We start from the raw sequence: 72,089 nt of genomic DNA, 5'->3' as shown, positions 1-72,089 counted from the left end.
TAATAAAGACCAAAAAAATGGTCATTTTTGAAATTATAAGCATTAGCAGGTTATTAGAAACTGAAATCAAACAGTTTTCAACTCAAAACTTTATTCTAGGTGATGTTACATTTTCACATAGGACCCCTTGTTCGAAAGGAGCTTCTGAACTCTCTCGTCCATTGAATTTGTCAGGTTTTGGATGGTTTCTGCTTCAGTTGTTTTGCATGAGGACAGAATACCCTCCCAGAGCTGTTGCTTAGATGTGAACTGCCTCCCGCCATCATAGACACTCCTTTTGATGATGCTCCAGAGGTTCTGAATAGGGTAGAGGTCAGGGGAGCATGGGGGTCACACCATAAGTTTGTCCGCTTTTATGCCCATATCAGCCAGAGATGCAGATGTTTTATGTGCAGCATGAGATGGTGCATTATCATGCAAAAAAATGATCTTGCTGTGAAATACACGGTTCTTCTTCTTGAATCATGGCAGGAAGTGCTGTTTGAGAAAATCCACATACATTATGGAGTTCATCTTTAGCGCCTTCAGGGATCCTAAAGGGGCCGACAATCTCTCTCCCCATGATTCCAGCCCAAAACATTACTCCACCTCCTCCTTGTTGGCGCTGTAGCCATGTTTGCGTGGGGTGTCCATCAACCAGCCATCCTCCACTCCATCCATCTGGACCATCGAGCGCTGCACGGCACTCATCCGTGAACAAAACAGTTTTGAAATCAGTCTTCATGTAATGTTTGGCCTACTGGAGCCGTTTCTGCTTGTGTGAAGTGGATAGAGGAGGTCGACAGGATGGCGTATGCACAGCTGCAAACCTCTGAAGGACCCTGCATCTTGTTGTTTGGGGGACGTTGGAGGCACCAGCAGCTTCAAAAACTTGTCTGCTGCTATGACAAGGCTTTTTTGCCGCTGCTCTTTTAACCTGACGTAATTGCTTGTAGGAAAGAGTCCTCAATTTGCCCTTATCAGCACGCACACGTGTGTACTGTGAATCAGCTACATACTTCTTGATTGCCAAGACACTTCATCCTGATCATCGCACAATGTTGATTGTAGTCATGCCTTGACCTAAACACTCCACAATTTGTTGCTTCTCAGCAGCCGACACATCCTTTTTCTTTCCCATTTTGGCAGAAAATGTAGGCTGCTTAATAATGTGAGACAGCCTTCTTAAGTAGTCTTGCCTTTCATTGGACACACCTGCCAAACTAATTAGCACAGGTGTCTGCAATTGCTTACAGTGGTATAAAGAGACCTGACACACATCACCATCAATGAGTTTAACTGAAAAACAAACAAATTCATCCCTTATCACTCCTAAACACTTTTTGCATAATAATTTGGAACACAGTGTACATGTGCTTTTCCACAAAACACCAGTGGTTCACGTAGTGAATCTTACAGTTCTAACTTGCCAACCGTGGTCTGTATGGAGTTGTTCAATAAAGGGCCCAAAATTAAGATAACATAGATGGGAGAGGTCTCTATGAATAGGAATTCCTAAGTATTTGATACCCTGTGAGGGCCAGGCAAAGGGAAAGTTGGACTGGATGGAATCCTATATGGATTTGGGAAGGGAGACATCGAGGGCCTCAGACTTCGCTGCATTGATTTTAAAATTTGACCATGTAACAAAGTGATCTATTTCAGCCATAACAGCATGGATGGATATATATGATTGAGTGATATATACTAGGACATCATCAGCAAATAGAGAGCACTTGTACTCGGTGCCTCCCACCTCAATCCATCTAATATTGGGGTTATGGCGAATTGATGAGAGCAGGTGCTCCGTCACTAGGATGTATAAGAGAGGGGACAGAGAACATCCCTGCCTTGTCCCATTGGTGATTGTGAAAGGTGATGAAAATGTTCTGACGCGCCCCCTGGGCCTTGGGACACCCGGAGCCGGACCCTTTTTGGTGGATGCTGGTGGTTGTAGTCTCCGTGGCGGCGACCCGGTTCCGTGGCTCAGGGCGGTCAAACCAGTGGCGGAACTATTTATGTGGTTTTGATGTTTAAATGTCCGACTACGCCACCCGTGGATTGCGGTCAGAGTGAACCGCCGCTCCAGGGCAGACCGCTGAGGCTGGTGTTGTGGGTGCAGCAGAGCGTAGCATAACTCCCCACGGGAGGAGTATAGCCTCAGGGCAGTGTATGCGGAGGATGGGGGTGATGGTGCAGGGCAGCAGCAGTAACGACACGGAGTCAGTGATGCAGTCCAGGGCCTTTACTCACAGTTCTTATTATCCAGACCACGTCTGCAGGTAACGGCTGCCCACGTCGTACTGTGCTCACCAGGTGAGGGGCTCAGACAACTCCCAGATAACTTTGGAGCGCTTCACAGGACCCCCTTTGTGTGTCCTTTGTCTGGCCTTTCTTACCAACCCTTCTGTCCGGCTGCCTCGGGCCTCCTCTTGGTAAACTTGGCGCCAGTTTCCCTGACCCTAGCGGGTGTAGCGAGGGGCTGCGCCACATAAAATGTCACAGCCTCCGGTTTCTAGCTGAGGGTCGTTTCCTGCCTCCACTAGTTTCGGGGACCGGTCTCCCCCTTTGGCCTGACCCCTCCACGCAGGTGGATTCGGGCGTGCGGTGGCGACTCGCCCGTCCGCACCCCTGAGATCCCTTCATTCCTCGTTCCTGGAGCCTTCTTCGCTCCTCTTCCTTCCTTCTCCCTCTTCCAGGCCTGGGCCTCTGTTACTAGGCCCGCCTCCGGAGCAGAGCTCATGCAGAGCCCCTGCTCCCTGCCACTTCTGCTCAGACTTCTCTGCACTGAACTAAGATGGTGCCCACCTTTTATACTCCCTTCTCAATGCACCCAGGAACTGCTTCCTCCCTGCTCCTGCACTACAGCGTTCCCCTTCCTCAGTGTTCCCTCCCCCCACTCCAGCCAGGGACAGGGACTGTCGTGCCCATCTCAGGGGCATATTGGTCGCCCTGCCCCACGGCAATGTGGTGTAATGCATGCAGGTGTCGGGTCCTGATCCACACTCCATCCTTACCTGAGAGTGAGATATCACACCTCTGGGTGAGGTGCAATACCTCTGTAGCAACCGAGCCCTCAGGGTAATACAGTTCCATTTATCTTCAGCCTAGGTGACGTATTGCGATACAGGGCCGTGATTTTGGCTATAAAAGGGTCCCCTAGACTCCTACCCCAAGCTTTTTAAGAGAATCATATATGGCGTGCCAGGAGACTCTATGGAATGCTTTCTCAGCATCCAACGAGAGTATCTAATTACAAATTTTTTACTGCATCTAGCCCAGGAAATACTTTTTGCCTAGTAGCAGTGTCTGCTAGTCAGCGGATTATCCCGGCTGTTAAGCAAGCTACACCACCTGTAGTTTGGACACTTCATTTTTTCAAAGGAAATGCTTCGGGACCACGGGATACTCAGTGAAGAGCATCAGGAGGCACCCCAAGGCATAGGGGCTGGGACTGGCAGTAGGATGCCTTGCGGTGGACAGCCGAGCTCGATCCTTATAAAAGCTTTTTAACTGCAGCAGCTTTAGTGGACGCTACTGGAGCTGGAATTACGCGGCTGCTGGCATGAGACTTGCCCTCCAATAGATCCTTGTAAATGGATTTAAAGTGTATTCATTCAAATTAGAGAGACAATTTAAATTAAAAAGCTTAGAGCTGCCTCCACCACAGGGGGGCTCGCTCGACCCACCAGCGGACAGGCACCAGTATTGGGAGAGGGGGGCTGGCCGTCAGGGTTCACCGTGGCTCTGGCACAAACCCGGCGACACGGAGGTGGCACGGGCAGGAGCGGACTGAACGTGTCGGCTTCTCACTTTTTGGAATTTAGAAGGGCATGACATGCCTTTATCTGTGTCTCCCCCTCCTTTTACTCCTCCACCTCTTTTCTTTTCGCATGACTATATGTACTTGTCACTTTCCCATGTGTTAGTTGTGTCTTCAGAGCAGTTTGTCAGCTTTTGGACACCTTTGAAGGTGTTTTCTATGTGTTTCTATGTGTTTTTGTTTGCCTGCCATTGGTTTTAACGGTGTTCGAAGGTGTTCGACGAACAGTTCGGCGAACACACGGGTGTTCGACGAACCGAACCGAACTCGAACACTACGGGGTGGCTCAACACTAGTGATGAGCGAGTATGCTCTGTTAACCCTTTCCTGTCAGCGAGCATGCTCGGGTGCTTTCTGAGTATCTTCAGCGTGCTCAAGTGTTATGTTTCAGTCACTCCGTGCTCATGATTTGCGCCCGTTTGACAGCTTTAATACATGCGAGGAATGCTGTTTTGCGTGCTGAACACAGGCACCGGTATGCCAAACGTAAGAAGGTGGTTGACTCCATGAGATTGGCATGATATGATGTCTCATCTCTGTACTGCCTGTTTATTCCACAGCTGTCATCTTATGTGTCCTGCTGTCACCACAGTTGGAATGAAATCCCTCAACCGTCTATTGCGATTCCTCTGCTTGTCATTCTAAGTATAATATCCTGTCCGCGTGTTACCTCTGTAATGTAAGTATTCTAAAATTTTAATATATTATTGGATGGTTATAATGTTCCAGATACTTTTAAAACTTTTCCTCTCTCAACTAAGTACATGTTGGTAATTTTAATGATCGACTTCCAGCAACAAAGTTTGGAAAACAGCCAGACACGGAGCTGAACACCTGCTAGTTCTCTGTCCAATTAAGCTGCGGCTGATTCTCTATCTCCCGTCCCAACCTAAAACTGACAGCTGTATAGAGGAGAGCCGCGGCACAGCAACGTAGAGATGGGCAGGCTGCAGCTAGTCAGGGAACGCTCACTCCCAGGTGTGTTTTTATGAAGTTTTAAAACTCAAAGGAAAGGGCCAACTTATGTATAAACTAAACATTTACCGAGCCAAGTTCATTGTCTTCAGTCACAACTGAACGCACACAAAGCATGCCAAAAAGGCTTTCCCATGTACAAGTAATTTCTTCTCTATTCTTCAGATTTTTCCAACTTGGTTTAAATTAAATCTTGCAAAAAATAAAAAGTCTGCTTCATGAAGTAGCACTAGTATCTTGCTGGGAGGCTAGATCTAATCCAACCTGGGTGTTATTAACAGTTTTGTTGAGTTGACCTTTGGGAGCTCTGGCTTTCTCCTTCACTCCACAAACATACTGGCAGGTTAATGGACTCGTGATTAAACTGAACCTTCCCTGTGCGTAGCTCTCAGGAAATTAGATTGCAGGCTCCAGTTGGGCAGGGACAAGTGTGAACAAATAAATATTCTTGCTGCATAATATAAATTTGTGTCAATAATAATAATAGTAAAGTGAAAATCTCTCCAAAATTCAGCCTCTTTATCTAGACCAGGTGTTTGCAGCCTTTTTCGTATAGAGTGCTTATAAAAAAAAATAAGGCTCAAGGGTCCAATCATTTGCAGTTTTTTATTAAATCATTTTTATTTTTTGTCCTGCAGTATCTGTTGATGGCATTTGCGCATAATTCATCAAAATGGCAGACGTTGTTCATAAATTTTACACAAAATAATAAAATGCTCTTTTTTGGGGTGGGGGAATAACCATATTTTGCACATTTTGAAAGCAAAAAAGTCACAAAAATTGTGCAAAAATTTTTGCCTTACAAAAAAATGGGGAGACTGGAGTACATTTGTGCTAAATATTTGCAAATTGTTAAAAAGTCACAAATGATGAATTGACCCCACGCCCCCCGAGATGGCGAACATATAATAAAAAAACCAGGTTGATTATTAAGACTCCATAACTAGGCTGTGATTATGGGGCTCTTGAGATTGCATTTCTATGGATGTCTGTATTGACCAATACTCACACTAAAAACTTCATTAGACAGCTTGACTCGACTGTAGAGGAATGTATGAAGATTCCAGAAGAAGTTTATTCTCAGGCTGAATTTTTGTATTAAGCACAATAGTAACAGCAGAAGCTGCAGCAGGTAAAAAGACAATTCTGAACCAGGGATCTCTAAAGATGAATTTGGCAAGATGGCTGACAAACACTAACTGGAGGAGAAGGGAGGGTTTACTTGCATCATAATTGGGCTACAGAGAGAGAGAAGGGACAAACTTCTAAAAGGGGCAAACTGATTCCTTTGCAGTGTAATAACAACAATACAATGACAATACAATACTGTATGATTCCCAAGTCAAGGGACATGACACTAATTCACATACAGGGTGGTCCAAAAGTAGGTGGCCAGAAAATAATAACATTTATTTTGATTTATATATAAAATTATATTTACTAACACAAGCATAACATTGACAATTAAATTTTATTCTGAACAATAATACAAAAGCCCTTACATTTTATCAATGCAGGTGCTCAAACTGTTTTCCATTACAACTTGCGCAGCTTTGAAGTCTGCCTCTTACGCTTCGACAAACTTTTTTGCACAAGTCTCTTTGGGTATTAATTTCTTGAAATGCATCTCTTATGTAATTTTTCAAATCACTGACACTTTTTGGTTTTCTACTATAAACTTTGTCCTTGAGTACTCCCCAAAAGAAAAAATCCATTGGGGTCAAGTCTGGTGAACGTGCCGGCCAATCAAGTGGGCCTCTTCGGCCAATCCATTTATTAGGAAATATTTCATGAAGATACTCGCGGACTGCTCTTGAATAATGTGGAGGAGCCCCATCTTGTTGGAAATAAAGGTTATTTGAATTAGGCTGTTGCTGTAACTGGGAAACAACTTGATTCATTAGAATTTTGAGATACTTATCTCCTGTGACAGTTCCAAAACTTGAAATACCACCCCAAACATTGACACCAGGCTCATTTAGTTGTTGCTCTAATGTTAAATGCAGGTTCTCATTATACCAGTAAATAAAATTATGTCTGTTAATATGGTCGGATAATTTGAAAGAAGCTTCATCACTCCACATAATCACTTTACACCATGTTTGATAAATCTCCCCCTTCATAACCTTATTGTTACACTCGCGCCCGGACTGACTGGCGTGAGCTTGATTAGTGATCCCACTGGACCATGAACCGAGGAGTGCCTGGAGGGGCATGACTAAGTATCAACTCGGTCCGACCAATGTCACACGGTGGCTCAGTCGACTCCGTGAACCAGGGAGGAACCGAGCAGAGGGACCAGGTGCTACTCCAGGTCAGACCCCAGTCACAGTTGTTGACCCACACCGGGGAATGCAGGAACAGGCAGGTTAGGCTGGCATACAGACAGGTGGGTACTGGCTGGCACGTCTGGTATGAAGACAGGTGGGTATTGGCAGGCACGGCTGGTATGTAGACAGGAGGGGACTGGCAGGCACGGCTGGCATGCAGACAGGTGGGCACTGTCAGACACGGCTGGTATGCAGACAGGCGGGTACTGGCAAGTAGGAACGCAGGCAGGATAGGGACCAGTACAGACTGGGACACAGGAATGGAGCCGCAGGTGCAGTGGACAGCAGAGCACAGCGAAACCGCAGATGCGTTGAACAAGCAGAGCAGAGCGAAACCGCCGGTGTGGTGAACAAGCAGAGCAGAACCGCCGGAGTGGTGAACAAGCAGAGCAGGGCAAAACCGCAGATGTGGTGAACAAGCAAAGCGGAGCAAAACCGCAGGTGCGGTGAACAAGCAGAGCGGAGCAAAACAGCAGGTGCGGTGAACAAGCAGAGCGCAGCAAAACCGCAGGTGCGGTGAACAAGCAGAGCGGAGCAAAAAAGCAGGTGCAGAGAACAAGCAGAGCGGAGCAATACCGCAGGGGCGGCGAACAAGCAGAGCGGAGCAAAACCGCAGGTGCGGCGAACAAGCAGAGCGGAGCAAAACCGCCAGTGCAGCGAACAAGCAGAGCGGAGCAAAACCGCCGGTGTGGTGAACAAGCAGAGCGGAGCAAAACCGCTGGTGCGGTGAACAAGCAGAGCGGAGCAAAACCACCGTTGCGGTGAACAAGCAGAGTGGAGCAAAATCGCAGGTGCAGCGAACAAGCAGAGCGGAGCAATACTGCATGGGCGGCGAACAAGCAGAGCGGAGCAAAACTGCAGGTGCGGCGAACAAGCAGAGCGGAGCAAAACCGCCGGTGCGGCGAACAAGCAGAGCGGAGCAAAACCGCCGGTGTGGTGAACAAGCAGAGCGGAGCAAAACCGCTGGTGCGGTGAACAAGCAGAGCGGAGCAAAACCACCGTTGCGGTGAACAAGCAGAGTGGAGCAAAATCGCAGGTGCAGCGAACAAGCAGAGCGGAGCAATACTGCATGGGCGGCGAACAAGCAGAGCGGAGCAAAACTGCAGGTGCGGCGAACAAGGAGAGCGGAGCAAAACCGCCGGTGCGGCGAACAAGCAGAGCGGAGCAAAACCGCTGGTGCGGTGAACAAGCAGAGCGAAGCTAAACCGCCGGTGCGGTGAACAAGCAGAGCGGAGCAAAACCGCCGGTGCGGTGAACAAGCAGAGCGGAGCAAAACCGCCGGTGCGGTGAACAAGCAGAGCGGAGCAAAACCGCCGGTGTGGTGAACAAGCAGAGCAGAGGGGAACCGCAGGTGCGGTGAACAAGCAGAGCGGAACCGCAGGTGCGGTGAACAAGCAGATCGGAACCGCAGGTGAGGTCAACAAGCAGAGCAGAGCGGGGTGAACAAGCAGAGCAGAGTGGAACCGCGGGTGCGGTGAACAAGCAGAGCAGAACAGAGCAGAAGGTGCAGGCAGACAAGACTGGGCTCTGTTCACATGGAACAGACTGGAAAATACTGGAAGAAGGTTAGAACACAGGAGGTAGATACGAAGGAAGGGAAAGGGGACAAGCAGAACCAGATACACACAAGGTACTTACAATGAAGTAGCGAGTGGACACAAAACTCACAAACAGAAGTACAGAGACAATGAGTTGGAGTTAGGTGCAGGTTCAGACACTACAGGAAAAGGGAAGGTTCGGACATAGAGACAAACAGGCAACGGGCTAGGACACTGTTCAGACAGGAACTGAACCGGGAACAAGATACAGGAATGAGCCTGGGTACTCAGCCCCCAGGGTGACGGAAACAGACTAGAGTCAGGACAGGACCTGGCAACTCACAGTTGCACAGAACACACTGTAAGAAAGTGTTGCTCAGGCACCTCCTACTGGGTGGAGGGGGATTAAGTATCCAGTGACTCGCAGCAATAGGCTGGGGAAGCATTAGGACTGGGCACACTGTAGCTTTAAGAATCAGGAAGCAACAGCGCCGACGCCCTAAGCCAGCAGACAAGAGACATACAAACAGCAGGTACTGTTGCAAAGTGTGCAGCCTGGCCTGATAGGTAAGATTGCGGTCTTGCATGGTGGGAGATGGTAAGCCATGCAAGCACGCCGCCAGGGATGTTACACTTATTACACTTTCTGTCCACCTACTTTTGGACCACCCTGTATATAGTTTTTTAAAAAAGGAGCAAAATGAAAAAGAGTTTGGCACAAATCAAAAACAAACTTAAAACGTCATAAACTAGTCAGAAAACAGGTGCAGATGCAATAATAAATTGGGGCCGAAGTTCTCCGTGCACCATGCGATTTGAAAGTCATATAAAACAAACTCTTTATGGGATTTACATATTACAATATTGTGCCAATGACTACTTGTGTTGCTGATATGTTGCCATCTATTTGGTGGCTGTTTTAGACTTTTCTTTTTAACTTATATAAAACACTTGCTAGGTACATACCTTAGCTTCCATTATTAAACTTATTTAAGCATTGTGCATGTTGCCATCATAGCACTACTACACAGCCTGTTGGTACTGCCAAGATCTGCCAACCAGTCACTGGGCCATGGCTACAGGCTAAACCTTCAAATTTGTGGCCACCCATGGGTGAGTATGATTTTCACCACAAAGTCAGCTGGACAATGGGTATTTTAAAACCATGACAGTCCGACTGCCATTGCAGCTCACTGGCTCACCTGCAGTATAACTAATAGGTTTGTAATTTTATGAGCTTGCCACACAATGCGCTAAACAAACATCCCGGCTAAGCTCTGTTCTAGACCATATTTGCTGTTGCACATTTTCAGTTCCATCATATACTATATAATTACTGTATGTATATTGGCTTCCTTCTTTGAGAGACCCACCTCACTACAACACTGTTTCACAATGTAATTTTCAGTGTTTGTCTCAAAATGGTTTCATTTTTAATGAAGGGTTGGGTTGTGGTGGGGTAAGATGTGCAGAATTCATTAAGATGTGCATTCTACTTAATGAATTGGAGCATGGTCTCAGTGGTGTGTGCCTCTTCAGAAATGCTATTTCAATCAAGAGCTGGAGTAACATTTCTGGCATAGGTTAATGGGGTAACCTTGTATTCATTCAATGGTCAGCCGCCTCCACGCCCTGCTCCACCCATTCTCCACCAATTGCCAGTCCCTAGCATGAAAATAACAAAAAATGCTAAGATTTTGTTCAAAAATGTTGCAAAATTTCAAAGTATTTTACACCAGAAAACTGGGGTAAACACTTTGATGAATCGGACCCATAGTGACCTATGCAAACCAATATGGTAGCAGCTTAATATATGTGCTGGTAGGAACGTAGTACCTTTACAGCCCATTTAAAATAACTTTTTCTTGCTCCATAACATTTTTTTTTTACAATCAGCTGAATATATAGTAGTATAAAATAATAAAAATTGACATCAGTGAGGTGAACACGTAACCACTGCAGCCAGTGTCAAGAAGGCACGTCTACACCGGATCAGTGGGTGAATTGTAGGGTGCAACTCCTTTGTATTTTTCTACCATACATGCTCTTTAATAATATCTTTACAACTGATTTAAGCTATAAATTGACTTTCTTTTAATTTGTGGAGAATATTTGTAATAATCTGTAATGGATTGATAGTTTCCCCATTTTATTTGTACATAGGAGGGGATATCTTTATTGTTAGAGACAGCAGAAGCCAGTTGTACAATGTACGTAATATTAGCAAATTGTGAACATATATCAATAGTTTATTCTTGGTTCAGTTTGGCAAACAATGTAATTTGGACATGACTGATATTCTGCACTTATATGTTGTCATGAATGAGCAATGTTTTTTTTCCAGATAAGGGATATTTCATATTCTTCTGCATATCAGCAGTAGGTTTTTAATACATTTTATTACTTTCCAAAACCCAGCATAATATTTGATGTTAAAGATATGATGTGAGCTCACCAGATATTTTTATGTTATCTTGTATTTTTATTAATACAGTTATATAAGGGCAAGAAAAATCATTCACTTCATGTAACAACAACCAGACACAGCAGATTTCCTACTGAAAAGAAATTACATTTCCAGAAACGATTAACAACTTATGGGAGATAAATACAATCATATCATACGCTGGTTCATTGTATACCTGCTAATAAGGTTATTTGTAGGAATAGATCATGGACGCATTACGATCAATGTGCCTTTTCACATTTTTTTATGGTCCGACTGCAACAGCAACAACAACAAAAAACAGAGACATATCTTCCTTTGATCTGTGTTATGCATCAAACTTGTGAATACAAATAAATGACCATGAGAAAAAAAATGATAGCGCAAAAATTTCCTCTGTGTGCTGTCTGTGTTCTACTATTTAAAGGGTAGGAGAAGCAAATTTTTTTCTTCATACAAGAAAAATATAGTTTGGGATTTATAATAGTGCAAACACTACTCCAAATGGATGAGGGACATCAAAGGGCACACACGTTCAGGGGATGAAGATCAAGTGAATAACCACAATGGAGTAGACTATAAAGCCACGGCCCCACTTTCAGGATTTGGTCAGTATTTTTTCTCAGGAGTGGGAGCAAAAACCAGGAGGGGGTGATAAATGCAGAATTGGTGACTTGTTTCTATTATAACTTTTCTCTGATTGTTCCTCACCAGGTTTTGGCTCCCACTCCTGAGAAAAAATACTGACCGAATACTGACCAAAAACTGATAGTGGGGCCGTGGCCTTACTGTGGTTACAACATTTATTGTCAGAATATGGGTATAGGTGTCTAATGGCAGTGTGTTTTGGAGCACTTAGGGCTCCCTCTCAAGCACTAGACTGAGCTTTGACACATTGGAAACAGTGGAATAGGGCACCTAACTACAGCGTCCCTCAAATCATAGACATATAATAGGCATAATAAATTATACAGATTGTAGTCAAATCCAATAAAAGTTCTTTATTGTTGTACCTCCAAAACACAATGCGTTTCGGTGCTCCAGAGTGACCTCTGTTTCAAATGGCAGAGTCATGGTAAAGCAGTGAATCTCTGGGGTTTAAACATCTGGAGGATAAAATAGCTCAATTTATAACCACTCTCACATAATTAAATGACAGTACTAGGTGATAAGGTGACATATAATGAAGCCCTGTGGGTGTGTGCTGGATTTTGGATAGAGTTGTCCTAGTGACCGGATGCTTAGCACAAAAGTTCCCTGTATATACCATTTAATAAACTAAGTAGAAAAACTGCACGGGTTGAGCTTCTGAATTGAAGTTGACACAGTGATCGCCTACTCACCCACCACTTCAGATGTATGATGTAAGTGCTGACATCAGGTAGTATAACCTAGGATACATAGATCCTCAGACAGGGAAAACATTTTGCAATGAAGCCCCTAAAAATTTAATGTGCAAGCAATTACCTTCATAATACACATGCTTAGTGAAAGGAAGTTCACCTGTGTGCAATCTAAGTGCCACATGTCTGTCAGTATATACACACCTTTTCTGAAATTCCACAGAGGCTGCAACACCATTAAGCAAGAGGCACCACTAACCAAACAACACCATAAAGCCCAAGAGATCTCCAAACAAGTCAGGGACAATCTTGTTGAGAAGTACATGTCAGAGTTGGGTTATAAAAAAATATCTCAATCTCTGATGATCCCCTGGAGCACTATCAAGTCCATTACCATCAAATGTAAAGAACATGGTACCACAATAAATCTGCCAAGAGAGGGCGACTCACAAAAACTCTTAGCTCAGGCAAGTAGGGCATTAATCAGAGAGGCAGTACAAAGGCAGAAGGTAACCCTGAAGGAGCTGAAGAGTTTCCAGACAGAGACTTTAGTTTCTGTCCATACGACCACAATAAGCCGTAGACTCCAAAGTGGTGGCCCTTATGGAAGAGTTGGTAGAAAAAAGTCTTTACTTAACACAAAAATTGTAAGGTGTGTTTTGAGTTTGCCAAAAGACATGTGGGAGACTTCCCAAATGTATGGAGTAAAAGTGCTGTGGACAGATGAGACCAAAATTTAACTTTTTGGAAACGCTATGTCTGGCGCCAAACCAACACAGCTCATCACCCCAATAGCACTATCCCCACAGTGAAACATAGTGGTGGCAGCATCATGCTGTGGGAATGTTTTTCGGCAGAAGGGACAGGGAAAATGGTTCAAGTTGAAAGGAAGATGGATGGTGCGAAATACAAGGATATTCTTGAGCAAAACCTGTTTCAGTCTGTCAGTGATTTGAGACTGGGACGGAGGTTCACCTTCCAACAAGACAATTACCCAAAGCATACTTCCAAATCAGTGGTTTGGCCTAGTCAAAGCCCAGACCTTAATCCAATTGAGAATCTGTGGTCAGACTTGAAGATAGCTGTTCACCAGAGGAAACCAGCTAACTTGAAGGAGCTGGAGCAGCTTTGCCTTGAAGAATGGGCAGAATCCCAGTGCCAAGATGTTGAAAGCTCATAGAGACGTATCCAAAGCGACTTGCAGCTGTAATTACCGCAAAAGGAGGCTCTACAAAGTACTGACTTTAGGGGGATGAATAGTTATGCACACTGAAGTTTTCAGTAATTTTGTCCTATTTCTTGTTTGCTTCACAATAAAAAGAAAACCAAATGTTCAGAGTTGTAGGCATGTTCTTTTCATGAACTGATGCAAAACCTCAAAAAAACTAGTGAAATTCCAGGTTGTTGCTATGAATCGTGGTTCTGTGCTCCAACCAGGTAATGGAGCTGGTCCGGTACGGCGCTAATCCAGTCGCAAGTGCCACCATTGTCCTGCCCCAGGAGGCCGAGTTACCACGCATGCAGGGAAATTGTTGCAATCTTGTGGAGCATTGAGTTCTGGTGTTGTGGGATGTACAGTACAGACCAAAAGTTTAGACACACCTTCTCATTTAAAGATTTTTCTGTATTTTCATGACTATGAAAATTGTACATTCACACTGAAGGCATCAAAACTATGAATTAACACATGTGGAATTATATACTTAACAAAAAAGTGTGAAACAACTGAAAATATGTCTTATATTCTAGGTTCTTCAAATTAGCCACCTTTTGCTTTGATGACTGCTTTGCACACTCTTGGCATTCTCTTGATGAGCTTCAAGAGGTAGTCACCGGAAATGGTCTTCCAACAATCTTGAAGGAGTTCCCAGAGATGTTTAGCACTTGTTGGCCCTTTTGCCTTCACTCTGCGGTCCAGCTCACCCCAAACCATCTTGATTGGGTTCAGGTCTGGTGACTGTGGAGGCCAGGTCATCTGGCGTAGCACCCTATCACTCTCCTTCTTAGTCAAATAGCCCTTACACAGGCTGGAGGCGTGTTTGGTGTCATTGTCCTGTTGAAAAATAAATGATGGTCCAACTAAACGCAAACCGGATGGAATAGCATACCGCTGCAAGATTCTGTGGTAGCCATGCTGGTTCAGTATGCCTTCAATTTTGAATAAATCCCCAACAGTGTCACCAGCAAAGCACCCCCACACCATCACACCTCCTCCTCCATGCTTCACGGTGGGAACCAGGCATGTAGAGTCCATCCGTTCACCTTTTCTGCGTCGCACAAAGACACGGTGGTTGAAACCAAAGATCTCAAATTTGGACTCATCAGACCAAAGCACATGTCCATTCCTTGTGTTCTTTAGCCCAAATAAGTCTCTTCTGCTTGTTGCCTGTCCTTAGCAGTGGTTTCCTAGCAGCTATTTTACCATGAAGGCCTGCTGCACAAAGTCTCCTCTTAACAGTTGTTGAAGAGATGTGTCTGCTGCTAGAACTCTGTGTGGCATTGACCTGGTCTCTAATCTGAGCTGCTGTTAACCTGCGATTTCTGAGGCTGGTGACTCGGATAAACTTATCCTCAGAAGCAGAGGTCACTCTTGGTATTCCTTTACTGGGGCAGTCCTCATGTGAGCCAGTTGCTTTGTAGCGCTTGATGGTTTTTGCAACTGCACTTGGGGACACTTTCAAAGTTTTCCCAATTTTTCGCACTGACTGACCTTCATTTCTTAAAGTAATGATGGCCACTCGTTTTTCTTTTCTTAGCTGCTTTTTTCTTGCCATAATACAAATTCTAACAGTCTATTCAGTAGGACTATCAGCTGTGTATCCACCAGACTTCTGCACAACACAACTGATGGTCCCAACCCCATTTATAAGGCAAGAAATCCCACTTATTAAATCTGACAGGGCACACCTGTGAAGTGAAAACCATTTCCGGTGACTACCTCTTGAAGCTCATCAAGAGAATGGCAAGAGTGTGCAAAGCAGTCATCAAAGCAAAAGGTGGCTACTTTGAAGAACCTAGAATATAAGACATATTTTCAGTTGTTTCACACTTTTTTGTTAAGTATATAATTCCACATGTGTTAATTCATAGTTTTGATGCCTTCAGTGTGAATGTACAATTTTCATAGTCATGAAAATACAGAAAAATCTTTAAATGAGAAGGTGTGTCCAAACTTTTGGTCTGTACTGTATGAGAACATGGGGCTCCGTGTTCCTCGTTGATTTCTCTGCCCAGGAAAGCTGGGACACTGTCTTCCCTGGTTGCCAAGCAACACAGCATGCTGTTTTGTTTGGCAATAAGTAATGGTGGGATTTTGTCCAGCCTGCTGTTGAAGATAGCAGGAAGTGGCTGTCTGGGGATGATTGGGAGGTAGTAAGCACCTGATTATTAGGCGGGCTATATAATCCTGCTCCCTGCTCATTCCTTTGCTGTTTATTGCAGTTTCCCACATGCTTGGTGGTTTGTGGTGTTAGCATTAGGTTTTGCTATTACAGCAGGGTTTTCTCATTTTCTCTTTGTGTTACGCTTTCTAGGGTTCCTGCAGAGGTACTCACCTGGTCCTAGACAGGGCACCAGCCGCGTTACCATACGCCAGCTGTCCGGTGACAGTGGGCCAGAGAAGGGCTCTGCCAAAGTCCCCCTTCCATTTAATGGGAGCTGGGTGAAGAGTATTCCCAGCCTTTAAGGGCTTGCCAAGCTGGGCAGCTTGTGTCAAGTGCATCTGTGGCTGCGCCTTTGCAGATTTGGTGCCAGTCTTTTTGAGTCCCTCTTTGAAGCACATAACAGTTGTGAGATAGCAAAACACAAAAAATGCCAAGGGGGTGAACACTTTTGCAAGCCACTGTATATATATATATATATATATATATATATATATATATATATATATATATATATACAGTGCCTACAAGTAGTATTCAAGCCCCTGCAGATTTAGCTGGTTGACACATGTTGAATTAACTTGGCATTGTGACATTTGTACTGTAGATGAGCCTGGAAGTGGGAAATACAAAAACAAAATTTGCTGCAGTGCTTTTTTTGTTTGTTTTTTTTTAAAACGTTAAAAGTTAATTCAGAGTGTCATTTATTATTCAACCCCTCAAACCACAAGAATTCTGTTTGGTCCCCCTAAAGTATTAAGAAGTAGTTCAGGCACCAAGAATAATGAGCTTCACATGTGTGGATTAAAGATCTCTTTTGCCAGCCTTTTCTGACTATTTAAGACCCTCCCCAAACTTGTGAACAGCACTCAGACATGGTCAACATGGGAAAGACAAAGGAGCATTCCAAGGCCATCAGAGACAAGATCGTGGAGGGTCACAAGGCTGGCAAGGGGTACAAAACCCTTTACAAGGAGTTGGGCCTACCTGTCTCCACTGTTGGGAGCATCATCCATAAGTGGAAGGCTTATGGAACTACTGTTAGCCTTCCACGGCCAGGACAGCCTTTGAAAGTGTCCTCCCGTGCCGAGGCCAGGCTTGTCCGAAGAGTCAAGGCTAACCCAAGGACAACAAGGAAGGAGCTCCGGGAAGATCTCATGGCAGTGGGGACATTGGTTTCAGTCAATACCATAAGTAACGTACTCCACCGCAATGGTCTCCGTTCCAGACGAGCCCGTAAGGTACCTTTACTTTCAAAGCGTCATGTCAAGGCTCGTCTACAGTTTGCTCATGATCACTTGGAGGACTCTGAGACAGACTGGTTCAAGGTTCTATGGTCTGATGAGACCAAGATCGGGATCTTTGGTGCCAACCACACACGTGACGTTTGGAGACTGGATGGCACTGCATACGACCCCAAGAATACCATCCCTACAGTCAAGCATGGTGGTGGCAGCATCATGCTGTGGGGCTGTTTCTCTGCCAAGGGGCCTGGCCATCTGGTCCGCATCCATGGGAAGATGGATAGCACAGCCTACCTGGAGATTTTGGCCAAGAACCTCCGCTCCTCCATCAAGGATCTTAAGATGGGTCGTAATTTCATCTTCCAACAAGACAACGACCCAAAGCACACAGCCAAGAAAACCAAGGCCTGGTTCAATAGGGAAAAAGTCAAGGTGTTGGAGTGGCCTAGTCAGTCTCCTGACCTTAACCCAATTGAAAACTTGTGGAAGGAGCTCAAGAATAAAGTCCACATGAGACACCCAAAGAACCTAGATAACTTGGAGAAGATCTGCATGGAGGAGTGGGCCAAGATAACTCCACAGACCTGTGCCGGCCTGATCAGGTCTTATAAAAGACGATTATTAGCTGTAATTGCAAACAAGGGTTATTCCACAAAATATTAAACATAGGGGTTGAATAATAATTGACCCACACTTTTATGTTTAAAATTTAATAAAATTCAACTGAGCAACATAACTTTTTGGTTTGTAAGATTTATGCTTCTGTTCATAAAACCTACTCTCGTTTGCAGTTTGAAGGCTCTAACTTATTTGCATCTTATCAAACCAGCTAAATCTGCAGGGGGTTGAATACTACTTGTAGGCACTGTATATATATATATATATATATATATATATGTATAAAGTATATATAAATAAATATGTATCCATATACAGCGGGTGAAATAAGTATTGAACACGTCACCAATTTTTTAAGTAAATATGGTGGTATTGACATGAAATTCTCATCAGATGTCAGTGACGCGCCCCTGGGCCTGTGTCGCGCTGCGTTGCGCACGCGGGAGCTTACCCGGAGCCGGATCTCTTGAGGGTTGTAGTCTCGTGGCGGTGATCCGGTCCGTGCCCAGGGAGTCAGACTAAGTGGCGCTGTATTAGCGGTAGATGTTGGACGACTACGCCACCCGTTGAGTACAGCTAAGGAGCTGCTGAGGCCGGTGGTAGGATTGTGCAGCGTGATAGTATAACCCCCAACGGGAGGGGTATGGCCTCAGGGCAGCCGACGTGGATGATGGGGGTAGCAGGAACCACTCGGAGACGGTACGGTGTAGTTCAGGGTCTTTACTGGTGACAAAGATAGACCCTCCTGGAGTACTGGCCAGCGATTGGGGCCTGGTCAGTCCTTGAGCAGATGGGATCTCCCCTGGCCAGGCGGAGTTGTAGGCCTCCCAAACTAACGATACTCTTCCGGCTACCTTGCTAGAGGCGGGTATAAGTAGCCCACGTCCCTGAGTGTACCGTGTGGTGCTCACCCGTATGGCCGGTGACTCGGGGCCTTCTAGTAGCTTCCGCTCCACGACGGCGGTGCTGGTCCCACACGTGTGACCGTGCCTTCAGGTTTCTGGGCCAGAGGACCTGCAATCCCCTGCCGGTCGGTTTCTGCTGCTGGATAGGAGTTAGTCCCCACAGCCTCGGACTCCGGGTCCGGTGATAACTTCTCAGTCAGGGCGAGCTCTGCAGCTGCCAGCCCCTGACTCCTTGTAGCACTGCTCCCACAGAGCTCCTGATGTTCTTTTCCTATATCTGCTTCTCTGTCTCTACTTCTTCTCTACTCACTAACCCTGCCTCAGCCCTAGGTTTATATAGGGGAAGTTCTTCCCCTCCCAGGACTGGGCAGGAGGTGTGGCATGCACAGGATCCCTGACCAAGAGACCTCCCACCTGCTCTCAGACATAACATTGCTGTTACTGTGGAAACCAGACCCCTGGGGTGCCACATTCCCCCCTAGTGAAATTTAGTACTCCGGGACTAAACATATTTTTAGAAAAACGTAACAAGGTATAAACAATAATAATACAATAAGAAAAACACATAAGGATGGTCACGGCGTGTCCGCAACCGGGTGCAGTTTTTGAAGAAAAGCAAGGTGTCCATTTCACCAAAACAGGGAGACGTAACCAGGTAGGGGTCTGTCCTGCCCCGAGTCCTTAACAGTCTTTAGTCCATTCCTAAGTTACGCTCCAACCAATTGTACAAGGATTCCCGGTAAATCCACCAAGGACTCCTAAAAATAACTAGAAACACATAATTATACACAAGCAACAAGGAAAACAGGTAACCATAAATAAAACAACTTATACACTTCAAATCCTCCAACGTGCGGGTAACTGGCCTCTAGTGGCCCTAGTGGACCTACGGAGCTGACTGTCTAGCCCTGAACTACAGGGTGTAGGAGCTGTCAAGGGTAAACTGGGCAGCTGTCTACCGGCTCTTTGACTCACTAGGGGTACGGCAGGCTCACTATAAGCAGAGGGTTGATCCTCCTGTTCTGCTTGTGTGGAGTCTTCTGCCTCCTGGACCGGCTGCTCTTCCAGCTCTACCTGTTGCTCCGTAGGCACTTGGGATGCTGGTTGGAGGAACGTGAGGACGGGTACCACAACTGCACCATTGACTTGAGTCCAGGACCGAGGGAAGTCTCCGAGCACAGTACTAACCATATCTTCCCTTTCCTCTACGGGTCGATGGTCTTCCTGTTCCTCTTCAGGGTTCCGTAGCTGTTCAGGACACTTCTTCAGGTGATCCTGGGATACAATGGCTATGGTCTCCCCTCCGTCTTTACTGATGGTACAGACTTTCGGGTTCTCGTGGCTTGAGGGCAGTACGGTGTACGGGTCCTTCTCCCACTGGTCGTCCAACTTGTGGAGCCGTCTTTTCCTCTTCAAGACCTGCTCTCCGGGTACCAGGGGAACAGCGGGAGCATACTGGTTGTAAGTTTTCTCTTGTCTTTCCCTAGCCTGACAGAGACTTCGCTCCACGCTCTCCTGTACTTTCCGGTACTGCTGCTGCCTCTCTGTGCCCCAGTCTGCTTCTGGTGAAGTGTCCTCGGGTGTCAGGACTCCCATTTCCAGGTCAACAGGTAACTTACCAGGTCTCGCCCTCATTAGGTAAGCCGGGGTACAGTTGGTGGAACCTACCGGGATGTGGTTGTATAGGTCCACTAGATCGGGCAGCTTCTCAGGCCACAGACTGCGTTCTTCCAGGGGCAACGTTTTCAGGAGATCCATTACCACCTGGATCATTTTCTCACAAAGTCCATTAGTTTGCGGATGATAGGGTGTCGTCCTTATCTTCCGGCAGCCATACAGATTGCAGAATTCCTGGAAGACCTCCGCTTCGAAGGCAGGTCCCTGGTCCGTCAGCACTTGGTCCGGGTACCCGTGTGGACGGCAGAAGTGCTGCTGGAAGGCTCTAGCTGCTGTTTGAGCCGTTAAGTCCTTAACGGGGACGACAACCAAGAACCGGGAGTAATGATCCACAATGGTTAACGCGTAGACGTAGCCACTTCTGCTTGGGGTCAGTTTTACATGATCCAAGGCTACCAGTTCCAACGGCTGCCGGGTGACGATGGACTGCAGGGGAGTCTTCTGGCTGGCACGGTCCTTCCTTCTTAGGTTGCACGGGCCACAGTCTCTGCACCACCTCTCGATGGTTCCCCTCATGCCTACCCAGTGGAACCGCCCGCGCAGCAGGAACTCCAGCTTCTTCCATCCGAAGTGTCCAGCCCCGTCGTGGTATGCCTCCATCACCACGGCTGCGTCTCTTCGTGGCACCACTACTTGCCAGATTAATTCATGAGTCCGGGAGTTAACCATTCGGCGGCACAACTTCCCCTTATAAAGGAACAGTCGACTCTTCTCAGCCCACAGTTGCTTGGCTTCCTCCGGAGCGTCTGGGTCCAGGCGAGCCTCTGGCCGAGTCAGCATCTCCTTCACCAGTCGGACGGCAGGGTCACTGTCTTGCGTTTCCGCCCAGTTGTAGTGAGGCAAGGGATTAAACGTAGCAGCTTGCTTACTCCTTACCCGGTGGGAATACTGGATAGTCCCATGACGGTGGAACGCGGGGAGTTCGACTTCTTCCAGTCCCTCTGGATCTTCTCCTACGTCCGGTAGGTTTGGCATCCTGGACAGGGCGTCCGCGTTGGTATTGGAGCGTCCTGCCCGGTATTTGATTGTGAACTCGTAGTTGGACAGACGGGCCATCCATCTCTGCTCTAGGGCACCGAGTCTTGCTGTGTCCAGGTGTGTCAACGGGTTGTTATCCGTGTACACGGTGAACCGGGAGGAAGCGAGGTAGTGCTTAAAGCGTTCGGTGACTGCCCACACCACTGCCAGGAACTCTAGCTTAAATGAGCTGTAATTCTCAGGGTTTCTCTCGGTGGGTCGCAGTTTTCGGCTGGCGTAAGCGATTACTCGTTCTTTCCCCTGCTGGATCTGGGACAGCACGGCTCCTAGCCCGATGTTACTTGCGTCGGTGTAGAGGATAAAGGGCTGGCTGTAATCAGGGTACGCCAGGATTTCATCCCCCGTGAGGGCCATCTTCAGCTGGCGGAAGGACTCTTCTTCTAACTTCTCCCATCTGAAGGGTGGCTTCTGGTTCTTGGCCTTCCGGGACTGGCCTATCAGGAGGTCCTGCATAGGAGCTGCCTTTTTGGTGAAACCGGGGATGAATCTGCGGTAATAGCCTACCAACCCGAGGAACTGCCGCACTTCCTTTACACTGGAGGGACTTGGCCATTCCTTAATTGCGGTGATCTTATCAGGGTCGGGAGCCACTCCATCAGCACTCACCACGTGTCCCAGGTACTGCACCTTTGGTTTCAGGAGGTGACACTTGGAGGGTTTCACCTTTAGGCCGTAGCTTGCCAGAGCTTCGAACACTTCCGCCAGGTGTTTCAGGTGGTCCTCATACGTCTTGGAATATACGATGACATCGTCCAGGTACAGCAGGACCGTCTCGAAGTTTCTGTGGCCCAGACAGCTCTCCATTAATCGTTGGAAGGTTCCTGGTGCGTTGCAGAGTCCGAACGGCATGCAGGTAAACTCGCTAAGTCCCATCGGGGTGGTGAATGCGGTCTTCTCCCGGTCCGCCTCTGCTACAGGAACCTGCCAGTACCCACTAGTGAGATCCAAGGTAGAGAAGAAGTTAGCAGATCTTAAAGCAGCCAAAGACTCCTCTATCCTTGGTAAGGGGTACGCATCCTTGTGTGTGATACGGTTGATTTTCCGGTAATCTACACACATCCTCATGGTGTTGTCTTTCTTTTTGACTAAGACTAGTGGAGCTGCCCAGGGGCTACAGCTATCCCTGATCACCCCAGCCTTCTTCATGTCTCTAAGCATCCCCTTGGCGTGTTGGTAATGTGCAGGGGGTACGGGTCGATACCTCTCTTTTATGGGAGGATGGTCTCCCGTGGGGATGTGGTGTTCTACCCCCTTGACTCGCCCGAAGTCTAACGGGTGTTTACTAAACACTCTCTCGTACTCTTGAACCACCCGATAGACTCCCTGTTTCTGGTGTGAGGGAGTGGAGTCAGTACCCAAATGTAGTTGCTGACACCAGTCCTCCATTGTTTTCTGAGAGCCGTTACCTTCCTCCGGGGAAGATGGAGGCAAGGGTTCTACGGACTTTAATGGAATCTTGATTGATGGTATACAATTTGGCTAGCGTGGCATACCGGGGCAGGTACACTTCCCTCTTCCCGATATTTATTATGCGAACGGGCACCCTCCCATGGCGTACATTGACCACCCCCCGTGCTGTCAAAATGGTGGGCCTACTGTCTGAGTAAACTGGTTCTACCATTGCCTGGTAATCTCTACCTCTCAGACCAATAGCTGCCCGGCACCAAATCATCATTTCACTTTTCGGGGGCATGGCAATAGGGAAAGGGTCACACATTCGCACGCTACCAATCTCACCACCGGAGAGTTCTAGCTGTTGCCGTCGCATCAGTGCCCGGATCTCTTTCTGGAGCACTCGCTGCTGGCCGGAGCTGGCGTTCTTGGCAACCTGCTGTAAAAGGAAAATCACCTCTGCAAGACAATTTTCAATTACATTAGTTCCTAGAGTTATCTTTGGGTGACTCTCGTGTTTGTCAATGTCTACAATGATCAGTCCCTGTGCTGCCAGTTCGACTCTACCGATTTTAATGGTCACCTCTTTAAATCCAATCTGTGGCACGGGCTGACCATTGCTGGCGATGATACTCAAGTCGTCGTCAGGGTAGCGGGTGATATCCGAGTCATTCCAGTACTGCTTGAAGAGCACGTACGGGATGGTGGTGACCTGTGACCCGGTGTCCAGTAGGGCACTCATAGGAATGCCATCCAGTACCACGGGTAAGACTGGACGTCCTCCCACATATTTGTCGCGCCAGTTCGATGGGCCTGGTGATCTTTTTCCTGGGGGTTGGCCCTCTACCCCAGGTTGTGCCAGTTTAAAGGACAGTACCTTGCCATATGTCCGGGTTGATTGCAGCGGCGGCAGATGGGTCGTCCGTCCTCGTTGTATCGGTCGCTGGGTCTTCCTCTGGCCGGTGGGGTCCTCCTTGGTCGACGCCACGGGATGTCCTCCGGTCCGGATGCCAGCTGGATCTTCCCTGGAGTGGAAACCTGTAAAGACTGCACAGTTCGGGTTAGCGCAGCAACGCTTTTAGCTAGCTCTTGGACCTGATGGTGCAGGTCTGGAGCCGGGTCATTGTTCAAAGCCTGTGCACCAGCTCCCACAGGCCCTGCCGACAAGGGCGCCGCCTCCTGGTGGTAAGTGGTAGTGGGGCGTCTGGGGGTCACAACGCCACCTGGTGCCGGTTCTCGAAGCACCCGGATGGCTCTGTCCTTGAACTGTGCAAATCCCAGATGAGGGTCCTGTAAGGCCATTGCCCGCAACTGGGTTCGGTGGGCATTGCAATATAAACCCTCTATAAATTGTTCAGTCAACAGCCTGTCCTCGTCTCCCACGCCGTCAGGGTCGGTCTGCTCAATGGCTCTCAGGGCCTCTTGTAGGTTCAGGGCATAGTCCCTTATACTCTCATGTGCCCGCTGTTTGCACCCGTAGAATCTAAGCTTGATCTCGGCTGAGGTGCGGGTATCAAAGGTGTCCCTCAGCCGGGTTAGTATCCCTGCGACAGTCCTCCCCCCAGGTGGCCAGGACTTTACCTCCCTTTGGGCTGCCCCGGTTAATTGGGCCACCAGGATGCTCACTTTTTGCTCCTCTGTGAGGGGGTACACCTGGAAGAGGCTATCCAGCTTTTCTCTAAAGTCATGCAGGGTATGTGACTCCCCTGAGTACTGGGGTAGCCAGGCTGCCCCCGGGATATAGGGCATGGTGAAAGGCATGACCGCAACAGCGGTGGCGCTGGCGGGGGTTGAAGCGGTGAAGCTCTCCTCCGTATCCGACATCCTTCTCCCCCCTAGTGGACCGTGGCCTACCTTGCGATGATCCTCTTCCGTAGGCCGCGGCTCCGCAGTGGATCGTCAGGGTTGAGGACCTTCCGTCGCGCTCCTGTGACGTCGGCGTCTGCTGGGCTCCTTCCAGGACCTTACGCAACGTCCGGACGTGAGGCGGGGCTTCAGTTCTCGCGCGCTTTCGGAGTCCACGCCCCTCTTCTTCCCGCGCGGCGTCCTCAAGATGGCGTCCAATGGCGGGAAAACTCCACGTATGGCGGGAAGAAGGCCGAAGATGGCGCCGGATGGCGGGAAAACTCCACCGATGGCGGGAAGGAAGCGGAAGATGGCGCCGGATGGCGGGAATCTTCACCACAGGTAAGTTTGAACAGTCTTTTTCAGGCACGCAGTACCCGGTGGTTGCAGGCACGAAATCCTGCCGACTACGCCAAAAGTTGACGCGCCCCTGGGCCTGTGTCGCGCTGCGTTGCGCACGCGGGAGCTTACCCGGAGCCGGATCTCTTGAGGGTTGTAGTCTCGTGGCGGTGATCCGGTCCGTGCCCAGGGAGTCAGACTAAGTGGCACTGTATTAGCGGTAGATGTTGGACGACTACGCCACCCGTTGAGTACAGCTAAGGAGCTGCTGCTGCAGGGCAGACCGCTGAGGCCGGTGGTAGGATTGTGCAGCTTGATAGTATAACCCCCAACGGGAGGGGTATGGCCTCAGGGCAGCCGACGTGGATGATGGGGGTAGCAGGAACCACTCGGAGACGGTACAGTGTAGTTCAGGGTCTTTACTGGTGACAAAGATAGACCCTCCCGGAGTACTGGCCAGCGATTGGGGCCTGGTCAGTCCTTGAGCAGATGGGACCTCCCCTGGCCAGGCGGAGTTGTAGGCCTCCCAAACTAACGATACTCTTCCGGCTACCTTGCTAGAGGCGGGTATAAGTAGCCCACGTCCCTGAGTGTACCGTGTGGTGCTCACCCGTATGGCCGGTGACTCGGGGCCTTCTAGTAGCTTCCGCTCCACGACGGCGGTGCTGGTCCCACACGTGTGACCGTGCCTTCGGGTTTCTGGGCCAGAGGACCTGCAATCCCCTGCCGGTCGGTTTCTGCTGCTGGATAGGAGTTAGTCCCCACAGCCTCGGACTCCGGGTCCGGTGATAACTTCTCAGTCAGGGCGAGCTCTGCAGCTGCCAGCCCCTGACTCCTTGTAGCACTGCTCCCACAGAGCTCCTGATGTTCTTTTCCTATATCTGCTTCTCTGTCTCTACTTCTTCTCTACTCACTAACCCTGCCTCAGCCCTAGGTTTATATAGGGGAAGTTCTTCCCCTCCCAGGACTGGGCAGGAGGTGTGGCCTTCACAGGATCCCTGACCAAGAGACCTCCCACCTGCTCTCAGACATAACATTGCTGTTACTGTGGAAACCAGACCCCTGGGGTGCCACATTAGTAACAACCCATCCAATCCACAAAGGCAAAGAAATCAAACCATAGATGTCCAGAAATTAAGTCATGTGTAATAATGAAAAATGACACAGTGAAAAAGTATTGAACATGCTTCCTGAAATTTATTTAATACCTTGTACAAAAGCCTTTGTTTGTGATGACATCTTCAAGATGCCTCCTATATGGAAAAACTAGTCGCATGTATTGCTCAAGTGTGATTTCGGCTCATTCTTCCACACACCCTTCAAATCCTGAAGATTCCGTGGGCTCCTTGTATGAACTCTGAGCTTCAGTTACTTCCATACATTTTCTATTGGATTCAGGTCAGGTGATTGGCTGGGCCATTCTAGCAGCTTTATTTTCTTTCTTTGAAACCAATTAAGAGTTTCCTTGGCTGTGTGTTTGGGTTCATTGTTTTGCTGAAATGTCCACCCTCGCTTCATCTTCATCATTCTGGTCGATGGAAGCAGACTTTTTATCAAGAATGTCTCCATACATTTGCCCATTCATCCTTCCTTCAATTACAGGAAGTTTGCCAGTGCCTTATGCTGAAAAACAGCCCCACACCATGATTTTCCCACCTCCACACTTCACTGTTGTTATGATGTTTTTGGAGTGATATGCAGCGCCTTTTGTCCTCCAAACATGGTGCGTATTATGGCATTCAAAGAGTGCAATTTTGTTATCATCTGACCAGCTTATATTTTCTAAGTATTTCATATTTGTGTCTAAATGTTGATCAGCAAACTTTAAATGTGCTTGTACATGCTTTTTGTTCAGTCTTGCATAGTGACCGTGGGTACAGGCCATTGAGGTTGAGTGCATTACTTACAGTTATTTGAAAAAGTCTGGGTGTTATGTTCTGCTACCAGAGCTAAGGAAAGAGAGGAGATCTGTCCCTACGATAGAACTCAGCTTAATCCCTACGATGTAACAGGGAACCTGATCCTGCGATCAGACCTGCTAAAGTCCTAAGCTAGTCTGTACGGAGACCTATAGATGTGGGGAGGGAATCCCTACAAGTACTAAGGACTGGGAGGAATATGGGACACCTCCTAACAGAAATAGTAGCAGACAGACGAACAAACAAAATATATACAACATAGAGGTCAGTAGACCAAGCAAACTAACAGAGTTAGATACAGAGCACAGGCTAGCTAGAAAGTAGATATACAATGAAGTCCAGCAAAGCCAGAAGGGCGGAGCAGGATTAAATAGGCCAACAAGGTCATGTGACCAGCAAAGGAAAAAAAAACCTAACAGCAAGGTTCTAACAGTACCCCCCCTTCTAAGAGGATCCTCCGGATCCCCTAGGACCAGGCTTATCAGGAAATCTCCTGTGAAACGCTCTGATAAGTCTGGACGCGGAAACATCATCTGACCTCACCCAAGAGTTATCCTCGGGTCCGAAACCTTTCCAGGCCACAAGATACTGCAAACTACCTCTATACCGTCTAGAGTCAAGGATGCGAGAAATTTCATATTCCCCGTCCTCCACCACCGGAGGAACAGAGGCAGAGGCGTCACCATCCGACACAACAGCTTTTTTTAACAGAGAGACATGAAAGACCGGATTAATTCTCCAGGAGGTAGGAACCTCCAACCTAACAGCAGATTGGTTGACAACCTGAAGCACCTTAAAGGGCCCTACAAACTTGGGACCCAATTTCTTAGAAGGAATCCTCAACCGCAGATTCCTAGAGGACAACCAAACCATGTCACCAACAGCGAACAAAACCTCCTGTCGTTTCCTATCAAAGTAGTCTTTAGATTTTCTGTTGGCCTCCTGAAGATTACCACGCACATCCGTCCAAACTCTTTCCAAATCACCGGAAAAATTCTCCTCCTCAGGCACGGCAGATCCCAACTTGGAGAACGACCCAAACGACGGATGTCTCCCAGAACAACAAAAAAAAGGCGAACAACCAGCAGAAGAAGATGTATGATTGTTCAGAGCAAATTCGGCAAGTGACAGAAACTCAGACCACCCCTCTTGATTGTCTGCCACAAAACAACGCAAGAACTGCTCAACATCCTGGTTTTTCCTTTCTGTCTGGCCATTAGATTCAGGATGATATCCGGACGAAAACGACAAATGAATTCCCAACCTGTCACAAAAGGCACGCCAAAAACGAGCCACGAACTGAGGACCCCTATCAGAAACAATGTCAGTAGGAACGCCATGAAGTCTGACAATTTCCTTGACAAAGGCCTTAGCGAGAGTTTTAGCGCAGGGCAGTTTGACGAAGGGAACCAAGTGACACATCTTGCTAAAACGGTCCACGACCACCCAGATGACAGTAAAACCCTCAGAGGGGGGAAGGTCAGTTATAAAGTCCATAGCCAAATGTGTCCAAGGAGCACTGGGGACCTCCAAAGGACAAAGCAACCCTGCAGCAGGAGTATGTGAGGACTTAGATCTAGCACATATAGTACATTGGCGCACCCACTTAATGACTTCCTTCTGCCATCCAGGCCACCAAAAACTGCGACCCACCAGTCTCTTGGTCTCAGAGATTCCGGGATGACCTGCCAACCGAGATTCGTGACACTCAACAAACAAATCTCTCCTAAAGGTCCCAGGCACAAACAACCTCCCATGAGGAGTGTTAGATGGGGCATTCTCCTGAGCTTTAAGAATCTCATCTTCCAAAACGGAGTCTAAAGCAGCTATCACAACTTCTTGTAAAATGTTTTCCTCTTTCTCAGCACCGACTATGGGAGAAAAACTGCGAGACAAGGCATCCGCCTTAACATTCTTAGTACCAGGGATGTAAGTAACGGAGAAATTAAACCGCGAGAAAAACAGTGCCCACCTAGCCTGACGGGCATTCAGGCGCTTGGCAGCATCAAGATATATCAGATTTTTATGATCCGTAAGAACCTGAACGGGAAATTCCGCACCTTCCAAGAAGTGGCGCCAGTGTTCAAATGCGAGTTTAATAGCCAATAATTCCCGATTACCAACATCGTAATTCAATTCAGTCTCCGAAAATTTTTTTGAAAAAAAGGCACAGGGATGTAATCCATCCCCGTTATCCTGAGACAATACTGCGCCAACCCCCACAGAGGAAGCATCAACCTCAACCAAAAACGGCCTAGTAACATCAGGCTGCATAAGGATGGGAGCAGAGGTGAACCTCTCCTTGAGATACACAAAAGCTTCAATGGCCTCAGAAGACCACTGAACCGCATCAGCACCTTTCCTGGTGAGATCAGTCAGAGGTTTGACAATACTAGAAAATTTTTTTATGAATTTTCTATAGTAATTGGCGAAACCCAAAAACCTCTGTATCAATTTCAAACCAATAGGCCTAGGCCATTCCTGCACAGCCTGAACCTTAACCGGATCCATCTCAAAACCTTTGCTGGAGATAATGTAGCCCAAAAAACTAATTCTCTGTACAGCGAACTCACATTTCTCCAGCTTAGCAAAAAGCGAATTGTCCATTAATAACTGTAATACCTCACGCACGCTCCGCCAATGAGACTCCAGATCTGGCGAATAAATCAAAATGTCATCCAAATACACAACCACATTTTTACCGATCAAAGGTCTAAGGATGTCATTAATCAGATTCTGAAAAAATGCAGGAGCATTAGTAAGACCAAAAGGCATAACCAGATTCTCAAAATGACCCACAGGAGTGTTAAAAGCAGTCTTCCATTCATCACCCTCCTTCATGCGCAACAGATTGTATGCCCCCTTAAGGTCAATTTTAGAGAACCACTTGGCCCCCAATAACTGGTTAAACAGATCAGGAATCAATGGCAGTGGGTAAGTATTGCGTACCGTAATTTTGTTAATCTCACGAAAATCCAGACAAGGACGTAAACCGCCGTTCTTTTTTTTTACAAAAAAAAATCCAACCGCCACAGGAGACTTAGAGGGCCTAATGTGACCGGCGGCCAAACTTGTCTGTATGTATTCCTCCAAAGCCTTCCTCTCAGGAATAGTAAGGTTAAATAAACGACTTTTAGGAAGAGTCGCTCCAGGGACAAATTCAATAGAACAATCATAGTCTCTATGGGGAGGCAAAACCTGCGATTCTTTCTCAGAAAAAACTCTCCAAAAATCCTGAATAGGAACAGGCAATTCTCCCCTATCCAAAGCTGCAATACGCCCGTTACAACACTTGTCATAACATTTATGGCTCCAGGATTTAATTTCACTGGTAGACCAATCCAGTACAGGATTGTGAAATTTTAACCAGGGCAAACCCAATATTACTGGAGAAGGCAAGTTATTCAACACTACCAAATCCAATTTCTCATGGTGAACACCATTAATAGTGAGAGGAAATTCACTGACCTTGAGAGTAATATTCTTCAAAGGGGAGCCATCCACAGAAACCACAGCAATGGGGGATGATAAAGGTTCAGGTTTTAAATTGAGTTTTTCCACGAATCCCCCATCAATTACATTCAGTGTAGACCCGCAATCAACAAACACCCGAAATTCCATTAATTTATCCTGAGCAATCGTGGAAGCAGCTAAAAATATACCCTTGGAATTTAAACAGGCAATACGGGCGTGACTGACCATTTTTTTTTCCTTCTTCATACGAAGCTCACAGCCTTTAATCAAATGACCAGATTTTCCGCAATAGAAACACAAGCCTTCCGAAAAACGACGGTCTTTTTCTTGAGAGCGAGGTGCCACCGATCCAATCTCCATCGGTTCACCACTGTTAGTACACACATTATCATAACCAGAAACTGACATAGCAGAGGATTTGCTCTCATTAACCCTAGCACGCAGTCTTCTATCCACCCGTATAGCTAATTGCATAGCCTGTTGCAAATCCTCAGGTGTAGGATAAGCAATTAGCAGGTCTTTAACCCTTTCACTGAGCCCAGCAAGAAATAGACTTTTCAGAGCAGAATCGTTCCACCCTGTTTGAGTCGACCAACGACGGAAATGAGTACAATATTTTTCAACATTACCTGATCCTTGTTTTAAACGTCTCAACTCAGTCTCAGCTGATGCGACACGGTCAGGATCATCATATAATAGTCCCAAAGCAGAAAAAAAACTATCCACTGATCTGAAGCATGAATCACTAGGTTGCAAAGAAAAGGCCCACTCCTGAGGCTCTTTGCGCAAAAGTGACATTATGAACCCTACGCGCTGGGATTCATCCCCAGAGGACTTAGGTCTCAAACGAAAATACAATAAGCAAGCATTTTTAAATGAAAAAAATTCTCGGTGTTCACCAAAAAATAAATCCGGCAAACATACCTTAGGCTCCAAGAAATGTGCTCCAGGACAGTTACTCACGTGCTGACGGAGCTCGGCCACCTCCAGAGAGAGTCCCTGCAGGCGATGAACCAAATCCTGAACCGACACCATGATGGAACAGAAAAATCTTTCCTTAGAGAATTTGCTGGCTGGACTTACTGTTATGTTCTGCTACCAGAGCTAAGGAAAGAGAGGAGATCTGTCCCTACGATAGAACTCAGCTTAATCCCTACGATGTAACAGGGGACCTGATCCTGCGATCAGACCTGCTAAAGTCCTAAGCTAGTCTGTACGGAGACCTATAGATGTGGGGAGGGAATCCCTACAAGTACTAAGGACTGGGAGGAATATGGGACACCTCCTAACAGAAATAGTAGCAGACAGACGAACAAACAAAATATATAGAACATAGAGGTCAGTAGACCAAGCAAACTAACAGAGTTAGATACAGAGCACAGGCTAGCTAGAAAGTAGATATACAATGAAGTCCAGCAAAGCCAGAAGGGCGGAGCAGGATTAAATAGGCCAACAAGGTCATGTGACCAGCAAAGGAAAAAAAAACCTAACAGCAAGGTTCTAACACTGGGCACCCCTATTAATCTTAAGCTTAATGTTTTCTTAAAATTGGTGTTTTTGCAACAGCTATTTCAGTTTGATATATGTAATAACTGTTGGACACAGTAATGTTTCTGCCTTGAAATGAGGTTTATTGTACTAATAGAAAATGTGCAATCTGCATTCAAACAAAATTTGACAGGTGCATAAGTATGGGCACCCTTATCATTTTCTTGTTTTAAATACTCCTACCTACTTTTTACTGACTTACTAAAGCACTTTTTTTTGTTTTGTAACCTCATTGAGATTTGAACTTCATAGCCAGGTGTATGCAATCATGAGAAAAGCTACTTAAAGTGGCCACTCGCAAGTTGTTCTCCTGTTTGAATCTCCTCTGAAGAGTGGCATCATGGGCTCCTCAAAACAACTGTCAAATGATCTGAAAACAAAGATTATTCAACATAGTTGTTCAGGGGAAGGATACAAAAAGCTGTCTCAGAGATTTAACCTGTCAGTTTCCACTGTGAGGAACATAGTAAGGAAATGGAAGAACACAGGGACAGTTCTTGTTAAGGCCAGAAGTGGCAGGCCAAGGAAAACATCAGAAAGGCAGAGAAGAACAATGGTGAGATCAGTCAAGGACAATCCTCAGACCACCTCCAGAGAGCTGCAGCATCAACTTGCTGCAGATGGTGTCTCTGTGCATAGGTCAACTATACAACGCACTTTGCACAAGGAGAAGCTGTATGGGAGAGTGATGCGAAAGAAGTCTTTTCTGCAAGCACGCCACAAACAGAGTCGGCTGAGGTATGCAAAAGCACATTTGGAGAAGCCAATTTCTTTTTGGAAGAAGGTCCTGTGGACTGATGAAACCAAGATTGAGTTGTTTGGTCATACAAAAAGGCGTTATGCATGGCGGCAAAAAAACACAGCATTCCAAGAAAAACACTTGCTACCCACAGTAAAATTTGGTGGAGGTTCCATCATGCTTTGGGGCTGTGTGGCTAATGCCGGCACCGGGAATCTTGTTAAAGTTGAGGCACGCATGGATTCCACTCCGTATCAGCAGATTCTTGACAATAATGTTCAAGAATCAGTGATAAAGTTGAAGTTACGCAGGGGATGGATCTTTCAGCAAGACAATGATCCAAAACACCGCTCCAAATCTACTCAGGCATTCATGGAGAGGAACAATTACAATGTTCTGGAATGGCCATACCAGTCCCCAGACCTGAATATCATTGAACATCTGTGGGATCATTTGAAGAGGGCTGTCCATGCTCGGCGACCATCAAACTTAACTGAACTGGAATTGTTTTGTAAAGAGGAATGGTCAAAAATACCTTCATCCAGGATCCAGGAACTCATTGAAAGCTACAGGAAGTGACTAGAGGCTGTTTTTTTTGCAAAAGGAGGATCTACTAAATATTAATGTCACTTTTCTGGTGAGGTGCCCATACTTATGCACCTGTCAAATTTAGTTTGAATGCAGATTGCACAATTTCTGTTAGTACAATAAACCTCATTTCAAGGCAGAAACATTACTGTGTCCAACAGTTATTACATATATCAAACTGAAATAGCTGTTGCAAAAACACCAATTTTTATAAAACATTAAGCTTAAGATTAATAGGGGTGCCCAAACTTTTTCATATAACTGTATAGTTTTTTTTTTAAACAATTGTACCTGCCGATTTCAGGTCTTTCTGTAGCTTTGCACAGGTGGTCCTTGGCTCTTGGACAACTCTTCTGATAATTCATTTCACTCCTCTGTCTGAAATCTTCCAGGGAGCACCTGGTCATGGCTGGTTTAGTGTGAAATGATGTTCTTGCCACTTCTGGATTATGGCCTCAACAGTGCTCATTGCTTCAGTAGTTTACAAATTCTTCTGTCAATGCCAGCAGTATGTTTTGCAGCAATAAGGTTGTGAAGGTACTAAGACAGCTCACTAGTTTTATCCATCATGAGATGTTTCTTGTGTGGCACCTTGGTAATGAGACACCTTTCTATAGGCCATCGGTTGAACCAGCTGATATTATTTTTCACTAAGTGGCAGGATTGCTTTCTAATTACTGATAGATTTCAGCTGGTGTCATGACTTTCCATGGCTTTTTGCACTTCTCTTTCTTCTTGTGTTCAATACTTTTTCCCTGTGTCATTTCTCATTATTACATATAACTTAATTTGTGGACATCTATGGTTTGATTTCTTTGCCTGTGTGGATTCGATACCTTGCTCCCGACATCTGGTGATGTGTTCAATTCTTATTTCACCCGATGCATATTGATATAAATAACTCAAAGTCTCCGATGGCTGAAGAATAAAATATGCAATATACAATGGAATCAAAAATGACTAATGGCAGGCAGAGTATCCTTATCAAACCATTTGAAATGGAAAACCACGTAAAGTGAAAGAACTTCAAAAATAATTTATAACCTAATGAACAGAAAATATTAAGGGCATAAATTATGTATAGCATATATGTGTTCAAGGTGCAGTTAAAAGATGCTCTCTAAACTCTCTAAATTGAGACCATGCGGAGCGAGGCAATCAGGCTTGAAGATCCAAAACATCTCGTGTCTCCGCAACGTCTCAAAGCGATTTCCTCTTGATTCTTTGATAAATTCTATAGATCTAATCGTAAATGCTAAGAAATCACATTTGTATACTTTTCAGGCATGTCTAGAGTCACTGTGTTTCAGAAACACATTAGAGCAATGTTTATTCATCCTAGCTCTTAAATACTGAGTGGTGTGCCCCACATATTGTATGTAAACCAAACCTGCAGTCCATCAAATAGATAACAAAGGAGGAAAAGGAATTATATAGTAACATAGGTTGAAAAAAGACCTAGGTCCATCAAGTTCAACCTCCCTCCCCCAATTGTACTTCCTTCACTAAGGCTATGTGCCCACGATGCAGAAATGAAGCAGAAAATTTCTGCAGCGTTTCTGCATGGTCTTGGCAGTCAATAACGCTTGCGGATTTTATACGCGTTTTTGACGCATTTTTACATGCGGATTTGACTTGCGTTTTTCAAGTCCATTGGGACCTCAAATCCACATGCAGAAACGCACAAATAATGGACATGCTGCGGACTTTTCCGCAGGGAAAATCCACAGCGGAAAATTCCGCAGCATGTGCACAGAACATGCAGATTTCCATTGGGGATCATGGGGCACGGATTACAAAAGCATTTTTAAAGCGTTTCTGCTGCTGAAATTTCGCATCAAAAATGCTTGAAAAACGCATAGTGGGCACGCAGCCTAACACTATACTAACTTACTAACTAACTGGGACTAGGCCTCACAAATGTATTATTAATATAACCATTTGTATTATTGCTGCACTACTACAGTTAAAAATGTACCTGTATAATTTTTTACTTAATTTTATATTTTGTATTACTCTTGTGATTCTAATAATGGTATTATTAAAATCCCTATGTCTAAATCTGTTGATCCAGAAGAAGGTAAAAACCCCAGGACATTAGCCAATTTGTGTCACAGGGGAAAAATTCCTTCTTGATCCCGAGAAGAATTGAGAATGGTCACCAAAAACTCATTGAAGGAACATAGCCCTAATGTCAAAAAACTCTTCTGTGTTATTGCTCTTGAATGTTTGTGCACAATGTGATATGTTCTGACAGCATTTGTATCCCAGGCCGTGTCTCACATCTAAATGACCCTTTGATCTGCAGTAATGATTGGGTATTGTCCACCACGTTTGGACCTGATAGTTGTCTAAGCTTGCTTAGGGCTATGATGTTTTAATTAGAGTTGCATCTGTGGTAAGTGATATGGGGCTTACTGGGAATATTAGCCATTAAGGCTAAGTGCCCACGATGCAGAAATGCTGCATATTTTTTCCGCTTCTCCCTGGCAGGAAAAACGCATGCGGATTTTACATGCGTTTTTCCTGCCAGGTAGAAGCGTTTGTCAAGCGTTTTTGCATGAGGGTTATCAAGCGCTTTTCCAAGCGATTTTAGCATCACTTGGAAAAGTGCTTGACAACTTGGTCACATTATATAAATCCATGCAACCGGCATGGATTTATATAGTGTGACCAAGTAATAGTTAAAAAAAGAATAAGAATGGTAAAAAATAAAAAATAAAGATTATACTTACCTTCTGATGGCCCTCGGTCTTTTCTCCCCTGCTTCCGGTCTCTTGCACTGCTCGCGGTGGTGTGAAAGGACTTTTCATGACGTCATTGAGTCATGTGACAGGTCATGCGACCGCCGAAGTCAGCGGTCGCGTGACCTGTCACATGACTAAATGATGTAATGGAAGGTCCTTTTAGACCATCGCGAGCTGCCCAACACACTGGAGGCATCTCTGAGGAGGCCGGGGGCCATCGGAAGGTAAGTATAATCTTTATTTTTTATTTTAAATTCTTTTTTTTACAGGTACTATGGTACCTGGGTCTGGAGGAGAGTCTCCTCTTCTCCAGACCAGGGTACCATCCGCACATTGAATCGCTTAATATCCGCATGTTCTCATGTAGTGATGCGGATATTAAGCGATTCAATGCAAGTCAATGGCAGCAATTACGCTGCATGTCCACAAAATTAATGGACATGCTGCGTATTTTTCCGCAACGATAATCCGCAGCGGAAATTTCCGCAGCATGTGCACAGCACATGCGGATTATCATTGGGGACCATGGGGCACTTATTACCAAGCGTTTTTTAAGCGTTTTCGCTGCGGAAATTTTGCTGCAAAAACGCTTGAAAAACGCATAGAGGGCACACAGCCTTACAGAGGATATGTCATCAAGATAGACCAAAGTTTATGAAGTATTCTTCAGATTTTTTTCATGGTTAACATTGTAGGTTGTGATATAATTTGTTTCAGAGACTTTTGAAGTCTTATTTCTTCTTGTTTTCTGAGACAGGCAATAATCCTGCCAGACGTTCTGCTCCATTTCTGGCTTCATCGATCACTCTGGTGGGGTAGCAGAAAGTTCTTTCTCAAGTTTCTGCTCTATGTTTCATAGTCTTCATCCTCTGTCCAGTTACATCTAATATGCTTGAACTGGCTGAAAGGAATATTAGATTTCCAACGTTTACAATATGCACTTTAAAAACAAGGTAACTGTGATGATTAAATAGAATAAAATCTATATACTCAATATGTGTAGAGGAAACTGCAAGTGAAAATGATAGTCCTGTGTCTTTATTGTTGAGTTGTGATATAAAGGCATCAGCATTTTCCATTGAATCATCTCAAAGCAAAATAAAATCATCAATGTAATGGCTCGTGCAGATGGCCATATAAGTTGGACAAGTGGTATCCGTGATTTTGGCAAATAGCACTTGTTCCCATGTAATTCTATGAGGTTGTGGACATGTCAAATTTTTCCTTGGACTATGTGGTCCGTAGAAAAAAATCTCAGCATGTACGATTTGTCTCCAAGAATCGGATGGCACTCGCCCATTCAAGTCAATGGGTCCATGAAACCATGAAAAAAAATCAAATTCCATTTTCACGGACTGACGGCACTGAGAAGGTAGAAAAACTATTTTTTTCCTCTCCACCACCGAGAAAATCAGGTCCCAATCTGATAAAACGCTGATCAGAATCTGATCAGCATAATCAGACTAATTTTCTCAGATGGAGAGAAAACGGTTGTCTGCACCTGCCCTTAGAAACACATCTTCTGACAATAAATTTGATGTAAGAGTCTTGCAATGGAAGTCAAGGACATGGCAGCACTTTTCTGAATTCTATATGCTGTGCCGTAGAGTTGTGCCTATCTATCATACAAGGGGAGCCTTGCATTTAAATGTTTTATCCACAGAAACATCATTTGCTGACATGTTAACCTTAAAAGGAATGTAAAAACGGATGCTTGGACCAAGAGTAAAGCACACTAGAAAAAAAACAGAATGAGGAAAAAATTGGATGCGTGAAATAGGCCCAAGCTGTAGTAGAGAAAAAAGTAATGTGGATGATTATCCTGGTGAACCATAGGCCTAGATATAACCTGGTATGGTCCATTGCAATGATTATTTCAGTTGACCCCGGCCAACATGTCTTATTGAGGCACTGGGGCATCTCTTCTGCTCTCTTCCGCTCTTCTCGTTCGTTCCTTCATTGCCTTTGCAGTTTCACCCTCTGCAAGAATTTCAAAATGACTGTCTTCACTTTTAAACTGTATTATCTTGTAGTTGCTTAACTTAAAATAAGATCTAATTTACTGTTTAAAACTATGTTCAATCCTCTGAATATTCTCTAATTCAGTTTACTGCTCTTAGCATCATTACAGCCGGTGTCATTATCATTACAGAACCCTATCCGGGGAGATTTTCCTCGGGGCTGGTTTAATCTGCCAGTTTGCAGGCTCCATGTTCCCATCTTGTGTATTCCATTAGCAGGTTCACTGCTGCTGGAAACGAATCACTTACAATGTACAACCTGTTAGAATTCCCCATTCCGTTCGGTGCCATATGCAGTTTCCTGTGCTTTTCTAAACTCACCAAATTGCTTTCTAATAGGCTTTAGCCAACTGCCTCACTTTGTGGGGTGTGCGGAATACTTTCCTAGATTTTTCATTTCTAGTCTAATTGAGAGCAGATCACATAGGCTAATAGAGATTCAGTTACAAGTGTGTCCTGTCCACAATTGGCTAGACAAAGGAATGTTACATTGTTTCCCCCAAATGTTCCATTTAATAGGACATTATATCCACTTCTATGCTTCAAAGAACCAAAGACAAAACTATTTAAATGTAAAACTTGTATAGATGATAGATGATTGTGAAAACAACAACCTGCTGAATAAAACATGGAGAAGATGAACGAGAATATGGGAGAATGTGGGTCTGATGTATACTTGATGGTGCGAGACAAAATCCTTGTATATTGGGAAGTACCATTAGGATTAACAATGGATTTTGTCATATTTTATTTGGCCATATTACCAAATACCAAGCTTATAATAAAGCCTTCAGTTCTAAATATGGCTTGATTATTTGGTGCTGGAAACCAGACAAATCTTTAAAGCGGATCCATCAACAGCTTTTGCAATACAAACTTCATAAATTATTAAATAGAGATCTCAGACCTGCCAGGACTGGTGTACTTATTTTGAAATTCAATGTAAGAATGCCTCTATAATCCTTTCTGAAAGTTTTCCAGATTGATACTATGTTGAGCATTTTATAACTCTAGATAAAACTAATTTGCTGTAAATATCAGGCAGAAAGAAATTTCAAAAAGGATTATACAGCCATGCTGACATGGACTTCCTCAGTATGTACATCAGTCTCAACAGTACTAATATCTCTATTTAATAATGTATGCAGTTTGTGAAATCTGGTAACAGATCCTCTTTAAAGAGAATCTGTCATCAAGTTTTTGCTACGTAAACTGAAAGCATGATGATGTATGGGCTGTCATTGTGTAATGCATCCAGCTCAGTCACTGGTTATCAGTGAATACCCGTATAGTACAGGGACATGAAGTAAATATATTGGGAATCTCTAACCTCTTCATCGGAGATTGGGAAAATGTTCAGAGATGCAGTGAACAAGTTCCAAGAGAGGAATTATTTGTATTGATATCACTAATTCTATTTTTATAAAGTTTTTGCTATCAAAAAATAAAAGATTACATTTACTGGCATCATACTGGGAAGAGTGCTGAGAACTTTATGCTAGTGAATTTTCGAAACACTGCTTCACCCACTATACTGCTTTAGTCGCTGTACTGCTTTACCCACTATACTGCTATATCTACTATACTGCTTTACCCACTATACTGCTATATCTACTATACTGCTTCATCCACTATACTGCTTCACCCACTATACTGCTATATCCACTATACTGCTTGTAATGCAGCGGCTTGCTGCATTGCTAGAATATCCAGGGGGTGTGCTCTAGCTAACCATTTACCTCCCCATCAGGTGACTGATCATGTGACTGTGACATCATCACATCCTGTGTGCACAAAAGGATATATAAACCCTGGTAGTTTTGAAACAGGGAGAGAAAGAGTGGCCTGGTGAGGCCTAGAAAGAGAGGTCTGGTGAATAGAGATGAGCGGTGTTCGACTCGAACTGTTCGCCAATCTCAAATTCGAGCTGTTTTGGGCGGTGTTCGAGCCGTTCGGCGAACACGAACAATTTGAAAAAAATTTGGCTGTTCGAGGTTATGTTCGATAACTGTTCGTGCACCAAAATCATAACTGGATTTTTTCTCAGTAATGCTGAAAATTTATGTTAATACGCAGTTTGAGTGTACAGCGGGGCGGGGGGAGGGGCAGGGGATGGATCTCTGCAGAAATAATGAAGATCTCCATTTTTTTGTCTCTTTCCCGCATTTACAGTGGGGAGGTGCAATCTGTCAGCCTATCAGCAGTGCACACACGGAGCGAACTGCTTTTTTTCACAGAAGCAAGGGCATGTGTCATTGGCAGTGTATGTCACATGTCCTTGCCCTATAAGACCCAGTCATTTTCCCCGTCGCCACCATTTTCTCACTGCTGCAGCTGCATGTTAGACGGCACGCTGTTGCTGTGTGCACTATACTTTGTTAATTTCAAGCCAATTTTCGCACAAATCTACAGATAGCTTGGGAGTAGGGAATAGTTGTGATTGCAGTCCTTTTGAGGACTAGGTTACATAATTTCCTATGACTTTTATCAGGCAGGTCTGTGCTCTTAAATAGATAGGTTGGGAGTAAAGACTAATTGTAATTGCAGTCCTTTTGAGGGCTAGGTTACATCAGTTCCTATCACTTTTTGCCAGGCAGGTCTGTGCCAGTGCTGTGCAAGTTTTTTTCACAGCATTTGGCTAAATCTAGCAAAGCAAATCCTTTTTGGCCTCTTGCAGTGTGTGTTAGACAGTGGAGTAGCCTATCTGTGTTGCAAGCTACACCACCTGTGTATAGAATACAATTTTTTTACTGCACCTAGCCAAGTAAAACCTTTTGGGCATCTCATCATTTTATTAGTCCATCTATACTAATCTCCACCAGGTTGCAAATTCAAAATAATTTTTATCTGCATCTAGCTCTGAAAAAATATTTCGACTTGTAGCAGTGTGTGGGACTTGTTCTATTAGTCCATCTATACTAACGTCCACCAGGTTGCAAATTCAATATAATTTTTATCTGCATCTAGCTCTGAAAAAATATTTTGGCTTGTAGCAGTGTGTGGGACTTGTTCTATAAGTCCATCTATACTAACCTCCACCAGGTTGCAAATTCAATATAATTTTTATCTGCATCTAGCTCTGAAAAAATATTTTGGCTTGTAGCAGTGTGTGGGACTTGTTCTATTAGTCCATCTATACTAACCTCCACCAGGTTGCAAATTCAATATAATTTTTTTCTGCATCTAGCTCTGATAAAATATTTCGGCTTGTTGCAGTGTGTGGGACTTGTTCTATTAGTCCATCTATACTAACCTCCACCAGGTTGCAAATTCAATGTAATTTTTTTCTACATCTAGGTCTGAAAAAATATTTTGGCTTGTAGCAGTGTGTGGGACTTGTTCTATTAGTCCATCTATACTAACCTCCACCAGGTTGCAAATTCAATATAATTTTTATCTGCATCTAGCTCTGAAAAAATATTTCGGCTTGTAGCAGTGTGTGGGACTTGTTCTATTAGTCCATCTATACTAACCTCCACCAGGTTGCAAATTCAATATAATTTTTTTCTGCATCTGGCTCTGAAAAAATATTTTGGCTTGTAGCAGTGTGTGGGACTTGTTCTATTTGTCCATCTCTACTGACGTCCACCAAGTTGCAAATTCAATATAATTTTTTCCTGCATCTAGCTCTGAAAAAATATTTCGGCTTGTAGCAGTGTGTGGGACTTGTTCTATTAGTCCATCTATACTAACCTCCACCAGGTTGCAAATTCAATATAATTTTTTTCTGCATCTAGCTCTGAAAAAATATTTTGGCTTTTAGCAGTGTGTGGGACTTGTTCTATTAGTCCATCTAAACTAACCTCCACCAGGTTGCAAATTCAATATAATTTTTATCTGCATCTAGCTCTGAAAAAATATTTCGGCTTGTAGCAGTGTGTGGGACTTGTTCTATTAGTCCATCTATACTAACCTCCACCAGGTTGCAAATTAAATATAATTTTTTTCTGCATCTAGCTCTGAAAAAAATATTTTGGCTTGTAGCAGTGTGTGGGAATTGTTCTATTAGTCCATCTATACTAACCTCCACCAGGTTGCAAATTCAATATAATTTTTTTCTGCATCTAGCTCTGAAAAAATATTTCGGCTTGTATCAGTGTGTGGGACTTGTTCTATTAGTCCATCTATACTAACATCCACCAGGTTGCAAAGTCAATATAATTTTTTTATGCATCTAGCTCTGAAAAAATATTTTGGCTTGTAGCAGTGTGTGGGACTTGTTCTATTAGTCCATCTATACTAACCTCCACCAGGTTGCGAAGTCAATATAATTTTTTTCTGCATCTAGCTCTGAAAAAATATTTCGGCTTGTAGCAGTGTGTGGGACTTGTTCTATTAGTCCATCTATACTAACCTCCACCAGGTTGCAAATTCAGTATAATTTTTTTCTGCATCTAGCTCTGAAAAAATATTTTGGCTTGTAGCAGTGTGAGGGACTTGTTCTATTAGTCCATCTAAACTAACCTCCACCAGGTTGCAAATTCAATATAATTTTTATCTGCATCTAGCTCTGAAAAAATATTTCGGCTTGTAGCAGTGTGTGGGACTTGTTCTATTAGTCCATCTATACTAACCTCCACCAGGTTGCAAATTCAATATAATTTTTTTCTGCATCTAGCTCTGAAAAAATATTTTGGCTTGTAGCAGTGTATGGGACTTGTTCTATTAGTCCATCTATACTAACCTCCACTAGGTTGCATATTCAATATAATTTTTTTCTGCATCTAGCGCTGAAAAAATATTTTGGCTTGTATCAGTGTGTGGGACTTGTTCTATTAGTCCATCTATACTAACATCCACCAGGTTGCAAAGTCAATATAATTTTTTTCTGCATCTAGCGCTGAAAAAATATTTTGGCTTGTATCAGTGTGTGGGACTTGTTCTATTAGTCCATCTATACTAACATCCACCAGGTTGCAAAGGCAATATAATTTTTTTCTGCATCTAGCTCTGAAAAAATATTTCGGCTTGTAGCAGTGTGTGGGACATGTTCTATTTGTCCATCTCTACTGACCTCCACCAAGTTGCAAATTCAATATAATTTTTTCCTGCATCTAGCTCTGAAAAAATATTTCGGCTTGTAGCAGTGTGTGGGACTTGTTCTATTAGTCCATCTATACTAACCTCCACCAGGTTGCAAATTCAATATAATTTTTTTCTGCATCTAGCTCTGAAAAAATATTTTGGCTTGTAGCAGTGTGTGTGACTTGTTCTATTAGTCCATCTATACTAACCTCCACCAGGTTGCAAATTCAGTATAATTTTTTTCTGCATCAAGCTCTGAAAAAATATTTTGGCTTGTAGCAGTGTGTGGGACTTGTTCTATTAGTCCATCTATACTAACCTCCACCAGGTTGCAAATTCAATATAATTTTTTTCTGCATATAGCTCTGAAAAAATATTTTGGTTTGTAGCAGTGTGTGGGACTTGTTCTATTAGTCCATCTATACTAACCTCCACCAGGTTGCAAATTCAATATAATTTTTTTCTGCATCTAGCGCTGAAAAAATATTTTGGCTTGTATCAGTGTGTGGGACTTGTTCTATTTGTCCATCTATACTAACCTCCACCAGGTTGCAAATTCAATATAATTTTTTTCTGCATCTAGCTCTGAAAAAATATTTCGGCTTGTAGCAGTGTGTGTGACTTGTTCTATTAGTCCATCTATACTAACCTCCACCAGGTTGCAAATTCAATATAATTTTTTTCTGCATCTAGTTCTGAAAAATATTTCGGCTTGTAGCAAAGTGTGGAACTTGTTCTATTAGTCCATCTATACTAACATCCTCCAGGTTGCGAAGTCAATATAATTTTTTTCTGCATCTAGCTCTGAAAAAATATTTCAGCTTGTAGCAGTGTGTGGGACTTGTTCTATTAGTCCATCTATACTAACCTCCACCAGGTTGCAAATTCAGTATAATTTTTTTCTGCATCTAGCTCTGAAAAAATATTTTGGCTTGTAGCAGTGTGTGGGACTTGTTCTATTAGTCCATCTAAACTAACCTCCACCAGGTTGCAAATTCAATATAATTTTTTTCTGCATCTAGCTCTAAAAAAATATTTCGGCTTGTAGCAGTGTGTGGGACTTGTTCTATTAGTCCATCTATACTAACCTCCACCAGGTTGCAAATTCAATATAATTTTTTTCTGCATCTAGCTCTGAAAAAATATTTTGGCTTGTAGCAGTGTGGGGGACTTGTTCTATTAGTCCATTTATACTAACCTCCACCAGGTTGCAAATTCAATATAATTTTTTTCTGCATCTAGCTCTGGGAAAATATTTCGGCTTGTATCAGTGTGTGGGACTTGTTCTATTAGTCCATCTATACTAACATCCACCAGGTTGTAAAGTCAATATAATTTTTTTCTGCATCTAGCTCTGAAAAAATATTTCGGCTTGTAGCAGTGTGTGGGACTTATTCTATTAGTCCATCTATACTAACCTCCACCAGGTTGCAAATTCAATATAATTTTTTTCTGCATCTAGCTCTGAAAAAATATTTCGGCTTGTAGCAGTATGTGGGACTTGTTCTATTAGTCCATCTATACTAACCTCCACCAGGTTGCAAATTCAATATAATTTTTTTCTGCATCTAGCTCTGAAAAAATATTTCGGCTTGTAGCAGTGTGTGGGACTTTTTCTATTAGTCCATCTATACTAACCTCCACCAGGATGCAAATTCAATATAAATTTTATCTGCATCTAGCTCTGAAAAAATATTTTGGCTTGTAGCAGTGTGTGGGACTTCTTCTATTTGTCCATCTAAACTAAACTCCACCAGGTTGCAAATTCAATATAATTTTTATCTGCATCTAGCTCTGAAAAAATATTTCGACTTGTAGCAGTGTGTGGGACTTGTTCTATTAGTCCATCTATACTAACCTCAAGCAGGTTGCAAATTCAATATAATTTTTTTCTGCATCTAGCTCTGAAAAAATATTTCGGCTTGTAGCAGTGTGTGGGACTTGTTCTGTTAGTCCATCTATACTAACCTTCAGCAGGTTGCAAATTCAATATAATTTTTTTCTGCATCTAGCTCTGAAAAAATATTTCGGCTTGTAGCAGTGTGTGGGACTTGTTCTATTAGTCCATCTATACTAACCTCCACCAGGTTGCAAATTCAATATAATTTTTTTCTGCATCTAGCTCTGAAAAAATATTTTGGCTTGTAGCAGTGTGTGTGACTTGTTCTATTAGTCCATCTATACTAACCTCCACCAGGTTGCAAATTCAGTATAATTTTTTTCTGCATCAAGCTCTGAAAAAATATTTCGGCTTGTAGCAGTGTGTGGGACTTGTTCTATTAGTCCATCTATACTAACCTCCACCAGGTTGCAAATTCAATAAAAAAATTTTCTGCATCTAGCTCTGAAAAAATATTTCGGCTTGTAGCAGTGTGTGGGACTTGTTCTATTAGTCCATCTTTACTAACCTCCACCAGGATGCAAATTCAATACAAATTTTATCTGCATCTAGCTCTGAAAAAATATTTTGGCTTGTAGCAGTGTGTGGGACTTGTTCTATTAGTCCATCTAAACTAACCTCCACCAGGTTGCAAATTCAATATAATTTTTATCTGCATCTAGCTCTGAAAAAATATTTTGGCTTGTAGCAGTGTGTGGGACTTCTTCTATTAGTCCATCTATACTAACCTCCACCAGGTTGCAAATTCAATATAATTTTTTTCTCCATCTAGCTCTGAAAAAATATTTTGGTTTGTAGCAGTGTGTGGGACTTGTTCTATTAGTCCATCTATACTAACCTCCACCAGGTTGCAAATTCAATATAATTTTTTTCTGCATCTAGCGCTGAAAAAATATTTTGGCTTGTATCAGTGTGTGGGACTTGTTCTATTAGTCCATCTATACTAACATCCACCAGGTTGCAAAGTCAATATAATTTTTTTCTGCATCTAGCTCTGAAAAAATATTTCGGCTTGTATCAGTGTGTGGGACTTGTTCTATTTGTCCATCTCTACTGACCTCCACCAAGTTGCAAATTCAATATAATTTTTTCCTGCATCTAGCTCTGATAAAATATTTCGGCTTGTAGCAGTGTGTGGGACTTGTTCTATTAGTCCATCTATACTAACCTCCACCAGGTTGCAAATTCAATATAATTTTTTTCTGCATCTAGCTGTGAAAAAATATTTCGGCTTGTAGCAGTGTGTGTGACTTGTTCTATTAGTCCATCTATACTAACCTCCACCAGGTTGCAAATTCAATATAATTTTTTTCTGCATCTAGTTCTGAAAAAATATTTCGGCTTGTAGCAAAGTGTGGAACTTGTTCTATTAGTCCATCTATACTAACATCCTCCAGGTTGCGAAGTCAATATAATTTTTTTCTGCATCTAGCTCTGAAAAAATATTTCAGCTTGTAGCAGTGTGTGGGACTTGTTCTATTAGTCCATCTATACTAACCTCCACCAGGTTGCAAATTCAGTATAATTTTTTTCTGCATCTAGCTCTGAAAAAATATTTTGGCTTGTAGCAGTGTGTGGGACTTGTTCTATTAGTCCATCTAAACTAACCTCCACCAGGTTGCAAATTCAATATAATTTTTATCTGCATCTAGCTCTAAAAAAATATTTCGGCTTGTAGCAGTGTGTGGGACTTGTTCTATTAGTCCATCTATACTAACCTCCACCAGGTTGCAAATTCAATATAATTTTTTTCTGCATCTAGCTCTGAAAAAATATTTTGGCTTGTAGCAGTGTGTGGGACTTGTTCTATTAGTCCATTTATACTAACCTCCACCAGGTTGCAAATTCAATATAATTTTTTTCTGCATCTAGCTCTGGGAAAATATTTCGGCTTGTATCAGTGTGTGGGACTTGTTCTATTAGTCCATCTATACTAACATCCACCAGGTTGCAAAGTCAATATAATTTTTTTCTGCATCTAGCTCTGAAAAAATATTTCGGCTTGTAGCAGTGTGTGGGACTTATTCTATTAGTCCATCTATACTAACCTCCACCAGGTTGCAAATTCAATATAATTTTTTTCTGCATCTAGCTCTGAAAAAATATTTCGGCTTGTAGCAGTATGTGGGACTTGTTCTATTAGTCCATCTATACTAACCTCCACCTGGTTGCAAATTCAATATAATTTTTTTCTGCATCTAGCTCTGAAAAAATATTTCGGCTTGTAGCAGTGTGTGGGACTTTTTCTATTCGTCCATCTATACTAACCTCCACCAGGATGCAAATTCAATATAAATTTTATCTGCATCTAGCTCTGAAAAAATATTTTGGCTTGTAGCAGTGTGTGGGACTTCTTCTATTTGTCCATCTAAACTAAACTCCACCAGGTTGCAAATTCAATATAATTTTTATCTGCATCTAGCTCTGAAAAAATATTTCGACTTGTAGCAGTGTGTGGGACTTGTTCTATTAGTCCATCTATACTAACCTCAAGCAGGTTGCAAATTCAATATAATTTTTTTCTGCATCTAGCTCTGAAAAAATATTTCGGCTTGTAGCAGTGTGTGGGACTTGTTCTGTTAGTCCATCTATACTAACCTTCAGCAGGTTGCAAATTCAATATAATTTTTTTCTGCATCTAGCTCTGAAAAAATATTTCGGCTTGTAGCAGTGTGTGGGACTTGTTCTATTAGTCCATCTATACTAACCTCCAGCAGGTTGCAAATTCAAAATAATTTTTATCTGCATCTAGCTCTGAAAAAATATTTGGGCTTCGGCTTGTAGCAGTGTGTGGGACTTGTTCTATTAGTCCATCTATACTAACCTCCAGCAGGTTGTAAATTCAATATTATTTTTTTCTGCATCTAGCTCTGAAAAAATATTTGGGCTTGTAGCAGTGTGTGGTACTCATTGTATTAGGCCATCTATACCAAGCTCCACCAGCTTTGAAATTAATAATAATTTTTAGCTGCATCTAGCCCTGAAAATAATTTTTCTTCCCAATAGTGGTAGCAATAGAAATAATGGGCGCGTTCCTGGCTAACAAAAATATACGCTTCATAACAAAAAACACCAGCCTAACGCACTGCATTAATAAGATGGCATCATCGTCTCTCCCAGTGCTAGGCCTACTATGCCGGCGAGCTTTCCTGTGCCTAAAACACAATGTATGGGTCCGCGCTAGCCACGATGCTGAGGGGTCTAAAGCTGCTGCTAATGCTTTATCACAATTCAATTGGTAGATTTTCACAGAGCTCTTCCCCAACGCCCACCCATCGGGCAACAGTTGCCCACCCTCCCTATGGGATCTAGTGGCGAATAGTTGATGCCATTAATCAGAGCGTCAGTTGCCCCGTCGATGTGGCAAGCATACGGTAAGGCATGGGAAGAGTGGACTCGACTAGTAACAGGCAGACGGGTTGACCAATGTGAACAAGCCAGATCACAAGTCACCATAGAATTTCTCCACTAGCTAATGATGAGGGGCATATCAGGGGCGTCAGCGCAGCGGTGTCTGACCGGAGTAGCATTTCACTTCCAACTACTGAATTGGGGAGATGTGACAAAGATTCATCATCAGACAATCCATAAAAGGGTGGAAAAGGGGTCAGCCAAGTCAGGAATGTAGACGTCCCGTCCCGTGTCACTAAAACTGATTTCTCACATCATATCCCTAACACCATTAACATGACACTCACAATTTGAAGCAACACTACTGTCTACTGCATTTGTGATCGCCTTCTTCAAGGCGCTATGCATAAGCGAATTAGTCCCTCAATCCAAAATTACCACCAGTGGAGGCTTATTACACCAGGACGTAGTCATAGCCAATAATGCAATACGTCTACGCATATGCCAATCGAAAACGGTTCCAGCGGGCAGGGGCACTTGGGTACTTCTACAACCCACAAACGGTACAATGAGTCCGGTAACAATAGTAAAAACATATATAACCATCAGATCACAAAGTAATTTCTTCCTATCACACATTGATGGAACGCCATTATCAAGATACCAGTTCCAAGCTATATTTAATAAATGCATAACATCGGCAGGGAACCACCCCAAAGATTACGGGACACACTCATTCCGCATAGGCGCGGCCACGGAAGCAGCAAGAGCAGGACTGTCAGAAACGGAAGTTCAGAGGATAGGGAGATGGCGATCCACGTGTTTGGCGAGATACATAAGACTGGACTTGTTATCCTAACGTGGTTTGTTTCTTTAACAGGTGACGCTAAGCCAACAGTGTGGGTGATAGGCCACTCGTATATATATTGGGCAGAAAAAAGGTCGAAAGTCCACCCAGGCGGGAGGAAATTAGAGTTTCTTAACACATATTTCAACTGGAGAGGTATTAGAGGCCTGCTATGGCCACAGGTACTAATGGAGGTAATCAAGGTAGGGAGAGAGGCAAGAGGTCTGGTCATCTTAGTTATACAGGCCGGGGGAAACAACCTAGGTCATCACAAGAGAGCATAACTAATGGCAATAATGAAACTAGACACTGAGCGCTTCAGAGAATTGTTCTCACAAAACTAACTATAGTATGGTCAGAGATTGTGCCGATAGGGGTATGGCAATGTGCGCGAGACATCACGGCCATCGAACGGACAAGGCGGGTAATAAATATTCGGATGGCAAAATTTAGAAGAGACAGAGGCGGTGTAGTGATACGACACCGACAACTGGAAGGAGATAAAGCAGGCCTCATACGGCCCGACGGTGTTCACTTAATGGATATTGGACTGGACATATTCCTGTCAAGACTCCCGGACGGAGTGGAACAAGCGTTAAGAGTTATGGGTGGGGGTCAGAGTCCTGCATACGAGTACGCAGGATACTCCGTGGCCTGGAAATAGAAAGGACATGTCGGAGAGTTACACTTGTTGGCCAACTTGCCGGAGTGGAGACCCAGGGCATGCTGCAACAAGCTGAATTATTTTAGAAATAAAATGCCTTTCTAATGGAATGAGTATAAAGAGTTAATAAAGCTGTGACCGATCCTCACCCATCCAGTTGTAAGAGTTACATTATTGTATTGTCAAGGAAAGGGGGGCGGTAGGTGGGCTGAGCGTCTGGGTTTGGTTGGGGGTCCCCACAGTCTGCCTAGGCTAGATGCATTTAAAATTTCTTATTAGATACACAGGCGGTGCAGCTTGCTTCGCAGCTGGGCTACTACGCCCAAAGTATTGCCTAGGCTAGATGCAGTTAAAAATTCTACGCTGACTAGCAGACACTGAAGCTTTGGAGCAGACCTCTGAGTAAACAGCTCTTCAGACTCAACCATCTGTGTTACCCCAAGCCATAGTGTATGTAGTTTCTTACAGTTAAAAGAGGGGGGGGAGTGACCCAACCCACCTGAAATTGACGATGCCAACGTCACGTAAGACATAGCAAGGGAACTCCAAAAAGAGTCTCCATTTTTTCCCAAAATTGTGGCTCAGACAGCACTTAACCCTAGAACGCGTACCTGGGTCCTCGCAGCCCCGCCCTGTTAATTGTTTTCTATTTTCTGCAAGATTACTTTAGTTAGAATTTTGAAACTCTAGGTATTCTTCATGTATATAGTTGTTTGTCATTTGAGTTTGAGTTATTCCATGTTATTTGCACACGAGCCTAAAAGGCCCCAGGTATGTGAAAGTGTAGATTTTTATGGTCATGCATTCTAGGGTTAAGTGGCATCAATTGCCCCACAGTTGCTTAAAACGGTTGGTGGGGTGATTTTACCAAATCCTCAAGCTTTTAGTCTCCCAAGGATGACACAGGGGTAGAAATGTCCTTGCGAATCCATGATTTGATCATCTTTATGAACGTGAGTCTGTCTACATTCTCAGTGGACAGCCGCGTGCGCTTATCTGTCAGCACACCACCAGCAGCGCTGAACACACGTTCAGAGAGAACGCTGGCTGCAGGGCATGAAAAGATCTCCAAAGCGTGAGTGGCGAGCTCCGGCCATTTTTCCAGATTGGAATCCCAAAATGAGCAAGGGTCCAGTGACACAGTCATGGCTTCGATGTTCACTTGGTGATACTCCTGTACCATCCTCTCTAGGCGTTGACTATGTGTCAGTCTTCTTGTTTCCTGTGGCCTTGCAAAGGATGGTCTAAAAAAGTGGTGAAACGATTCCACAAAATTGCTGTTACCAGCAGATACTGTGTTACTGTTACGGTTTGAGTGATGAAGACTCGACAGTCACACGGTTTGCAAGTTAGAACTGTGAGATTCACTACGTGCACCACTGGTGTTTTGTGGAAAAGCACATGTAAGATTCAGCAACAGCGTCTGCAGATACTCCTGCATGTGTGAATCCCTTTCTATGGCAGGAATTATTTCGGCAAATTTACTTTTGTACCGGGGATCTAAGAGTGTGGCAACCCAGTAGTCGGGATTACTTTGAATTCTGACAATCCGAGGGTCATGATGCAGGTAGTGCAGCAAGAAGGCACTCATGTGTCTTGTGCATCTAGTAGGACCAAGTCCTTGTTGTGCTGGTAGCGAGGTAAGAATCATGCTTCCTTCCTCTGCCCTCTCCCCCCAACCTCGCACAACAGAAATGTGATCAAGGTCTCCCTCATCTGATGAGTCTTACATGCCCATCGCCAGTTCGTCCTCCACTTCTTCCTCGGCTCCTGCACCTTCCTCAACAGTTTGGCTGCTACCATGGATTCTTTACAGTCAGAGCCGTGAGACTCTGGAACTCTCTGGGAGAGGAAGTGGTGATGTCCAACTCACTTAAAGAGTTCAAGAGAGGCCTGGACGCCTTTCTTGAGAACAATAAAATTACATCTTATGCTTAGTTAATTAATCCAGGGATTTAATCTGACTGCCAGATTGGTGTCGAGAAGTGAATTTTTCCTCAATGATGTAAATTGGCCTATGCCGCATGTTTTTTTGTTGCCTTTCCCTGGATCAATGCTGCGGAATAGCTGCAGTGCACAAGAAATAGGCTGAACTGGATGGACGCTTGTCTTTTTTCGGCCTTATAAACTATGTAACATGCGCCCTGGTTAATCCCTCTCCCCCACCCTCCCATGCCTGCCGCCTTGGTGCTGCCGACCGACTGGACCTTGGAGATGTTATCCCTTCCGTATACGACTCCTCCTCTACTTCCTCCACCTCCTCTTGTCCCACCACCTGACTCTGAATTCTGTTTAATGTGTGCTCCAGCATGTAAATCACCGGAATAGTCATGCTGATAATGGCATCGTCGTCAGCACTAAACATTTTCGTCGCCATTTCAAAACTGTGCAGAAGGGTGTGTGGCGCCCCTGAGGTTCAGTCGCCAGAGAGTTACTGCATCTCACCCAGAGGTGTGGTATCTCACCCTCAGGTAAGGAAGGAGTATGGCTCGGGACCCTAACACCTGCATCCAACACATACCCGCAGTGGGGGTAGGGCGAGATTGCTCCTAAGGTAGAACACAGTCCCAGGTCCCTAGCTGGCGGGAGGGTCCTATGTAGTAGGTGCTTAGGGGAGCAGCTTAGGGGTGCACATGACAGGGAGAGTATAAATAGGAAGCCATCTTATAAAGAGCAAGCCAGTCAGAGGAGGAGAAGTGACAGGAGCAGAGGCTCTGCATGAGCTCTGCTCCGGAGGCGGGCCTAGCCTGGGAGGCCCAGGACTGAAGGAGAGAAGAGAGGAGTGGGAGCAGGAAGGCTCCAGGAACCGAAGGGACCCTAGGGGTGCGGGCAGTGCAGAAGGCCACCCGTACGCCCGCTGCTACCAGGAGGTAGAGGGGTCAGGCCAGATAAGTGGAACCGGTCCCTCAACTAGCGGAGAAACAGCAAGGCTCAACTAGAAACCGGAGGCTGCAGCATTTCATGTACTGCAGGCCAAAGTCCACACCAGTCTCACTAAGAAGGTAGCCACATAGGACCCAGGGGACGGAACACACTTTGCCCGCCAAGGCCCGAGGATACCGGATAGAAGTGTCACTGGGTGTGAGGTGCAGGGAGAAGGCCAGAGAAAGGACACACAGAAGGGGGTCCTGCTAAGTACTCCGGAGCTATCTGGGGGTGGACTGAGCCCCTCACTCAGTACGCACAGCATGACGGGGGAGATTGCTCTTGTACCTGTAATCTGGACTGCAACAACTGTGAGTAAAGATCTTGGGACTGCATCACACAGACTCTGTGTTCATTACTGACTCCCTGCACTACAACCACCATCATTCATCCACACTGCCCTGAAGCTACACTCTTCCTGTGGGGAGTAATAATACCATTGCTGCAAAACCACCAGCTTCAGAGGACTATTCCGCAGCGACGGCCCCTTTGGCCGCGCTCCACAGGTGGCGTAGTCGGACATTATAAAACCCATATATACAAATTACCCTTGGATTGACCGCCCTGGGTCACGGACCGGGTCACCGCCACAGTGACTACAACCCCCAGCGTCTACCGGCCCGGCTCCGTGTACCCCACGGCCCAGGGGGCGCGTCAACTTCATAGGTCCCTGATCTGAGACCACTCCTCCAGCGTGATTTGCCCCACCTCTGGATCTCGTTGGCCCAGGCTATACATCAGAACGTATTGCACCAGGGCTTGTCGGTGCTGCCACAGTCGCTGCAACATGTGCAGAGTTGAATTCCACCGTGTCGACACATCGCATTTCAGCCGGTGAACTGGCAGGCCCAATGACTTCTGTAGAGATGTAAGTCGTTGAGCGCACAGCGACCGTGCCCTCTGCAGAAGGCCATGTAGTCCGGGATAGTGGGCTAAAAATTTCTGGACAACCAGGTTCAACACGTGAGCCATATAAGGCACGTGTATGACATTGCCCCGGCGAAGGGCCGCACCCAGGTTTGCAGCATTGTCGCACACGGCCTTCCCTGGTTGCAGGTCCAGTGGAGACAACCATTCATGAAACTGGGTCTCCAGAGCTGACCACAACTCCTCAGCTGTGTGACTCACATTTCCCAGACATTTCAAAGTAAACACTGGTGCCGTTGAGCCCTGCTGCCAGCATAGTAAGGAGGTGTGCAGGATTCCTTCTGTGCAGTTAGAAAGCAGGTGGCATTACCAGACAGGCTTTGGGTGCAGGTGGAGGACCAAGAGGAGGTTGAGGAGGCAGAAGCAGTGGAGGAACTTCGAGATAAAGAGGATTGACGCACAAGTCGTGGGGATGGTAAGACTTGGACAGTAGCCCCTTGTCCTGCTGTCACCATAGTTTTCCAGTGCCCAGTCAGCGACATGTAACGCCCCTGTCCATGCCTACTAGTCCAAGTGTCTGTGGTGAAATGCACCCTGTCACACACAGAGTTTCTCAAAGAAGCGGTGATGTTGTGTGCGACATGCTGGTGGAGCGCAGGCACACCTTTCTTTGAGAAGTAGTGCCGAATGGGCATCTGGTACTGGGGCACTGCGACAGACATAAGGTCTCGAAAATCCTCTGTGTCCATCAGGCGGAAAGGCAGCATTTCTGTAGCCAACAGCTTGCAGATGGTGAAATTCAACCTCTTAGCTTTGTCATGGCTAGGAGGAAATGGTCTTTTACTTGTCCACATCTGAGGGACCGAGGGCTGGCTGTTGTGCTTAGACGGGGTTGAGTAGGGTGTCCCCAGTTAACTTCCGGTCTGTGAGGAAGATGCAGGCGGACATGTTAGGTTGCCTTGATCCAAAGGTGGTGCTCTCGATGTCAGAGAGCGCTCAACACCAGCAGGTGTTTCCACTTCCAAATGAACTGACGACCTGCCAATCAAACTGGCTGTTGCAGGTAAAGAGGTGGCAGGTCTGCGTCCAAAAACATGTGTGACTGCTGTCCCCCCAGTCACAGAGGATGAAGAGGCTGCGGATGCACAAGATGGGGCAGACGGTGGTTGTCTCGGCCCGCTAGGCCGCATTGTAGCACAGTGAGCTTCCCACTGCAACTTATGCTACATATCCATGTGACGGTTCATGCATGAAGTACTTAAACTATGGATTTTTTTGGCCTCTGCTTAGCTTTTGGTGACAAATATTACAGATAACATGAGTTGAGTCATCCTTATCGATCTGAAAAAATACCCAGGCTTTGCAAGGCTTAGAGCCCATGCGACCTGAAGAGCCACTACGACTTGTGGTCAGAGGCAGAGTTGTGGTTGAGGATGCAGTTGTTGATGTGCTTCCAGTACTCTGTCTCTGTCCAGGAAGGCGCAACCTAACCTCATCGTCAATAGCATCTGTGACGCCCCGCTGCGCTTGGTATCACAGATCCTAGAAGAGTGCATTGATGGAATCCTCCACAAGAGGCCCCCATAAACATTCACACATCTCTACCTTCCACCTCAGACCAGCAGAGGGAGCCCGTTAGGGATATAAATAGGGAAGGTGGAGCTAGGCAGTTCAGTTCCTCTGAAGAGTTCCTGCAGTAGAGAAGCCTAAGAGAGGTCAGTCTGCAGTGGAGCTCAGTCTAGTCTAGAGAATTCAGTTAATAGTTCAGCAGTGGAGCACGAGGCTCCTGCTAGCTAGATTCAGGGAGCCCAGTTAGAGCTTAAGGTGTGCCGGTGCCATAAGATCGGTGAAGTACGGCAAGCTGCCGTTAGTGTGTATAGACTAGTGAGGGCCCGAGTAGGCAGAAGGCGAGTGGCGAGTTAGTACATAAGGGGCAGAGGAGCTTATCCAGCTCACCCCGAAGCATTTACCGTACACCGGTTCCGAGCTTACCGGGATCTCTATGACCCAGTAAGGCATAACCAGAATCCCTGGAGAACTACAAGTCCCAGGATCGCTAAGGTGCTGATACGTAACAGAGCCAGGAGACGCTTAGGCCCCGCATACTGGGAGCGTGAACTCCAAGACAAGGCCCTACCATAAGGTCAGCCAGCGCAGGACAGAGACAAAGTTAGGCCTAGCTCCAGGCAGGTCAGAAACTTACTACGCAGAGGCAAGAAACAGTAGGCCCTACACCCGCTCATTGGGGAGGATCCTGATATGCACCCTTCACCCTACAGTGCTCCGGGATGTGCCTGAATTTCCACCAGTAAAAGGTACTGAAGTGACTACCATGTCCGTTCCCGTTCTTGCTCTGACCCAGCTGGGTCTTGCCTGTCTCGCATTCCCCCTGCATACGCTTTTCTGAGGCCTAGCTCCACCTGTGGGGAGCTATACCATCGAGCTGCCTTATCATCGGCCTCAGTGGACTGCTGCAGCGCTGGTGCTTCTCACCAGATACCACAGGTGGCGTCACAAACTCTTATAAAATTAACAATTATCCACCCTTTTAAAGAGTGACCCCAGGGTACGGGCCCAGGAGCCGACCACCGCGACATCCCCAAGGCCAGGCAAAGGCCCGGGTACCGAGTCATCCCCATCCCCTGGGCTAGTTGTGAAGCCCAGCTGTGCTTGGTATCACAAATCCTAGAACGGTGTATTGAAGGATTCCTCCACAAGAGGCCCCCATAACCATTCACACATCTCTACCTTCCACCTCAGACCACCAGAGGGAGCCCGTTAGGGGTATAAAAGGGAAGGTGGAGCCAGGCAGAAGTCAGTCAGAGTCTAGTTCAGTCTGGTTTAGCAGTGAGTCCAGTACAGCCTGAGAGGAGTTACCTCAGAGGACAAAAGCCTGTTCCAGCTCCTGCAATTGCTATCCTGCAGTGGAGCTTATCAAGATCGAGACTCAGTTGTAGCTCAGAGAGGTGAGCTTTAGGTGTGCTGGCGCCATAAGATCGGTGAAGCGTGGCAAGCTGCCGTTAGTGTGAGTAGCCTAGGGAGGGCCCGAGTAGGCTGAAGGCGAGTAGAGAGAGTTAGTTCATAGGGGGCAGAGGAGCTTAACTAGCTCACCCCGAAGAAGCAGTTACCGGACACCAGGTCCGAAGCTTACCGGGATCTCCATGACCCAGCGAGATAAACCGGAATCCCTGGAGAACTACAAGTCCCAGGATCGCTAAAGTGCTGATACGTACCAGAGCCAGGAGACACATAGGCCCCGTAAGTCGGGAGCGTGCACTCCAAGAGAAGGCCTTACCACAAGGTCAGCCAGCGCAGGACAGAGACAAAGTTAGGCCTAGCTCCAGGCAGGTCAGAAACTTACTACTCAGAGTCAAGAAGCAGGAGGCCCAAAACCCGCTCATTGGGGAGGATCCGGACATACACCCTTCACCCTACAGTGCCCCGGGGAGTGCCTGAATTTCCTTCAGTAAAAGGTACTGAAGTGACTATCGTGTCTGTCCCTGTTCTTGCTCTGACCCAGCGGGGTCTCTTCGTCCTGCTTTCCCCGTTCATACACTGCCCTTAGGCCTAGCTCCACCTGTGGGGAGCTATACCATCCAGCTGCCTTATCACTAGCCTCAGTGGACTGCGCAGCGCTGGTGATCATCACCAGAAGCCACAGGTGGCGTCACAAACTCTTTTATAAACGTAACAAATCACAAACCCTTTTTTAAAGGAGAGGCCCAGGTTACGGGCCCGGGAGCCGACCACCGCGACATCCCTAAAGGCCAGGCTAAAGGCCCGGGTACCGAGTCATCCCCATCTCCCCCTGGGCTAGTCATAGTCACATCCTCCTCCACCTCCTCTGCTGACCTCATCGACTGGCTGACTGTGGGTTGACAGTAAGTGGGATCTCCAACCTCGTCATCATCACCCTGTGTGTTCTCACACCCGTCGTCCTCAGAGCCAACTTCTTCCTGCCCTGACCGAAAAGTCAAGTTGTCGCTCCAATCAGATATTTGAGTCTCATCATCGTCTTCATCATTGTCTCCACCAACAGGAGTTACAGTTTGGGAATGAGGGTCTACATTATGGTCAGAACCTTCCTCATCTGGTCCTGGATCCGACTTATAAAGACTCTGGGCATCAGTGCAGATCATTTCCTCATCTGGATTAACAGAAGCTCTGGAGCAGACCTCCATTTCCCAGGCTATAGTATGAGTAAACAGCTGTGCAGACTCAACCATTTGTGTTACCCCATACTCAGACGGGCAGCTGGAGACTTGGGAGCTGTGAGGAAGCAAGTGCGATTGGGGTGACACCTCTGAGGACTGGAGTATTTGTGATGTTGAAGTTGAGGTGGAGGAGAGCCCACTTGAAGGAGCACTTGATATTCGTTGAAGCACCTGCTGTTTTTGTGCCTCATCTGGAATTTGTAGCGATGGGCATGTCCGTAAGAAAGGGATCTTATCACATTGTCCACGAAAAGAAGTAGACATCTTAGTTTGGCTGTAAGATGGCCTTTCTTCTGCAGATGTTACTCCCCCCCCACAGCGGGGGGGCTCGACCCACCAGCGGATAGGCACCAGTATTGGGAGAGGGGGGCTGGCCGTCAGGGTCCACCGCGGCTCTGGCACAAACCCGGCGACACGGAGGTGGCACGGGCCGTGTCGGCTTCGCACTTTTTTGGTTTTAGAAGGGCATGACATGCTTATATCTGTGTCTCCCCCTCCTTTAACTCTTCCACCTCTTTTCTTTTCGCATGACTATATGTACTTGTCACTTTTCCATGTGTTAGTTGTGTCTTCTGAGCAGTTTGTCAGCTTTTGGACACCTTTGAAGGTGTTTTCTATGTGTTTCTATGTGTTTTTGTTTGCCTGCCATTGGTTTTAACGGTGTTCGAAGGTGTTCGACGAACAGTTCGACGAACAGTTCGGCGAACATACGGGTGTTCGACGAACCGAACCGAACTCGAACACTACGGGGGTGGCTCAACACTATTCTTAAGTAGTCTTGCCTTTCATTGGACACACCTGCCAAACTAATTAGCACAGGTGTCTGCAATTGCTTACAGTGATATAAAGAGCCCTGACACACATCACCATCAATGAGTTTAACTGACAAACAAAAAAATTCTTACCTTATCACTCCTAAACACTTTTTGCATAATAATTTGGAACTCAGTGTACATGTGCTTTTCCACAAAACACCAGTGGTTCACGTAGTGAATCTTACAGTTCTAACTTGCCAACCGTGGTCTGCATGGAGTTGTTCAATAAAGGGCCCAAAATTAAGATAACATAGACGGGAGAGGTCTCTATGAATACGAATTCCTAAGTATTTCATACCCTGTGAGGGCCAGGCAAAGGGAAAGTTGGACTGGATGGAATCCTGTATGGATTTGGGGAGGGAGACATTGAGGGCCTCAGACTTCGCTGCATTGATTTTAAAATTTGACCATGTAACAAAGTGATCTATTTCAGCCATAACAGCAGGGATGGATATATGTGATTGAGTGATATATACTAGGACATCATCAGCAAATGCAGAGCACTTGTACTCAGTGCCTCCCACCTCAATCCACCTAATATTTGGGTTATGGCGAATTAATGAGAGCAGGTGCTCCGTCACTAGGATGTATAAGAAAGGGGACAGAGGACATCCCTGCCTTGTCCCATTGGTGATAGTGTTGAGCGAGCACTAAAATGCTCGGGTGCTCGAAGCTCGGGCCGATCTCACTGTGATACTCGGGTGCTCAACCCGAGCAACGAGCCCAATGTTAGTCTATGGGAGACCCGAACATTTTTGCGGCGGCTCCCCCGGCAGTCTGTAGAAAGCCTAAAAAGTGCCCAAAACGATAGTGACAGTGCTCAAATGACATGGGGACAGCATGGGGATCGCCCCTGGAAGCATTTCTGACCCCCAGGTCACTGCTGTCAACAACGTGGTCAGAGGTATTAAGCCACTTTTACAGGCTCACAATAAAACGTTCAAAAACGAAAGTGAAAGTGCTTTCCTATGAAATATGTTAACCTCTTAACGACCATGGGTCTTTCTGTTTTTGTGTTTTCCTTTTTTGCTCCCCTTCTTCCCAGAGCCAGAACTTTTTTAATTTTCGTTCAATATGACCATGTGAGGGCTTATTTTTTGCGGGACGAGTTGTACTTTTAAACACCATCACTGGTTTTACCATATCGTGTGCTGGAAAATGGGAAAAAAATTCCAAGTGCAGTGAAACTGCAAAAAAAAAATGCAATTCCACAGTTGTTTTTTGGGTCATTTTTTTTACCACGTTCATAGATTGCTAAAACTGACCTGCCATCATTATTTTCCAGGTCGTTACGAGTTCATAGACACCAAACATGTATAGGTTCTTTTTTATTTAAGTGATGAAAAAAAAAATCCAAATCCTGCTAAAAAAACAAAAAAAAAATTACGCCATTTTCTAAGACCCTTAGCTTCTCCATTTTTCGGGATCTGGGGCTAGGTGAGGGCTTATTTTTTGCGTGCCGGGCTGACGTTTTTATTGATACCATTTTGGGGTAGATCCGATGTTTTGATCGCCCGTTATTGCATTTTATTGCAAAGTTGTAGCGACCAAAAAAACTTAATTCTGGCGTTTAAATTTTTTTTCTCGTTACGCCGTTTACTGACTGTATTAATTCTTCTTTTATATTGATAGAGCGGGCGATTCTGAACGCGGCGATACCAAATATGTGTATGTGTTTTTTTTTTTTATATATATATATATTTTATTTTGAATGGGGCGAAAGGGGGGGTGACTTAAACATTTATATATTTTTTATTTTTTTTAAAACTTTTTTTTTACACTTTCTGCTTGCTTCTATAGTCTCCAGAGGAGACTAGAAGCAGCAGTTGTCTGATTGCTTCTACTGCATACAAGCGATGAGCAGATCGCTTGTATGCAGGAGAAATGCTCACTTGCTATGAGCGCTGACCACTAGGTGGCGCTCATAGCAATTGAGACATGACAACCACAGGCGTCTGCTGCAGACCCTGAGTTGTCATGCCCACCCATTGGTGACCCGCGATCACGTGACGGGGTCTCTGATGGGCGGGGCTTAGGACTCCCGGAAGCGCGAGTTAAATGCCACTGTCAGAGATTTAACATGTTAACAGCCGTGAGTGGATTGCGATTCGAATAATCAGCTGACATGTGCTCGCTTCAGTGCGGGCTCACCGCTGGAGCCCCCGCTGAACCGGCCTTCCCGACCTGGTGCGTACTATTACTGACCAGGTCGGAAAGGGGTTAAGGAACATCCTTTCCCAGGGTAAAGACTTGTGTATAAGGTAAAATAAATAACCAAAAACAAAAATACTCCTCCACACCTTGGGCTATGTTCACAAGTAGCATTTTTTATGCGTTTTTGCACGTTTGTATTGCTTTCAACCGTGACAAATGCATTCACCGGGAAATGTCATTTTAACATTTTACAACCTTATCTGGCCATGTGCTGTGTGACACATGCATACAGTGCTAAAAAGACATGGGAACAGCATGGGGAAGACCCCTGGAAACATCTCTGACACCCAGGTCACTGCCTAAAAGTGTGCCCATCAGAAGTGATCCTTGCCGCATCAGAAGATGCAGACTTGCAACTATCCCCGTGCAAGTCCTTGTCCCAGGGCAGTGTTCAATTGTACCTCCCCCATAACTTGCAATACAAGCGCAAGTATGCAGCCTGCCACCCACCCACCCCCATACTGCTAGCTTGCTTGCTCTTGAAATTGGGCCTTTTAGGCATGTGGAGGTGGAATCTGGCCACCACGTCATGGCTGCGTCGGTAGCCTGGTATTCATACTCAGTCCCCAGCCGCCCGGCGGCCGGGTGTCCACGCTTGGTCCCCAGCCGCCAGGGGGCGGCCGGGTGTCCATACTCAGTCCCCAGCCGCCCCGCGGCTGGGTGCCCACACACAGTCCCCAGCCGCGTGGGGGTGGCCGGGTGTCTATAAACGGTCCCCAGCCGCCCCTATTTGTCCCGGTGCGCCTTATACACAAGCGCGCATACCAAAACATTACCTGTGCCCTCCCCAGTTCATTTAGTGGGAAGGACAGCCTAACCACAAACACGTGGACAAGTGAATGTGGCCAGGAATGGTCCATCTCACTGACGCCTTCACACTGGGTTAATATTGTGGAAGCCGGGAAACAGTTGGACACTGGGATGCAACACGTCCTCCAGACATAGAGGATTGCGGGTCCTGGGTCATTCAGGCTTCAACACAAATTTCAGAAGGTAGACAGCAGCAGTGGTCGGCCTCCTACACAACGAGTAAATTATTCATGATCATGAGGCCATCCACCTCCTTAGCTTTCTGTTCCTTGGAATGCAAGCGCATGTATGTAGTAGCACCTAGGCCTGAGGTGGTCAGCGTTTTGGCGCATATTCTACCTCCTTCGAGGATTGCTGGATGTTTTCCTTCTACTATCCCAGTTCTATGACTCCCGTTAAAACAAAGCTTCAGGTGATGAATGATGGATGAGGTGGTGGCAAAGGAGAAAGAGCAGGAGGAACAGGGACCATTCACATCAATATCAGGCCAGTCAACCACACATGTCTTGTAGGATATGTTTCTGTACCAAAAGGAGCGGTTCAGCTACACAGTTATAAGGCATACAGTGAATGCAATGCCTACCAAAAATTTCGAGGCACTCCAATGCCCCTTGGAAGTGACATGGAGGTCAGAGGGCCTTAACTAAACCGTTTTTTCCATTTATAGCAACTGGGTCTCCTGTACACTGTTGGCCTAAGCAGGGAATGGAAGGCTTTCCAAAAATTATTAGGCACTGCAATGCCCCTTGAAACAGACGTGGATTACAGCGTATAAAAAACCTTCTACCCATTATTGGGGAGTGGGTCTCCCTTAGTGTTCGGCCTATGCATTGAAAAGCAAAAGCTGACAAAAATTAGGAGGAAATGCAATGCCCGTTGCAAGAGTCGTAGAGGTTAGAGGTAATTAAAAACAACATGTCAATGCCCCTTGGAAGAGCTGTGGAGTTCAGAGTGGTTTAACAAGACGGTTTTAATGCCCCTTAGAAGAGACGTGGAGTTCAGAGTGGTTTAACAAGACAGTTTTAATGCCCCTTGGAAGAGATGTGGAGGTTTCAGTAGCTTAACAAGATGGTTTTAATGCCCCTTGGAAGAGACGTGGAGTTCAGAGTGGTTTAACAAGACAGTTTTAATGCCCCTTGGAAGAGTGGTGGAGGTTACAGTGGAATAAAAAGACAATATCAATGCCCCGTGGAAGAGACGTGGAGGTCACAGTAGCTTAACAAGACGGTTATAATGCCCCTTGGAAGAGTGGTGGAGGTCACAGTGGAATAAAAAGACAATATCAATGTCCCTTGGAAGAGTGGTGGAGGTTACAGTGGAATAAAAAGACAATATCAACGCCCTGTGGAAGAGACATGGAGGTCACAGTAGCTTAACAAGACGCTTTTAATGCCCCTTGGAAGAGTGGTGGAGGTCACAGTGGAATAAAAAGACAATATTAACGACCCTTGGAAGAGACGTGGAGGTCACAGTAGCTTAACAAGACGATTTTAATGCCCCTTACAAGAGCCATGCAGTACAGCATATTAAAAACATTATTCCCATTATTGGGGAGTGGGTCTCCCATAGTCTTTGCCTATGCCTTCCAAGCAAAAGCTGCCAAAAATTAGGACAGAGGAACTTAACAAGGTCACAGTAGCTTAACAAGACGATTTTAATGCCCCTTACAAGAGCCATGCAGTACAGCATATTAAAAACATTATTCCCATTATTGGGGAGTGGGTCTCCCATAGTCTTTGCCTATGCATTCCAAGCAAAAGCTGCCAGAAATTAGGAAGGGGGAACTTGCAATGTCCCTTACAAGAGCCATGCAGTATAGCATATTAAAAACATTATTCCCATTATTGGGGAGTGGGTCTCCCATAGTCTTTGCCTATGCCTTCCAAGCAAAAGCTGCCAAAAATTAGGACAGAGGAACTTGCAAAGCTGGCAACATGGACCACGGTCACCCTGGTGGTATAGTGGTCGTGGAGGCTGAGGATAAGGAGAAGAGCAAAAAACAGCCGAAATGAGGAAGCGTATACCCATGTGTGGGTGTGAAGCGGTGCATGTGAATACACCTCCCGAAATAACACAGTGGATTTGACTTTATGTTACTTTGCTGTCATTTGGTGGTGATGAGAAGTCTGGCCCAATCCAGCCCTTGTTCATTTTGATAAGGGTCAGCTTGTCAGCATTGTCAGTTGACAGGCGAGTGCGCTTATCAGTTATAATTCCCCCAGCGGCACAAAAAACACGCTCCGATAACACGCTAGCGGCAGGGCAGGCCAGGACCTCCAAGGCATACAGAGTGAGTTCATTCCAAGTGTCCAGCTTGGATACCCAATAATTAAAAGGCACAGAGGAATCACGGAGGATGCTGGTACTCCCTCACCATCTTTTGAAACTTTCCACTCCTTGTGAGAGTACCCCGCGCCTCAGGGCCTGTAAGCTGGGCAGGTCTCAGAAAACTGTCCTAGAACATTGACAGTGTTCCCCTACCTCTGCTGGATTGGAGTTGCGTCTCTCTCGCCTGTATGCCTTAGTTGGGCAGCGAACTGTGACCTCTGCCGCTACCGTGTTCAGATGGGAATTTTTTTAATAGTTCTGCAGCAAGGGCCTTCTGGTACTGCCCCATTTTTGTAGACCTCTCCACCTCAGGAATAAGAGAGTGAAAGTTCTCCTTGTAGCGGGGGTCTACAAGTGTCACCAACCAGTAATGACTGTCACCCAATATTTTGACAACGCGAGGGTCACGGTTAAGACAGCGTAACATAAAGTCAGCCATGGTGCCAGACTGGTAACGGGCAAGATTTCCGTGTCCTCACCAAGATGACGACTGACCATGCTCTCCTCCTCCTCCTCCTCTTCCTCCTCCCCCCTGTCCTCAGGCCACCCATGCTGAACCGACGGTATGACACTTGTACAGGTACTACCGTCTACAACGCATGATAGCAGCTCCTGTTCTTCCTCCTCCTCCTCCTCCTCTCCCTCATTGTCCCCCAATGCACGTTGGGATGAGATGAGGCTGGGCTGTGTGTAATCGCCCGCTACGGCTTCTTGATCCATCTCATCATACTCTGGCTGCAATGCCTCCTCTTTAATTCTCTGCAGAGAGCGTTGCAAAAGACAGACAAGTGGGATGCTGACACTAATGATGGTGTCATCGCCACTCACCATCTTGGTGGCCTCCTCAAAGTTTGTCAGGATGGTACATATGTCAGACATCCAGGTCCACTCCTGAGGTCTTATGTGTGGAGTCTGACCTGAATATCGACGGCCTTGTTGCAGCTGTTACTCCACAACTGCTCTCTTCTGCTCACAAATCCTTTGCAACATGTGGAGGGTAGAGTTCCAACGTGTGGGGACATCACACACCAGTCGGTGTGCCGGAAGCTGCAAATGCTGCTGCAACACAGCAAGGGCGGCGGAAGCTGTAGCCGACTTGCGAAAATGAGCTGACAGGCGGCGTACTTTCACGAGCAGATCTAGCAACTCGGGGTACGATTTAAGAAACCGCTGAACCACGAGGTTAAGCACATGAGCCAGGCATGGTACGTGTGTGATCTCACCTCGCCTCAGAGCCGCCACCAGGTTACGGCCATTGTCACACACGACCATGCCTGGATGTAGGTTCAGCGGTCTCAGCCACAGATCTGCCTGCTCTTTCACAGCTGTCCATAACTCACAAGCAGTGTGAGGTTTATCACCTAAGCTTATGAGTTTCAGCACAGCCTGTTGCCGCTTGGCGGAGGCAGTACTGCAATGCTTCCAGCTTGTAACTGATGTGGTGATATCTGAGATGGAGGCTTAACATGAGGAGGAGGAGGAGGAGGAGGATGCGCAGGAGCTGTACACTGTGGGGGCAACTCTGACTGACATAGGGCCCGCAATCTTCGGTGTGGGGAGGATGTGTTCCGTCCCAAGGTCCGACTGGGTCCCGGCTTCCACTATGTTTACCCAGTGTGCCGTCAGAGAGATGTACCGTCCCTGGCCACAAGCACTTGTCCACGTGTCCGTTGTCAGGTGGACTCTCCCAGTAACTGCGTTGTTGAGGGCACGGCAGATGCTTTGGGACACGTGCTTGTGTAGTGGGGGGATGGCACACCGGGCAAAATAGTGTCGGCTGGGGACCGAGTACCGAGGGATGGCCACCGCCATAAGATTGCGGAAGGATTCCGTCTCCACGAGCCTAAAAGGCAGCATTTCCAATGCAAGCAGTCGTGAAATGTGCGAATTTAGGACTGTGGCCTGTGGGGCGTTAGCTGCGAATTTCCGCTTTCGTTCAAAGGTCTGGAATATGGACAATTGAATGCTGCGGTGGGACGTGGACGTTGATGCTGTTTCTTGAGAAACTGCCATAACAAGTGAAGACTGAGAGGAGGGGGCATCTTTACATGCAGTATGGACAGGGGATTGCCTTGCACACACAACAGGGGGTTCTATTGCACGCACAACAGTGGAAGAAGCAGTGGTGACACCCGCTGACACTGGTCGTGGACCCTGGGTTTCGCCCCACAAAGTCGGGTGCTTTGCTGCCATGTGCCTGATCATGCTGGTGGTGGTCAGGCTGGTAGTTTTGTCACCCCTGCTGATGCTGGCATGGCAGGTGGAACATATGGCCTTTTTGGGGTTATCAGCAGAGTCTTTAAAAAAATTCCAGACTCTGGAAGACCTACCGGTTGTACTGGCAACGTCCCTCATGTTGGTGTTATGGGAAACGGTTGCCTGCCTTCTGTCTGCGGCCACCACACTGCTTCTTTCTGCCTGTTGGGGTACTCTGCCTCCCTCCCCCTGTGTGCTGCTGGCCTCACTCTGCATGTCCTCCTTCCACGTTGGGTCAGTTACTAGATCATCCACCACCTCCTCCTCTTCCACTTGCGCACCACGATCCTCCTCCTCACTTCCTGGCAATTGTGTCTTGTCATCGTCCACCTCTTGTGACAGATTGCCAACGTCGACTTCCTGTGGCCGTGGCTGTTCAAATATTTGGGCATCGCAACATGGGATCTCCTCTTCCACCACTTCAAGCGTATCAGGCAAGGGGCCCAAATATGGAAATGGACCAGTGAACAGCTCTTCAGAGTGTGCAAGTGTGGGATCACTTGCTGTCTGACGACACTCGGCATGGTGGGAGGAAGGAGCATCAGGGTGAGGAGGAGTATGCGGTCGAGACTCACGGCTACTAAGAGTTGACCGTGTGGAAGACAGACCGGAGGTGGTGGTGCCCAGGTAACTGGAAGTATTGTCTGCTATCCAATTAATAACCTGTTCACACTGATCAGTTCTCAATACTGGTGTTCTTCTGTGCTTCCCTAGTAATTCGGTCAAGAAGTGGGAGTGAGAAGATGTGGCTGTTGGTTGTGGCACATTTTCACCTTGGCCACGGCCCCGTCCTCTGCACGAACCATCACCAGAACATCCACTTCCACGTCCCTTTCCACGCGCCTTGCCCATTGTAAATGAAGTAAAATAGCTTACACTTGCACTATCAATGGAAAAAGGGTAATAAAGAGTAGATTAGAACCGTGGAAGAGGAAAACCACAGTTATTGTTTACTGGGGTATACCACACTTTTTTAAATAGAGATATTTGCGGCTGAACAGTGAGCGACACACTCAAACTGCTTTTTTTTTTATACCAAAGGCCCAAAACTGGATAGTACAGCGATTTGACCCATGGAACTGCGAAACCACACTGGGATGTCGGGCCTACACAAGACTATTTTCAACAGATATATTTTTGTGTCACAACAGTCAGGAGACACTACTGTTTTTCTTTACGGAAAAAACTACCAAAACCTGAATAATAGAGATTTTTTACCGTGGAACAGCAAAACCACAGTTATAATTTACTGGTGTATACCAGGCTTTTTAAAATATATATATATTTGCGGCTGAACAGTGAGCGACACACTCAAACTGTTTTTTTTAGATACAAATGGCCCAAAAGTGGATAATACAGAGGTTTGTACCGTGGAATTGCAAAACCACACTTGTATTTCTCGGGCCTACACCAGACTATTTTCAACAGATATATTTGTGTCTGAAAAATCAGGGAGACACTATTTTTTTTTTTTTTACAGCAAAAAATGCAAAAAGCAGGATAATAGAGATTTTTTACCGTGGAACAGCAAAAGCACACTTCTGTCTCTCTTGCCTACACCAGACTATTTTCAACAGATATATTTGTGTCTGAAAAATCAGGGAGACACTATTATTATTTTTATACAGCAAAAAATGCCAAAAACAGGATAATAGAGATGTTTTACCGTGGAACATCAAAACCACAGTAATAATTTACTGGTGTATACCAGGCTTTTTAAAATATATATATATTTGCGGATGAACAGTGAGCGACACACTCAAACTGTTTTTTTTAGATGCAAATGGCCCAAAAGTGGATAATACAGAGGTTTGTACCGTGGAACTGCAAAACCACACTTGTATTTCTCGGGCCTACACCAGACTATTTTCAACAGATATATTTGTGTCTGAAAAATCAGGGAGACACAATTTATTTTTTTTTTACAGCAAAAAATGCAAAAAGCAGGATAATAGAGATTTTTTACAGTGAAACAGCAAAAGCACACTTCTGTCTCTCTGGCCTACACCAGACTATTTTCAACAGATATATTTGTGTCTGAAAAATCAGGGAGACACTTATTATTTTTATACAGCAAAAAATGCCAAAAACAGGATAATAGAGATGTTTTACCGTGGAACATCAAAACCACAGTAATAATTTACTGGTGTATACCAGGCTTTTTAAAATATATATATATATTTGCGGCTGAACAGTGAGAGACACACTCAAGCTGTTTTTTTTAGATACAAATGGCCCATAGAACTGCAAAACCACACTTCTATTTCTCTGGCCTACACCAGACTATTTTCAACAGATATATTTGTGTCTGAAAAATCAGAGGCACACTTTTTTTTTTTGGTGGGGGGGGGGCACCAAAAGGTTAATAAGATGGGTATTTGTACATTGTGAAGGAGGAAAAAAAAAAGAGGATTTAGATAAAAAAAAAGGATTTTTCCTGGCCCCCGGGACCTGGAGCTAAGTCCAGCAATTTCAGCAACAGGAGCAGCACACAGGACTGTAATGCAGCGTTTGCTGGTATAACCACTGCGTCTCCTATACAGCCTGCCTGCCTGCCTGATATACCTGGGATGGATATTAGTCCTGAGAAGGACTGTTTGTTTGATCTGGCAGCCTTTACAGACCCTACACTAACTATTTTGCAGGATATATCTCTCCCTAAATCAGCAGCGCTGTCCCTACACTGTCTGATCCGGAGCGACTGTGTCCAAGATGGCGGCGCCCGGTTTTAAATACTCGAGGTGACGCTGTGCGGCCAGCCAATCACTGTAATGCCCACAAACAACATGGCTGCTGCATTACAGTGACTGGCTGGCAATCCCTGCATGTTCATTGGCTCTGTAAAGAGCGCCAAACATGCAGGTCTCCCGCCCGAGTAACCCGGAAATGCTCGGTGCTCGCCGAACATCCCGAGTAGCGTGATGCTCGGGCGAGTACCGAGCAGTGTCGAGCATGTTTGCTCAACACTAATTGGTGATTATGAAAGGTGATGAAAATGTTCCATTTATCTTCAGTCTAGGTGACGTATTGCGATACAGGGCTGTGATTTTGCCTATAAAAGGGTCCCCTAGACCCCTACCCAAAGCTTTTTAAGAGAATAATATATAGCATGCCAGGAGACTCTATGGAATGCTTTCTCAGCATCCAACGAGAGTATCTAATTACAAATTTTTAACTGCATCTAGCCCAGGAAATACTTTGTGCCTAGTAGCAGTGTCTGCTAGTCAGCGGATTATCCCAGCTGTTAAGAAAGCTACACCACCTGTAGTTTGGACACAATTTTTTCAAAGGAAATGGTTTGGGCCCCGGGACACTCAGTGAAGAGCATCAGGGAGGCACCCCAAGGCACAGGGGCTGGGACTGGCGGTAGGACGCCTTGCGGTGGACCGCCAAGCTCGATCCTTATTAAAGCTTTTTAACTGCAGCAGCTTTAGTGGACACTACTGGAGCTGGAATTACGCGGCTGCTGGCATGAGACTTGCCCTCCAATAGATCCTTGTAAAAGGATTTAAAGTGTACTCATTCAAATTAGAGAGACAATTTAAATTAAAAAGATTAGACCTGCCTCCACCGCAGGGGGGTTCGCTCGACCCACCAGTGGACAGGCACCAGTATTGGGAGAGGGGGGCTGGCCGTCAGGGTCCACCGCGGCTCTGGCACAAACCCGGCAACACGGAGGTCGCACGGGCAGGAACGGATTGGCCGTGTCGGCTTCGCACTTTTTTGGTTTTACAAGGGCATTACATGCCTATATCTGTGTCTCCCCCTCCTTTTACTCCTCCACCTCTTTTCTTTTCACATGACTATATGTACTTGTCACTTTTCCATGTGTTAGTTGTGTCTTCTGAGCAGTTTGTCAGGTTTTGGACACCTTTGAAGGTGTTTTCTATGTGTTTCTATGTGTTTTTGTTTGCCTGCCATTGGTTTTAACGGAACAGTTCGGCGAACATACGGGTGTTCGACGAACCGAACCGAACTCGAACACTACGGGGGCGGCTCAACACTACCGGTGAAGCATGGAAGGCAGAGGCTGGATCCCCCTGTGTTTGAGATACCAGTAGCCTTTGAAGGTACGTGGCCCGGAGGCCCCATCTGGGAAGCCTTAAAGCCACTTGATACTGTTACCTTGCTGAAGGCTGTATCTGGAGCCAAGTGGGCATGTCTGTCACTATAAAGGCTCTGGGATATTATGTGTAACATGTCGGCGAGCCACTGAGATGGACTATGTTATGAGCGGTTTATGACATGTAATAAACTGCTGTACTGTGAATTACCGGAAAAACGTTGCATGTGTGCTTTGATTGACCCGGTGAAGCGAGTGCCCCCAGCGTGATGAATTGCGCTACCTTACATGCTATATCCACTATACTGCTATATCCACTATACTGCTTTAATTTTTATACTGCTTTATCCACTATACCACTTTATACACTATACTTCTTCACCCACTAAACTGCTATATCCACAATACGGCTCTACCCTCTATAGTGCTTTATCCATTATACTGCTTCATCCACTATACTGCTTTACTCGCTATACTGCTTTACCCACTATACTGATTCATCCACTATACTGCTTTACCAAGTATGCTGCTTCATCCACTATACTGCTTTATCCATTATACTGTTTCATCCACTATACTGCTAAAATCACTATACTGCTATATCCACTATGCTGCTTTAACTACTATACTGCTTTATCTGTTATACTGCTTTACCCTCTATACTGCTTTACACGCTATACTGCTTCACCCACTATACTGGTATATCCACTATACTGCTCTACCCTCTATACTGCTTTATCCATTATACTGCTTCAACCACTAAATTGCTTAACTCGCTATACTGTTTTACCCACTATACTGCTATATCTAATATACTGCTATATCCACTATACTGCTTTAACTGCTATACTGCTTTATCCGCTATACTTCTTTACACACTATACTGCTATATATGCTATACTGCTTTACCCACTATACTACTTTACTCGCTATACTGCTTTACCCACTATACTGTTTCACCCACTATACTGCTATATCCACTATACTGCTTCATCCACTAAACTGCTAAACTCGCTATACTGCTTTACCCACTATACTGCTATATCTACTATACTGCTTTATCCACTATACTGCTATATCCACTATACTGCTTTAACTGCTATACTGCTTTATCCGCCATACTGCTTTACGCACTATACTACTCTACCCTCTATACTGCTTTATCCACTATACCACTTCATACACTATACTTCTTCACCCACTAAACTGCTATATCCACTATACGGCTCTACCCTCTATAGTGCTTTATCCATTATACTGCTTCATCCACTATACTGCTTTACTCGCTATACTGCTTATCCCACTATACAGCTTCATCCACTGTACTGCTTTACCGACTATACTGCTTCATCCACTATACTGCTTTATCCATTATACTGTTTCCTCCACTATACTGCTAAAATCGCTATACTGCTTTACCCACTATACTGCTATATCCACTATACTGCTTTAACTGCTATACTGCTTTATCTGCTATACTGTTTTACCCTCTATACTGCTATATCTAATATACTGCTATACCCACTATACTGCTATATCCACTATACTGCTTTAACTGCTATACTGCTTTATCCAACATATTGCTTTATCCGATATACTGCTTTACCCACTGTACTGCTATATATACTATACAGCTTTACCCTCTATACTGCTTTACTCGCTGTACTGCTTTATCCGTTTTACTGCTTTACCCACTATACTGCTATACCCACTATAAAACTTTACTCGCTATACTGCTTTACCCACTATACTGCTTCATCCAATATACTGCTTTATCTGCTATATTGCTATAACCTTTACACACTATACCGCTTCATCCACTATACTACTTTACTCATTATACTTCTTGTTCCACTATACTGCTTTACCCACTATACTGCGTCACCAACTATACTGCTTCAA

Source organism: Phyllobates terribilis, unplaced genomic scaffold (genome assembly GCF_046119375.1).
Source record: "Phyllobates terribilis strain yellow unplaced genomic scaffold, ASM4611937v1 Scaffold_11__3_contigs__length_659146591, whole genome shotgun sequence".
NCBI classification, from domain to species: domain Eukaryota; kingdom Metazoa; phylum Chordata; class Amphibia; order Anura; family Dendrobatidae; genus Phyllobates; species Phyllobates terribilis.
The sequence above is the reverse complement of the archived record's forward strand: the minus strand, read 5'-3'. Positions refer to the sequence as shown.